The following is a 64,110-nucleotide window of genomic DNA, read 5'->3' as shown; positions in this document are numbered from 1 at the left end:
AACAGCTGGAAACAGGTTACCACCTTGTCACAGACACCTGTGTTTATTCTGGCCTTGCGTTCGTCATGGATTCAGAACTAAAACTAAAATTCGAAAGTAGCTTAGTTATCTTCAGGTAGTCGTCATCTCAGATAATGTACTGAGTAAGTGAGTTAATATTTAACGTCACATCGGCAATATTGCAGCCATATCGTGACGAGAATGATTAACTGTAAAAATACAAATACATTAATAGCACATAAATTGTAAACACCTGTCAAAGAAGGACAGTAAAACTCACCAGAATATCGAAGAGTAAAACCAGTGATTAGACCTAAAACAATGTAGCTATAGACGACAGTACAATATAAAACTGAGCTATAGGTTACCAACAACTGAAGGTAGATCACCATACTGGGGACCATGGGGACTTACAGTACATTTGCTTCCTGCATGGACCCTAACTGGATTTACATCATCCCCTCAGCAGTTAGCAATTTAGACACATATAGCCACACATAAAAAGAACACTTATTCTACGATTACAACCTGGAAAACTTCAAATGTTTTGGGACTTACGTACCCTTTCAGGAGCAAAATTATTTTACAGTACATCAACCCCCTTTGAGGGTACAGCCACTAACGATTTGAGTTACTAATTTAATCTTCCAATTATAAAATATTTATCTATTTACAATTCACGTAACAAATCTAATTCCTTTAAATATGAAATAATCAAACGTGGACTAATAGTGCTAAAAAGATCCTTCAAAGTTCGTGAATTAAAATACTGATCCCTTGTGATGGAATATTCAACACAGTCAAGCAGGATATGCTTGACTGTGATTCTTTCATCACAAGGGATACAAAACGGAGGATCCTCACCTTTGAGCCAATATTTATGTGTATATTTGTGGCCAATGCGACATCTTCTTAAAATAACCTCTTCAAATCTGGACTGACAGCCCAAGTAGGTGTAACCAACGTACGGTTTATTTCATGTAATTTATTTATACCTACTAGGGTGTCCCACTTCGTCTGCATCATATCATGGATGTAAGTTCTAGCAGCAAGATCGGGCATTGTGTTCCCAGAAATGCCTATGTGGCTGGGTAACCAAAAGAGGACGATGTCGTGTTGGCCAGTAGCAAGATCATTATACAATTCAATAATTTGAATTAAAAGTGGATGTTTGCAAGAAATATTTTTAATAGCCTGGAGGCAAGAAAGAGAGTCTGAAAAGATTACATACTGTTTACTTTTAGGGTGTGTCTTTGAATATATTTAAGAGCCTTTAATGTGGCGTTAGCTTCAGCTGTAAAAAATAGAGCTGTTATCCGGTAATCTAGACGAGATTGTTCTGGATCCAATGACAGTGGGACAAGCCACTGCGCCACCTTCCTTGGATCCATCTTTATAAAGATTTATAATTGCTATATCTGTGTTTCAATTGATTATATTCTTGTCCATATTGTAATTCATTCGTTTCTGATTTTTTAAATGCCAAGGAAGAGAGGAAAGAAAACGGGAAGGAGCTATACTTTCCAGCTGAATGCCGGAAGCGGCATTAAATGGCTTAATTCTCAGCCCAAGAGTCGGAACAAGAGAAGATTTTTTGTTGTATAAGTCCTCATAAAGGGGATAGAAGACACAGTTATATGCAGGGTTAGATCCATTAGAGTATAATTTAGTTATGTATTGTACACACAATTTCATACGACGTTGTGTAAGAGATGGTTCATCGGCTTCAACGTAGAGACTGTCAATATGTGAAGTTCGGAAAGATCCAAGACAAAGTCTCAAACATTGGTGCTGGACAGAATCAAGAAGTTTAAGGTTGCTTTTACATGCTCCACCATATACCATGGAGCCATAATCGAGCTTTGAACGGACCAATGATCTGTAGAGGTGAAGGAGGGTAGCTTGGTCCCCTCCCCATTTTGAGTTGGAGACAACTTTAATAAATACAGCGCCTTCAAGCATTTATTTTTATATATGTAATATGCGGAAGAAAAGTTAAACGGGAGTCGAAAATTATACCCAAGAACGCGGCCTCCTTGACCACTTTGATGGAAGTGCCATTTAGAAACAGTTCCGGGTCCTTATGTGGCTTATATTTTCTACAGAAATATAGACATTTAGTTTTTGATTGAGAAAATGTAAATCCATTCTCGAGACACCATTTATTTATTTTGTTTAGACATAACTGTAGTTGTCGTTCAGTAGTGTGCATATTTATACCACGACAAGAAATATTAAAACCATTCACGAAAAGTGATCTATTGAATAATTTAAAACCTGGGATAAACTGTTGATCTTAATACTAAACAGTGTGACAGACAACATACTGCCTTGTTGAACACCCTGATCCTGATTATAATGGTCACACAAGGTTGAACCCACTCGGACTTGAAATTGTTTACCGTTTGAAAAGTTTGATATAAATGGAGGCAAACGGCCCCTTAATCCAAAATCATGTAAGTCTCTTAAAATGCCATATTTCCACGTAGTATCGTATGCTTTTTGCAGATCGAAAAAGACCGACACTTCGTGTTGTTTATTAATGACGTCATTTTTAACAAAAGATTCTATACGTACTAAATGATCAATGGTACTTCTGTTTTTCCGGAAACTATATTGTATATCAGTGATTAGATTATTGGTTTCCAAGTACCAGACTAATTAGTTATTGATCACGCTTTCCATGTTTTTGCAAACTCGGCTAGTAAGTGAAATTGGTCGATAATTGGATGGATCCGTATGGCCACGTCCGCGTTTAGGAACTGGAACAATTTATAGCATCACGCCATGAAGAAGGAAATTCACCAGATGTCCAAATACTATCAAAAATATTTAAAAGGGTCTCTTAACACGATTCCGGTAAGTGCTTCAGAAGTTGATATTGTATGTTATCAGCTCCTGTAGCAGTATCATGAGCCTGGTCAAGTGCGGTATGAAGCTCATATATCGAAAAAGTTTCGTTGTAATCGTCCCCATTTTCTGAACTGAAATTAATAACCTTCTTTTCTTGCTGGTTTTGGTATGTTTGAAATTGGGGTACATAATTTAACGAGGAAGAATGTTTTGCCAATGTCTCACCAAGTATATGTGCAATATCTGATTTATTAGTCAATAAATGGTTCCCATTTTGGAGATGGTGAATGCTAGATTTAGAACCCTTACCTTTGATTTTCTGGATCATATTACACACCTTTGATATCGGTGTGCGTGAATTTATTTTTGATACATAGGTTCTCCTAGAGTGGCGTTTACATTTCTTGAGAGTACGCCTAGCTTTAGCATTTAAAATTTAGAATTTGTCAAAATTGTGGACCATAGGATGGCGACGGAAATAATGCACCGCTCTCTTCCATGCTTTCCTAGCCTGTTTGCATTCATCATTAAACCATGGTTTTTGCACATGTGGAACTGCAGATCCCTTTGGGATACACTCGTCAACAATATTATTTAGCTCATCTGAAAAACATTTTATGGCATCGGGAATATCATTAATAAGTTCAGGTTTTAGTTTGTCTGCACAGAGTGTTTCATATAAAGGCCAATTAGCTTTCTTAAAATTCCATCTTAATGATGGTGTAACATCAGATGGCATCACAGGGTTTAATATTGTTGGGAAGTGGTCACTTCCACAGAGATCGTCGTGGACTGACCATTCAAATTCACTTAATAGGTTTAATTATTAATAGGTTGGAATCAGTAATAGACAAATCAAGAGCTGAATATGTACCTGTACAAGGATGGAAATACGTATTTGAACCGTCATTATAAATGCATAAATCATTACTTGAAATAAATTCCTCTAGTAATTTACCTTTGGTGTTTGTATTAGTGTTACCCCAAAACGGACTGTGGCCATTTAAATCGCCCATGATTATACAGGGTTTAGGTAGTTGATCATAAAGATCTTGCAGATCAGTTAGTCGGACAGCATATACAAAGAGCATAAAGTAAATGCAAATTGTAATGTAAGTCGAACTGCAACAACTTGAAGATTTGTTTTAAGTGGAACTGAGCTTTTGGGATAATATTGTTCTTCACGAGGATTGGTGATCCACCAGAAGCTCTATCACCCGGAGGAGTAAATGAGTTGTATGCATTGAAGTGACGGAGCATAAAATTATCTGTCTGTTTCAGATAAGTTTCTTGGATGCAGAACACTGACGGTTTAAAATCTTGGTTTAATAACTATAGATCATTTAAATTATTCCGGGGTCCTCTACAATTCCACTGAATTATAGCAGACGACATTATTTCCTTGGTGGATGTACAGGAGATCTGGAAGTTTCTTTTGAAGCCTTAGCCTGAATTTCAGCAGACAGCAATGTTAGAGCTGATGTTCTAGCCCATGTGTAATCCGTTTGACGACGGACTGAACTGCATCTGTTTTGCTTCAAAGAGCGAAACGTTTTGCTCATGCTTCACTCGCGAAATCTTTGATTGTAACTTCCAGGAAGGACATTCCTTGCATGAGGAAGGATGGCAACCAGAGCAGTTTACACATACAGGTGTTTTATCACAAAGGGTACTGTCTTTGCACGCTCCAGGGCATCGCTGGCAAGCAGCTAGATTGTGGCAAGACTTGGACCCGTACCCATACCTTTGATAATTATAACACATTAAGGTGTTGGGGATAAAAGTATCAACCCTTAAGTTGCAGTATCCTGCTTTCAGAGATTTTGGAGGCATCGAGAGACAAAATGTGAACAGGTAAGTATATGTCTTGAAGACATCATTATTCTTTTTTACTGTAAAGCGTTTAACATGAGTAACACCATGTGATTGTAGTTCAGTAACTATGTCAAGTTCACTCATGTCTGAAAGGCAACGTCCAGTATCACGGACGATGCCTTTGCTGGTATTTAATGTCTTGTGAGGGGACACCTCCACAGGCTCATTTGCTAAGGACTTTGTTTTCAGCAGAATTTTGGACTGCATCTCTTTCTTGCATTCAATTAGCAGAGAACCAGATCTCATCTTTTGAATATCTTTCACCTCCCCAACCAAACCCTCAATGCCTTTTGACACAGCAAAGGGATTTAACTTGAGAGGGCCGCCTTCAGGGGCACACATCACAATGAAACGAGGCCAATTATCAGGGTTATTGGCAGTTGAATGCGACTCATCATCTGAAGATAACGAATAATTAGATTCGTGTGGTCGTTTTGTAAGTGCGGGTGCCATGGTAGAAAGATATATGATTCACTCTCCCAGCTCCCTACCCACCATGGAGTGTCAACAAGGACGATGCCTCATGCCTGTGGATCTCCTGCAGACGGCACCAAGGATACTAGGAGGGTATACTCAAGCAGAAAATACCTTGAAACGATATATCCATCCAGATTGGCCCATGCGCCACTGCCTTCTGGGCATAAGACTCTAGGCAAAGTTCACAACATCAGATTTCAAAATCGATAAACGTTTAGATAAGCAATATGCAAAGACCGACAGTAAAAATGTTCCAATCAAATTTCTGCAATGACACACATATAAAGTCCATGCACAGGGCTTGGCATGACCAGTGGTGGAACCGGGCCCATTCAATCACCCGCCTAGGTGAAGTCAGGGCCAAAGTGGTGTATTAGGCAACAGGAACACAACTGCAAGCTCCTGTTGCCCTCAATCACCAGGATTCCTTCCTCCACCGACACAGGACCGCAACCCACGGCAAACGGGTTGGTGGACCAAATATCCTCCCGGGTCCACAACGGGGGTGAACGGGTCTTGGCGTTACCCAGCACCCATCACGAGGAGTTAGCCGTTCACGGGTGCCACTGAATAAGTGAGTGAGTGGGGATGGTCTTACGTCACTCATAGCAATACCCCGGCAATAACACGGCGGGAGACACCAGAAATGGGATTCTCACATTGTACCCATTTGGAGAATCGAACCCGGGTCTTCGGCGTGACGATTAGATATAGGATATTTATATAGCGCACTTATCCACGCACTAGTGCACGCTCAAGGCGCTTGTATTTTTCTCTCGATTACTGGATGTCAATCTCAATAGCACATCGTATTTCAACCTCAACTCCCTGGGGAGCATACACCTCTTGCTGCCACTAGGGTTTATTGTGCACCGAGTTAATGTGGCTCTCTCATCCTAACGAGGTACCCAATTGACAGCTGGGTGGACTGGGACACAGCACTTTGTCCAAGTTGACTGCACGTTGCTGTACCCGCAACTAGGTGTATGCACGTGTTCATTTGGCCACCATCTGATCATATACCAACGGATTCGTGGGTTCTTTTAAGTGTCCAGGGTTGTGTACTGTACGCTAGGAACACTGAAAGAGTCTGCACACAAAGCTGACTCCAGAGTTTTTACACCCGGTCACAGGTGCGCTCGATCCCGAAACCTCAACCTCGCTGGATCACTAGCCTGGCGCCCTAGTCAACTCTGATTAAGTTGCCCAACAGGCCTCATACACAATCAAGTAAGGTGGCACACAAACAACTATAGATTCAAACATGAAATAAAAATGAGTTTGCTTTGGACAAAATAACATGTTTAACATATTTATTATTTGAGAGTGAATCTTACCTTTCTATTATTGTCAGAATGTTTGGTGAGTTGTCGGTAGTTGCACAACAACGGCTGGGGAGTGACGTCACAGGCGCTGTTGACTGCTGCATAGAAGAAGCAGCGTTCAATCCTTTCCTTCAGGGCAGACTGGACGGCACATCCAAGTAATGACGTCTTGTGAGATACCCCCTTTCCCGCCTTGACCCTCCTTGTGTGATTTCTCGTGTAGTGGAACGTGACAAGTTGAGAATTCACACAGAGCGTTGTAGCCAAAAGTACGAAGGCCGCAGAGAAATATGCCATGACTTGTTGTACGAGACTGCTTCCTCTGTTCTGTAAGATTGTTTAAGGAATACGCCTTATCTAAGTCTCTTGGGGTTAATTGATCTTCCTTTCATCAGATATTCAAGCACGTTATTTATGGGTCACAAATCTGTGAACTAATATTTCCCAGTGATATTTTGGAACTTGATGTACAGCTGCATTGTGACATCTGCTGATTGGGACAACCAGATACTGAGTGAATAGATATTCAGCAGAATAACGACATGTGCCAGCGTTTGTCTAGAAACAATGGCTGATGGCCAGCTGCAAAGCCTCACTATATCTATATATAGCTGTAATGACTTGCTACTTTGACATATATCTGACGCATATTTACACGGTGTGATTCTATATTCCTAAAATAGAACTTTCTGGGTTTTGTGAAATGGGCTGGTAGAGATTTCAGGAATAGTCTAAAACACTTTGTGAAGACTATGAAGTTCCACTATTCCCCCCAGAATGGTCCTTCCAAGAATATCTTCCAAGAATATCCTCCAAGAATGTTCCTCACAAAATATTCCCTTATATAATATCTTCTACAGTGCCACTGAATCATTTATGTCGTACGCTTGCAAAATGCAGAATTCAAAATCATGTATAGTAATGCGTCACTGACACGTAATGATTCTAATCGTCGCAAGAAAGAATCATAATAATAATAACAAACATGAATCGTAACAGATGAAGTCCTGTAAAACTAAACCAAACACAAGAAAAACAAAGAGAAAAAAGAACAAAAACAAACTATAAAAGGGAAGAAAAACACGAAGAAAGAAACAAAAAACACAGAGAAAACAAAAGCAAAAAAGAAACCAAGAGGTTGTTCATTATTTATGATTAGATTTCACTCTTTGTGGTTTTGCCACTTTGATTTCCTTGTTGTGTCTGGTTTACTGGTTGTTATCCTGAATAATGGATGCTAACTGACATAAATAAGAGCAATTAGCAGACAAATACGATATACGGTCAAATAGAAGTGACAGATGTATATGTCCTATCTAAATAATGCATATACTGATTTCTGCTCAACAGCTTGTCACATAAAATGTATTTGTGAGTGTTTCGGAGAATTTTAATGCGATTTCATAGTAATCAGACTACTATCAGACGAAATTTATAGCCAAATATAAGTGAGTACAATTATTGAGAAAAAGATAGGATTTACTGGTTTACGGATGGCAACGGAGTACTGAATGAACTCTTTGCCAAAGTTAGGTAAAATCTCCACATTGTTTCAGTAGCAGTAAATCTGAAGGTCTTCAGACAAAAATCCGAATATTCCATGAATATTGGCTTTTGCCTTAGAGGTAATACCAAAACCGTAAAGGGCCTTTTCAATAATATCAATTATCATTTAATCATTGACTGTTTAATCATATGCATAAACACGAGCATTTGTGGACGTCAACGTCTTTATTTTAGGTGAAAAACGTATCGACATATATTGTTACTACTTCAAAAGGTGACACCCAAAATGTACAAGTTGACATCCATAAATTGTCGCCTTGATTGTCACTACAACTTCCAGAAGTAGGGAGATATTTGGTGGAAGGATAATCCCACAAACTGTCAGAAATTTGCTACCCTGCCGCCGGACATCGCCCCGGAGACCCCATAACGGACCAGATTTGCCGACGGCAGGGCCCGTGTGTACCGCAGACAAGGTGAACGTCACGCTGAAGTCTGCGTCTGTGAAGTTGACCGATTTTGTGTCGGAAGCGTCATGGTTTGGGGATCTTCTTTGCGCACTGGGACGTTCTCCACTTCTTGTTGTTCCAGGGAACGTAACTGCTGTCCAGTACAGGGATTAGATTTGTCCACCTGTTCTGCTTCCGTTCATGCAGACACGCCCATGGAATGACGTTCCAGCAAGACAACGCTAGGCCCCATACAGCAGTTCTTACGCAGACATTTCTAAGAAATGTCCGGTGTTCAAGTCTTTGGTTGGGTTGGCCATTGCGTAGCCCCGACCTCAATCCGATAGAACACATCTGGGACAAACTGGTTCGACGTGTTCGTCAACGAGTCAATCCACTACAGACGTTGCAAGATCGTCAACGTGTCCTAGTTGAGCAATGGCGACGTCTTCCTCGGGACTGACACAACGGAACTGGGATACACGATATTTTGTTTCTAAATTTTGGTCATACTTTTATTGTTATGCCATTTTCTGTGAGCGTATGTTTGTTGTTTACATTTCCCGATTTATCTCTTAATTGGCTGGACTGAAACAACAATGAGATTGAGATATCTGAAAACCCTTGACATACTCTGTTCCATGTTGTTCAGAACGAAGTCATTGTACTCAACTGACCACACAAACTTCGTTTTCATAATGCCAAAAATAGATAATATCTTAATGAAAAATAAATAATAACTCCCAGCGCATACTGAAAAAAGAAATATTTGAAGAGTAAATAAAAAATAACAACCCTCTAACATTATCTGCCTAATAGTAAAGAAGAATGTTTGCACTATGAGCAGAAAGGAAGTTAAATACTTTCATTATATCAAAAGTGAGATAAAAACAAAATACTGCAAATCATGCAAACCCATTGCCATTGCCATGGCGACAAAGCGAACATGTATCTCTTGGACATAAAAACTTGAAAAAAAGTTGCTTAGATCTTGAAATGTTAGGCCATTTATAAAAACAACAACAACAAAACAACTACTAAAAACCTACAAAAAGAACAATGTTCCTTCGACAATGCTTTTCATCGAAATAAATAATGGAATTCATATTGAAAATACGTAGTTTCCTAGTCCAAAAAATATTCTGATAACAACAGTCAATCAAGATCTCTATAGTCTGGTCATGCCGTTTCATTATAAGAGTAGGGGTGCATTTTTTCATGCTAATTAGACAGCTTTGTTTTTGTTGGTGATTGGAAACGTAGGCGAATAGAGATATAGGAGATTAGAGACTAAAGCGTGCGAACAAATTTATTGATTTTTTTCTGTTCTGCAGTCTCTTTCTCGCACACCTGGGTGTCCATTTCTTTTAAAAGTATTTCATTCTCCGTAGTCGCAGTTTATGCCCTTCTAATGCATGGCTATAATGCGTACAAAAAACGCAAACTCCTGAAGGTGCAATGTAAATCCAGATAGCGCCGATGGAGGTAGCAAAGAACTGCATTTCCCTATGATCCTACTGTGGTGATCTACTTTCAGTTCCTGATGATCAATTCCCGTATTGCATAGTGTATTGATGTCTAGAGCTGTTTGTGATAAGATGGTATGAAATGTGTGGCTAGTAGCTTTATTGTTCATTATCAACATTGTCTGATGTTCTAAGTTTATACTTCCACGTAGTACACGCACTGCAAGTCCGCATGGTTTCTAGTATAGTGATCTACCTTAATTTGTTGGCAATCTCTAGTTTTTGTTTCATATCTTATTGTCTGCTTTCTTTAAAATGGTTTAGTTTTCCAAGCTTTTATACTGTGCTGTATTGTCGACAGGTTTTACCCTTCAAAATGTTTTCATTTTTTATTGCATGCATTGTTTTCATCACGATATGGCTGAGAAATTGCCGAAATATTAACTCACCCACTCTAAGCTTATTCTTGTCCTTTGTGATTCTCGTGCGTTGTGATACGGCTAAACTATTGTCGACGATATTAAATATTGACATATAGAGAATGTCACCCAAGTGTGTACTGACAACAAATATATCAACACAAGTTGATAAAGCAACAAATATCCGAAGATTGCTCGGGATATTTTTACTTTTATCAACCGTTGTTGATGTAATTGATGTCAGTAGACACGAGGGTGAGTTTCACATTATCATCCAAAATCATTCTTCATTAGTTTTGAATGAAACATGTCCGAACACAGCACTGCCATTAGATTTGCAGTGCAGCGATGTCATAGCATTGTGACGTCATGAAGTTCAGGACGCCATAGCATTGTCAGGACATTGTACAATATCTACTGTGAAAGCCATATCTCCTAGTAGATATCGTCTGATCTCACACAAGTGATATGTGATGCTGTTATGTGTGTTGAAAAAAAGCTATTTCAGACTTTGTACTTAACATGTTTATTAATGCAGGCTAGATTTCGTCATCATGTGGCAGAAATCATGCCGATGTGACGTTAAATCCAAGACTGCCTGGCATGTCATGTGTCATGTACTTGAAGCACCTGTGAATTGAGCTAAGCGTCTTTGTTTGTGTGTACCTTCAATCATGATGTAAGCGACAATACAATGAAGGACTTCCGGCGGAAACATGCTTGTTGTTCAGAGTAAGAACATGACATCAAAGACAATATTATGGAGTGAGTGAATGAGTTAATATTTAACGTCACATCTGCAATATTTCAGCCATATCGTGACGAGAACATTTAACACTGAAATAGAATGTATGTATATTATTAAAAAACCTGTCGACTCGGGCGGTAAAATAACCAGAATATCACAAATAGCATTAAAACTAGCGTGGAAACTAGTATCACAATAGGCACAATAAAGTATAAAAACAGGCTATAGATCGCCAACAACTGAACGCATATCACCATCAATATCATATATGAAGCGGATGATCTGAGCAACACACGTGTCATCTGCACGTGTCGGAATGTGCCTCACAGAGTAAACAAGACAAATACGGCGATGCATAAACGGTTTATTGCATATATGAAAGACGAAAACGGATCACAGAAAAACTTGATGCTGGATATACAGTCGAAGTGGACGGAAACAGTTCCGGACGGGAATTGAGCATGGATGTGAACGTATGTTGATGAAATACTAGTTTTATGTTTGTGTCTATTTTGTTCTATTTTATTCAGTTCATGTGCCAATATGTCATGAAAACAGCAACAACATAAAACATAAGCTTACAATAAAAACGAAATGTGTTCCAGTACACTTCCTTTTGTATAAATACATGCATATACACAGAACTGCTAACCTTTATATTAAAATGCTTCAAAATTACAATGTGCATTACGACTAAAATACAGATGTATCCAAAAAGACTTAGATGCACGATATACTGGTTATGTACATGCAGATATGTTGAGATTAGCACTGAACACATAATTAACAATGTCACACATGAGTATCAGTGTGCATATTTTACACCTGGGAATGTTTTCGAGTGGCATTAAGTGTGTGTCAGAATTGGAAATATGGTATTTTATAACGGTATTCGAAGTTGCATGTACACCTGTATTTTTATGATGAGCGTCTTGAACTGTGTACAAATTAACAAAACATTGATTTTGTTGGAGAATAATTCATATTCCATGGTATATACGGACTGAAGTTTTGGGTCAGCAAGAAAATATGTAGTGAAGTGTATCTGTGGTATACTGAAATATGACATAATATCTATGTTTTGGGTGAGTACATATCACAGATTCGGTATTGCTCCACAATAAACTAAACAGCTACAAGGCACATGGACAGAGAATATTGCTTCATGAAGTTTCAATATCAAACAGTAGGCTGCTATTGTATGTTGTTGTACTCTAAGTTAATGACGTCATGTAATATTTACCTACATAGAAATATGATATACACTGGACGTTAAGTGTGTACATTAGTGTGGCTGTTACTCAATGTATTGAAAGTGAAGGTCCGCAGGTCTGCTAACCAGGATGCGCTGATAATGTCGACGTACAGTCATCACAAAATACATCAGCAAGATATAAATAAGTATAACTTAGTTTCAATGATGTCCAAATGGTCATACTCCAGCCACACAGGAATAAGCCGCTCTGTCTCTGGTTCTTCCCGGTGCGTCCATACTGCCTTATGACGTCACGGAGATGACCAATCAGTGGCTTTCTATCCGTTGTTCCCGGTATTCCCTCTGGCGAGTGCGGATCTGGTCTGACAGGTCCCCTCTCCCGCTCTTGCTGAGCGCGCTGGACAATATGGCTACCTGTTGATGGAAACAAGTATATGAGTTCGTGGGGGAAGAGATAATGTTTACTTACTTTTTTTCATATTTACAGGAATCTTGATCGACCTCTTTTCTTGCTTCCATTTGTACCCAGCAACAACGGTGTTGTTGTATCATGACAAGTAACTAAGGACCTCTGAAGATCCGTGGTAGAATAGGCCATTTCTACCATAAAAGGTGACTATGCATGTCGTACGAGGCGACTAGCGGGGTGAGGCGGTCAAGGCTCGCTGACTATGTTGACACATGTTATCGATTTCCAATTGCGCAGATCGATGCGCCTGCTGTACATCACTGGATTGTGTGGTCCAGACTTGATTATTTACAGACCGCCGCCATATAGCTGGAATACGTATAATTGCACACATCAAATTTGGACGTACTAAGAACATGGTCACATTACTGTTCAGATCGGTTATAAACTTAATACGTCTCAATCACCCGCTGAAGCTCACCTTATCACACGACTTGGGCGCCCTCTTCAGCCACGTCATCAACATGTCAAACTTGGCATCCTCATCCGATCTCTCCCCCAGCTGCATGTTGCGCAGTATCGCCTGCAGCCGCACTCGCTGCACATTGAGATAGTGCGCCACCTTCCTCCACTCCTCGCCCAGCTCCGCCGCCAGCCCGTGCATGTAGTCCTCGTTGACCAGGTCTCGTGTGTTGTGGATTGCAATGGGAGCTTTGACAGGCACGGAGTTCGGCTCGATATGGTACTGAAATGAAGGTTTCATTTTCATGAAATTCATGAACTCGACAATTTCTTATCCTGTCTCGTGTGGACACTTCTACCCAAACCATCAGTAGTGTGCAGTAACCATCTAAATTTATTTTGCATCAGTATATATGGTGCGTAACGTCACAAGGGAGTGAGATGAAATGTAACCTGTCGGTATTACATCAACAATTTACAGTTTTTACTGTCTGCACTGAATGGACAATACCACTGGATGATGTTGCACGCTTGCTGTCTGACATGCTTGAAGAACCCGTGAATAAACCGGTTACAATCGGTCTTCATAAACCCGAGATTGTCATGAAAGAACGACAAACAGATAGGGTGGCCAGGCTCGATAACTTGGTTGACACGTCATCGGTTCCCAAACGCACAAGTCGATGCTCATGCTGTTGATCACCGGATTCGATGGTCCAGACCCGAGTATTTATATGTAGTATCAAGTATATCTAGACTTTCAGAAATATGATGTTTAGCAACGCACTCAGAAAAAAAAAGTTTTATGACTTCTGTCTGTAAATACTCGAGTTCGGATGAATTAAAGTTAAGACTAGAGTGAGAATAGTTGACGCATTAACCCAATACGACAACTGTTGCAGTACGGATGTTTTTTTAACAGTCAATCGTAGTGACCCAACGTTTTTTCATTGAAAAGGTGGAATATGACCCTTCGAAAAAGTATTTTTTGTCGTTGTCTTGTTTGAACAGTCACAGAATATTCACCTTCGGTATGCTTATCAATAGTTCACACAAGAGATCCCTCTTCACTTCCGGACCCTGGTTGGCTTCATCCTCGGAGACCTTCCGCGTGATGGACCAAACTCCCGACGGAACCACTGTGTACTTCCGGTACACCTGCACTACGCCCCTGTACACGGGGAAGTTCTTCTGGAGATACTTGTCCACTTCCGTCAGGGAAAACATGACGTTAGACGATACGTTAGAGTTGAACTGGACCTCGACAGGTTGATCATTGGTGGAGGTGATGTTGCCGCGGAATGTCACCTCGATGGTTTCGCCTTCGGAGATGTTGAGGACGTTACTGGCGCTTGGACCGTCCCCGTATCCGTCATCAGCCAGCTTGTTCAACAACTTCTCTACCTTGTTGACGGGGGTCACGTGCAGCGTTGCGTCGAATGGGTCATCCGTTCTACAAGAGAAAAACATGTTGGAATCACTCATAAAGTAACAGCTTAGGTCTGATTAAGTCACCCCCACTCTTTGTGCTGCCTCATGGGGATGTTGAGAGGAGGTGAGTGAGTATAGTTTTAAGCCGCCTTTTAGCAATATTTTAGCAATATCACTACAGGGACTGCAAGGATGGGCTTCATACATTTGGGGAATCGAACACGGGTGCTTGGTGCGACGAGCGAACAATTTGACGCTCAGACTATCCATGGGAGGATGTACAGCACTGAACTAGATATGCGCACTGTTCCTTCTTTAAAAATACGTTTTGTACAGCATATAGCAATGCCGCCATCACTCTTGAAGGATTTTTTTCTCATAAAAGAGTCAGTAACATGGTATTGTATTCTATTTTGTGAGTTTTGTATAATCTTTGGCATGGTTTCACCATTGTTCTTTATACCTGCTGGAATTTTTAATATGAAATTTCTTGCCGTGATTTGTTTGAAAATGCTTGTGGGAAAAAAAACATTTAAAAATAGTTATTATAATATTTAATGACGTATATTTGTCATTTATATATGAAGCTTGTCTAATGACCCGTGAAGGTCCCGGGATAGAATAGGCCTACAGCAACCCATGCCTGCCATAAACGACCACTATGCTTGTTGTAAGAGGCGACTAACGGGATCGGGTGGTCAGGCTCGCTGATTTGGTTGACACATGTCATCGGTTCCCAAATGCGCAGATCGATGCTCATGTTGTTGATCACTGGGTTGTCTAGTCCAGACACAAGTATTTACAGACCGCCGCCATATAGCTGGAATATTGCTGAGTGCAGCGTAAAACTAAACTCACTCACTCACTCACTCCTGGCCAAACACGTTTTACAGAGATCGCTCCATTCATCCTCGAGTCTCAAAGACGTCTACTAATAAAGATAACAACAGCAATGTATCTGTTGCTACGACTACAGAAAGTTTGTCAGGTTTAGTCCTACAAAACCGTGGGAGTGAGGTCTTCAGTCTAATTTTGGATCGGTGGTGAGGTTACACGTACATTGTGTATTATTTGGGAAACTATGTACTGTTACTATTGCTTTTACTTCAAAGCCAACAGTTTAATAGTTATTAAAGTGGGAGATGGCAATGTTAGGCAATACCTCTGCTTCATCACTATCTGCACGTGTCTTCTGGAGAGGTAGTCGTTCAGTCCTGTTGCTATGGAAACTGCCGCCTCTTCCAAAACATTTGTCCTTGTCCGGATCACCATGAACCTTTGAAGAAAGAGGAACCGAGATATATCCAGCTCACATTCTAGTAACCATATCTGCTCGTGTCGGTTTCACCAGGAAAGAGACGGTATAAAATGTGTCAGCAATTCATCATCGTCACGATTCCTAAATGTGAGATCACACCCTTATGATGTCTCTAATTTGATGTGTCGAAGTTAAAGGGTGGTGACTGTAATTTCCTCATGTAGTTATTATGCTGATTTATGTTTGTCTATATTCTCCCACTTTCACGACGCTTAACAACAAACTAACTTAGTCAAAGCTCCCTGTTTCATGCTTCTTTCTAAGCTAAGTTAAGTTCTATGGCTGTATGGAGTTCTGGTCCGGTTTGGTCCAGTTGGCAACACAACTTGTTAACAGGGAATTGAGATAACTGATCTGTCCAGTGATAAGGGAAATCACTTCATCTCAACTGAAGTAAGTGGTCTCCCAGGACGAAGATAATTGGTTCACTGAATGGTGAGAATTGTTTACCTGTCGTACGGCTTGGTAATTTCAAAGGTCAACAGGTCAAGTTTAGCCTGGGTGATAACGATGTCTGGCTGGACTGACCATCGGCCATAAGCGTAAGACAGGAAGAACAGCAGGTCATTCTCATCGTCTGAATAACAGTCAAACCAGAAATCTTAAAATTCACTTACAACCTTTCGTCACATAAATTATTTTCTGAAAAGAAATTTATCGGTATTCCTCACACCTGTGTATTTTTTCGACATTTGGAACATGTTTGCTCCTTATCTCAATTACAGTTGCGAATTTTGAATTAATTTCTCTATGTTAAGCTTTCCTTATTATCAAGTTCATTTAAAATACTCCAAATCATCTTGTTTCTCGTTGCTTCGAATAGTTCAACTTCAGTTCCGTTACTGCCACATTATTTCAACCTAACCTTGAAAGCTGCTTTTCAAACTCCGAGTCTTTAAAATCTTATCAGAATTCGTGTGAATACATATCGTTTGGACATATCTTTGGCAAGCAAGGCATTGGTACAAGGACTGGTACCAGAAACAAGGTAGATCGTACCATCAGAAGCTCCGTACTCGCCCATGTACCACTTGTTGTGTCCATGTTTCTTCTCCTCCCCCTCAAGCATCTGCTGTCTCTTCCTCTCTTTCTCTTTTTCTTCCTCCTCGATAGTAACGGGAACATTCCGAATTGGGTTCTTCATCTTCTCCTCCTTCAGCTTCCGGATCTGAGCCAGCTTCTTGGCCTTGGCGGGGTTGGGTGGACACGGAAGACTGACCTGAAAAATGGTGGTGTAGTGATGGGTGGACAGGTAAGACTTACCTGAAAAATGGTGGTGTAGTGATGGGTGGACAGGTAAGACTGACCTGAAACATGGTGGTGTAGTGATGGGTGGACAGGTAAGACTGACCTGAAACATGGTGGTGTAGTGATGGGTGGACAGGTAAGACTGACCTGAAACATGGTGGTGTAGTGATGGGTGGACAGATAAGACTGACCTGAAACATGATGGTGTAGTGATGGGTGGATCTCCTTTTGATACTATGGGTAAGATTCAACAGTATGGCATTGTCGATGTGATACCATGGAGTTATTCCAGGTTGTAAACACGTTTCTGTATTTTGACGGACATGTGAATAAAGGAGGACTTACTGAGATGGGCTTCTGCAACTCGGTCGTCTCCCATTCCATGTACACCACCGGACTCGACGTCAACAACCCCTTCGCTCGGACATCCCGCAACCGATAGTCGTGAACTGAGCCAGAATCTACTGGCTGTACCTAAAACGACAGATTCGCTCGCTAAGATTAGCTCTAAAATTCTGACAATTTCTTAACACATTCTAGAGCAACATCCAGTAAAATGTACACCTCTGCTTAGGAAGCAATTAAATCTTCATCTGAAGGACTATTTTATTCTTCTGCCACCAACCTGCATTAAGAAATGTTCCTTGCCCAAGAAAGTATCACGTGGGATAACCATGGTTACTCGATGGTCGTATGATGACGTTACTTTCGATGATCGCTTTGTCAACGTCACAAAGTCTCGTTTGAAACGTGACATTACGAGAAGCGTCGTGAGACACTTTACTTCTGCTTGTGCAAATTTCAGATCCTGTAAGAGATGCAAGGGTGTCACTAAATGTACATGTACTGGGCATGCGCAGATACGTAGGTGGTTATGCAGCTTATCATGAATAATGGTCTTATAATGTCGTGAATTTGACATTGCACACACGTGCCATTTACATCCGCACACCTGTGCGTATGTAAATGTAAATATCACGTACAATGAGTACACTTACATCGTGGAAAAGTAAACAAAGCACTGGGCCCCTTCTGTATACATATATCAATAACTCAATAGATCAATAAATCTGATTGATAAGGTAGTCAGGAATGACAACTTGAAATGCACTGTTGTTTGAACGGTGAGTCGCACATAACACATATTCCGCCCATTCTGTTTTCAGCCAATCAGGGAACACTACTTCGGCAGTGGGTGTGGTCTCTTTTTCTCGATTTATGGGCGCGAAAGAAATCCCAACCGTTGGTATTGCTACTTAATATAATAGCATTGGGATTGAGGCAGTTCTTATTCCCCATTTACAAAATAAACGAAGTCAAAAGAATTATGTCTGAATATTTAATATGCCCAAACTGAAAGAAAACAGTAAAACCAATAAAATATCCCTACACTTCACATTCACAGATAATGTGACCACAGACCATAGATTTGTAATGCATGAATAGCTATCGATAATAATCCGCTTGCATGGTGTCAGTTTTTGTCGTTTGGATTCATCTGATTCTAGGATGGCAGATGGAATATGTATACTTTGTGGTGCCAACTTACCTTATGGTTGTCAAAGGTTACCTCCCTTGTCGGAAGTTCCGACCACTGGCCGCCAATCTCGGCCTTGATTACAGCCTCCCGTGATGCAGCTGATGCCCGGGTCATCACGTGCGGCAGAGCAACATACAACGCCTCCTGGTGGACAAGGAAAATCATTATGCGAAGCCTCCTGATGAAACATATGACTTTAGAAAGGGAATTGTTCTAAAACTTTACGATTCGTACGAAAAGGAGAGATTTGTGTGAAACGGTGGTTTTAACTCTGTGAACCAAAGCATCGGGTACATTATAACATACTTAGTACGTCTGTATGACCTAAACTGAATCGTCCATCACAATAATGACAAAGAAGATTACCAAAATAAGTCTCACTTGGTAAGCTCTCTCAAAGAAGCTAAAATAATCGTCATCAACGAAGCAACCTTACAACGATACTAAAAGACAAATTTCAAAAGACGGCACTCCCGCAAAGACCAATGAAGCCCTGCCTTGCAATAACCACTTGAAACAAATACCTTTTCATTATTTTTCTTTCTTCTTTAAAATGTGTTTTTAAAATACAATTCGTTGGTAAGGTAGGTAAACTACAATAAAATTATACGTTTTTCTTACACCAGATACCGTAATATAGTGCCTTTAAAGGTTTTAGACTGACAGATGAGTGCATATTTACATGTTGAGTTGCATCTATCACATGCCCCTGTTGTCACCTTTCATGGCATTTTACAGTACGATGACCAACCATTCGGACACAGTGTGAAGGGAATGTCTCATACCATAAGAAAAACAAAAAAACAACAACCGCCATTTCAACACGGCTTTCACTGCACAAGTAAAGATAAAGATACTTAAGAAACACAAAGAATAATCCAACAAAATTGCATGCATTCCGCAGTTGTCTTGACCTCGTGATCGCGTAAATATAACCTGGCGTTGCCAGTGACGACCAGTATCATTGCCGCTGTTGTAACGACTGAGAGACGACGAAAATTGTGCTGGCAAGTTGAGTGGTGATCGAAATAGTTCCAGTGTGTGTTAAGTGGTTTTGATGAGAGCACTGGCTCATACTCCACTGCTATAGCCGTGGACCGTGTTCCTCCAAGAGTGAAGTGCATACAAAAGCCACTCCACGATAAACTCAAATAGGCCCAGAGTGAGCTGTTGTTACGCGCTGACGTTAGATATGGTGGTAGAAGTTGTGTGTGCATTTTCTACATACCAGGGAACTTCATAGATAAGAATATGCATTGCCGTAAATGTAAACACGTTATAAATGCCTGGCTTATGGTGGATTTGTTTCCGTTAACTATTAAAACAGTAGGTGTGTTTCTTTCCGTTAACTGTTAAAATAGCAGGTGCGTTTGTTTTCGTTAAGTGTTAAAACAGCAGGTGTGTTTGTTTCAATAAATGGAAACAACGGGTTTAGGGTTCGGCTATTTCGCGGTCGCATTGACGTCGTATACTACACTGTAATAGATATATTCTGGTGATAATGATCACTAGATAAATACACGAACCACCAAGCCAGGCAATCACAGTCGTGTTCTACCTAGAACGTTCTACGGTGTCCTTGCTTGTATGAATTACTCCTGACAGGGTTTTATGGTACCCACGTGTTAAAGGGATCATAGGTACAACCAATCGTAAGATGAGACGTAAACAAATCGGCGAAGCTGATACAAACACAGTTTCCACCAAACAGATCAGTTTGCAATTTAAGTATGGTCTCCAAACGTTCTAAACTAGCCACGAAAACCACACTAATAGTGAAACCTTAAAAAGAATATCTGCCAGGAAAGGAACACCGTATATACATTTGTAGTATTTGACACCGTGGTTTCAACGAGATACGAAGTCATTTATACACAGTTAACAGAACCAAAACGAGAGGCCGAAACGAGACACCAATTGAGGAGAATATTAGGCCCAGACGCAACAGAAATCCCCGCTGTATAGTAGGATGCTAATGAGTCTCTTGAAATGGCCTTGCTGGACTTTAAGGCCAAATACAAAGAATTATTTTCTTGTTCTGATAGAGGGTGTTCGTTTGAGCACTTGAACACTCAGAAACCATATGGACTTGCAATCAGTGCCAAGTTTGGCACGAGACCTTTTTCGGGAACGTTTTGAAACGAAGGAGAAGCGAATTCATCGTGAGCACAGATTGTGAAGGTGACCTCCGTTGTGGGCAGAGACGTGCTGGAGAATTGACCCCTATCCACAGGGTGATGAGGAATCATTCGGATGTGCAATGATGGATCAGTCTAATTCACCTTACTGTCCAGTGGCATCGTCCGTTGCCTGCCTTCATAAGCTGCATCCCGATTGCGATCAATAGTGGCAGTATCTGAGAGATAATTTCCACGACAATATTTCTACCTGGTGCAGCATGTCTGCGGGAACAATGGTCACAGATGTAAGGGTATGTAAGGGTTTGCACACTCTGACGTCACAACGTCTTACCTCTAAGTTTGTTTCGTCTCCTTTGGATGACGTCAGCTTGACAACGTGACTTATCAGTTCCTCGTGCGGCTTGTATGTGATGTCCAGGGTGTCCAGATCTACTAGGTCAAGTGTGACGTCATTTCGGTCAAAGTTGGCGGGATGGCCCCGGATGATGCATCCCACGCTGATGTCGCTTGAAGAGTTGCCGACGTCGTACCTGACAGCACCAACAACATGTGACTAAACTGTTTCCACTGAAGGAATGATTTCCTACGTAGTTCAGATTCACATTATTGTAGCGTAAAATTCCCATTATATTCTAGCGTGAAATTCCCATTATTCTCAGGTGAGATTCTCATCATTTTAGCGTGAAATTCACATTATTCTAAGGTGAAATTCACATTATTCTTAGGTGAAATTCACATTATTCTAGCGTGAAATTGGCATTATTCTAAGGGGAAATTCGCATTATTCTAAGGGGAAATTCGCATTATTCTAAGTCGCGTTGAACCGCCTCAGTGGGGAAGTCGTTTGTCGTTCAGACGTATTCTTTCGTTGTTTGATTTCCCTAAATACTTGTAGTAGTAGCGTTTCGTTGGTTTCTTGGGGGCACTGATTTATCCATGGAATACTGTCTCTGTCGGTATTACATTAAATACTCATTATTTCGCTGTCTTTAAACTCATCAATAGATATCATCATAACGACAGCATGATTCCGAAGTTGCATGTTGCATTCACACTTCTGTCTAGTCCTGTCGGGTACCCATTACTTCCTGGGGGATCAAATGCACATTATAAACAGTCGCAAGATAGCCTCGCACGGGAAGTAATAACTCTTTATGATTTGTTGTTTTTTGTTTGTTTTGGTTTTGTCGTTTTTGGACAGGTGTAGTTATGGTTGACACTTTACCTACAAATGTCACCTCTTTAAATATTGCGCTTGTATCTGGGGAAATGCAGGCAGATTATATTCTAAGTAGGACAATACCCTCTTGGTGTTGAGCAACACATGGTAACCAGAAGGCACCAGTGTCCTAAATGTAAATACTACCGTACGCTTTGTACGGTGCTTATGCACGTATAATATGCATGCCCCGTCGACCTCGACATACGGCGGCATGTGTTATAAATCCAGAAATAAAAAATATATTGAGCAGTTGAAATATTCTTCATCCCCTTTCTCAGGCACGTGCCCTTCCCGTGAGTACTGTTATAGTAACGGCAGGTGCTGCGTTGTTCAGGGGTCAGTGTACTCGGGGGAGGGCCTACGCTACGTGATGTACGTCACGGATCTACATATTGTGTCGACACGTGTACAACGACGGTACCGTTCTCTCAGGCGGATTAACATGCAGGAAACATTAAATGTGAAATTGATAGATTGCAAGTGAAGTCTGATTGTGCCTGTGGGCATGAATAAGCATGTGCGGCTGTGATAATTACAGTTTCACTTTCTTACAGGGAGATCGTGTGACATAGGTGGCTTTATGTGGAGTTGTGTCCCTTACACAGGAACGTGTAGTCATGGATTCCAATATCGGATTTATCATATACAAGTGTCCAGATTTTTTGACACCATGCTGGTTTAACAAATGTTAATTATATACGACCTCATAACTTCTGCCATCGCCCATTCATCTATATTTACCTGCGGTATATCCCCGCCTACAGAAATTTTAAGAGTCGGCGACTGATTTAACAGTGATTAGTGCAGAAATCCTTATCATCACAAGAAGTCAGTTTGGTGAGTGAGTGAGTGCATCTGTCAGCAATTGGCATATATGTCATGCATGAACCAAATCAACCCACCTCAGGACCGGATACCATTACTCGCTCCTTACGACAAACGCGGGTTGATGTAGACCAGTTCTACTAACTCGATACGTGGAGACATTTTTTATGTAAACTGGTGAACACCTGAATATATATTGTGATGGATATAATGAGTATCGGAGACGCGGCGATAGGTCTCTCACCAATACACATTCGCTGTTGTGTAAGTGTTCTTTACCACAATTCTAACTCGGATCTTCACGGGTGGTTTCTTTTCAAACAAAATGGACAAAACAAACAACACAAGACAGTATAACACCACTTCAGGTTAGTACACTATAAGGCCTACCTATGATATAGGGCAATGGTTGTTTTGGGTAGGTTATGACTTCTACAGTATTTGCTAGTATACACACGGCTTTGCGAACCATCAAAGAAACGAGGCGATAAATGACGCCGTGTCTCTACACTGACATATATAACGGTATTCTATTGTTATTTACGAGCACGGGCAATGTTTGTCAACCTATGGCCCTGTTCGACAAATGGGACATTACATGTTATCAATATTCCCTATGTGCTTCAGTACATTCACACAGCAGTCAATTGTGTGATGGTGAGAAACGTTGTGCTTATGACGTTAAACTCCCCGCGCTTGCGAAGTGACAGGTCTTGTGTTGAATGGACGTGACAAATCACTATGTGTGCAATACACACTAATCTTTAACAGAATGACCTTGGCCTTACCCAAAGAACCGTTTATATTTATACACGCTGTACATTGAATGAAATGTATTGAGAACGTGTTGATAGAATCACGAACAACAATTGTACTTCCGGAAGCGAGCTCGGTTTTGTGTGTACCTACATACCGACCCGCAGAACACATGCGTGACCACATATACTGACAGACTAAAAGTATAGTATAGTATCTATACAACCATGTTTTGTTAGGGCATGAAACAAACACGGAATGGTTATTCCAGTGGTATGAAGTTCTTATCTAGTTATGTATTGGAACTGGGGATTGGATGTTCCAGTTTTCAGCTTAGTAACGTCAGACACTAACTAGTGAGCTAAATGCTACAGGACTAGAAATACTGTGCTACAGGGTTAGAAATACAGCACTACCCACTAGTCAGTTATCTCGTGTCAGTTACACAGATGAAGCGCTACAGAACCGTGATGAAGCTATAAACTACTGAGGGACCACGTTTCAGCTATACAGCTACAGAGCTGCAAATCCAGCGCTACCTACAATTGAGGGACCACGTTTCAGCTATACAGCTACAGAGCTGCAAATCCAGCGCTATCTACTATTGACGGACCACGTTTCAGCTATACAGCTACAGAGCTGCAAATCCAGCGCTACCTACAATTGAGGGACCACGTTTCAGCTATACAGCTACAGAGCTGCAAATCCAGCGCTACCTACTATTGAGGGACCGCGTTTCAACTATACAGCTACAGTGCTAGCCACTAGTAAAGAAATGAGCTACAGTGCTACACAGCGCTACCCACTCTTGATGCACAGTGTTTGAGCTACACAGCTACCGGGCCACAGAGCTACTACTTGACAAATCTTAGAGGAGCCACGACTTGACAAATGACCCCAATTTGCATATATGGGCACCTCAACTACAAGGTTCCACAGCTACAATTCCAAACTAAAATTATCTGGTTACAGTGCTACAGATGCAGTGTTCTACACATGGCGACCACTCACTCATTCACTGGCCACTTCTCCCAGGGGTTCTTCTCCAGGTTACTGGCTTCTCTCCTCCTCCATTCTGCTTCCTTCGCCCTCTTCTCCTCCTCAGCGCGTCTCTCCTCTTCCTCGCGCCTCCTCTCTTCCTCCTCCTTCCTCCGTTCCTCCTCCGCCTTCCTCTCGGCTTCCATCTTTGCACGCAACTCTATTTCTTCTTGTAGCCTGGAGGAGACAAGTTTGGATTCACTTCGTGAATGTCAGTATCTACACAGTATTGAGTGGAGGCTCATCTAGCAGGGTCGGCTCTCTCTCTCTCTCTCTCTCTCTCTCTCTCTCTCTCTCTCTCTCTCTCTCTCTCTCTCTCTCTCTCTCTCTCTCTCTCTCTCTCTCTCTCTCTCTCTCTCTCTCTCTCTCTCTCTCGGGCCTTTCGGGCGAATACAGGTTGTATTTAAGGTGTTCATTCGTCATGAAAAAAACCCAGTTCGATTCGTTTCAATGTATGTGACCCTCTACGTTATATTGATTGAGAATTGACATACATGGAGCAAATGCACCGCTCTCTCACTACGGCCGGCGACCACACACTCATTAACGTTAACACGTTCCCCACCAAGCCAAACCCTCTAGCCGTATCAGCCGATCTTTCAGGCACAAATTCATTCAATCATTGAAATGATGTCACCAACTCTTCGAATCCTCCTTGACCTATTTAGGAGATATGTTATTTGCTATCTCTCTCCTCACTCACTCCGTCACTCACTCACTAACAATAAAACAGATATATTATCTATCGCGGACACATATTCCATCACTTGCTCACTACATCACTCACTCCATCACTCATTCACTAACACACCTTTTGGCCTCCTCCCTGGCCCTATCAGCAGCTATGCCTGCCTTCACTGCGGTACTCTCAGTGTCGGCGGAAAGACGCACGGCTTCCGCTACCTCCGCGTTGGCCTTGGCAACGGCAGCGTTAAGAGACGCTAGTTTGTGGGTCAAGTCCTTCTCTTCGACTGTCTGCAGTTCTTCATCTACACATGATAGACAGTAAACATTTAGTAGACATAATATTATCAAGTATTCAGTAAAACGTCTACTAGACAAAATCTACCAACACAGGACACTAAGTTTACTTGAAAGATCAAACATTAAATATTTACCTTTGAAAGTGCTATAAAGAAATCCGTGAAGAGAAAACAGTTCAGGTTTAGCCGACACAATGATACCAAGTACTTAGTATCTATCATACAGACAACGCCATATCAAGCACTCTATAGAAGGTAAACATCTAGCGGCCACGCTGATATCAGGAATTTAGTAGATAGCAGAAATGTCTAGTGGGGACACAACATCAAACCAAGGGAGTTCCACGGTCAACAGTAATACCTAATAAAGACAATGGTATCAAGCATCCAGTACAGATCAGACAGAAGACACAAAGTTATCAAGCATCCAGTGCAGATCAGACAGTAGACACGATGTTATAAAGCATCCAGTACAGATCAGACAGTAGACGCAATGTTATCAAGCATCCAGTACAGATCAGACAATAGCCACAAAGCTGTCAAGCATCCAGTACAGATCAGACAGTAGACACAAATTTATCAAGCATCCAGTACAGATCAGACAGTAAACACGATGTTATCTGCATCCACAACAGATCAGACAGTAGACACAATGTTATCAAGTATTCAGTACAGAGTAGACAGTAGACTGTGGATGACAGACAGTACACGTTTTGTCAATCAACACATTCGATATTCCGTGAAGAGACAGACACTGCATCCCACAGGTAAATGTGAACACAATTTACAATCAAAACCATCAGACAGACAGATAAAGGGCAAACAAGTTTGCATTTCAAACCCAAACAAACAGAACATTGTGTCTCAAGACATCGCTCAGAGGTAACTCAGTGACGTCACTGCCATTGACTCCCATCGTTGTCATCCAACTAGTACATATTGATAAAGTCACATAGATACGTGATACAGACCAGCCTCCCCATCGTCAGGGACGGACGTAGGTACATAGATGTTGTTTACTTGTGTTATTTGGACACCAGACTTAACAAGTCATCAGTTGCCAACACGAACCGATGTCCGACGTTGCCTGCCAAGCACAACATGGTTTAATGCAGGCTAATCCCCCTGCATATTTAACTGAAGAACCACCCGGTCACGTAATATCGGGGAAAGTCATTATTAAACCCACAACGCTCATTATCTATAATTAAATCGTTCTAGCCGCGGGAATAGTTTCTATCACGTTAACTTACGGGAAGTGTTGACAATGGTAACTGTTGGCAAGCTGAACTGCTGCTGCCACTCATTTAACATGTGTATACATTTATGTCAACTTCACTACGAACTTCACGTAAGCTAGAACTCATTAATGTCGCTGAGAATAAACTTAAATCAATGTTACCGATGCTTTAAACGTAATATTTTCTAATTCAGACCTTACTAACCTAAAGTACGTCATTACGATAGCCTTTTCTGGATTGTTTAAAATACATTGGAAGCTGTCTAAACTGGCACCCACTGAAGGAACGATCTGGTTTAGACAATGTGTCGGATTGTAGAGCTGTTGATGAATGCACGAGTCATGGGTGGGATTGAGATTTTATGCCGCTGTTGACAACCTGCCGGATTGGACAGATGCCACTTTTGGCAGCTTCCACTGTATAGAAAAGCGAAATAGAAATACGAAGACATAATCTCTGGATGATAGATGGAACAGACGCCTCAGATAGCAGTCACACACGTGATCAAGTTTCGCTGTAGTTCGACTCCTGGCTGTTTCGCTATGTTAACAGGACGGTATATATCTCACGTCACCTCCTAGGTGCCATGTCTACCGGCATATCTCAGTACTCTTTGTTACACACTAACCGCATGCTTTTCCAGGATGCCAGAGGCCATATACATGGCAAACAAACTCGCAGGAACCTGTTCAGGCTACTGACCCGAAAAGTTGAATATTTAATTTAATTAAATCTGCCAAGAAACACATGTAGTTGATGATCGTGAGTAAAACGCTAAATGTTAAATTATTTTCCACAATCACATACTATTTGTTTAATCCTTATCGGCATGTGGATTAGCAAATTAGCAAAATGGTGTCTCTTCTTGGAACTGCAAATGCCAAACGGTGGGGGCTGTACAAGTGTGGGTCATCCACTTATTATTCATAATATTGTTTGCATTGATTTGTGACCCAGGCCAAACACATGCCTGTTGTTAAAATGTTTTAATAGACGCTGGTTCTACTAGATAGAACTCTCTCTTTTTATGCAAAACACTAAAATAATGTGATTTGTTACAGGCGGTTTCACTAGAAAATTACTCTCTGCGGATAGACATAATATACTGAGGGAAAAAATAAGGGATCACATGGTAGGACAAGAGTTCCTTTGTATTTTTCCGAGGTTTCGAATCCTGCAAAAAATAGGGGAACACCTGTGCATTTATGTGTGTTTGGGGATCTTTAACTGACGTATGTGGGACACCTCAATGTGTGCAAGTGTGTGGACAGGTGTGGGATTGAGAGTGTGTATCTATATCTGAGTAAACGGACTGGATGGGAATGTGTGAGTGGGTAAGTGTGTGCGTACAGGAGTGGTCTGTGTAAGTGTGCGTGCACGCAGGAGTGTGTGACTGCTTGCGTGTTTGTGCGTACAGGAACGGGATGGTGAGTGTGGCCCTGGGTGGCCCATCAGGGAGAGGGTGACTACCTCCCTTAGCTACGCTGTACACCTGCTGTTGGATTACTGCAGCAACTGCACCGATGGGCAGTAGATCGATACCTGTTATTGATTTATGCAGATTAAAACCATACAGGGTATGAATGACTAATGCCAATTTAATCATGATTGATGACGATTTTATTTTTATCTGATCATAACCGACCAAATGGTAATTTTGTGAATTATTAATAATATTATTAATAAAGTAAATGCAGGGAGGTTTAGGATCATGAAAATAAACACATTGGCATGAACTACTAATGCAGACAGTGTGGTGTATATGATCAAAGCTCTGTCCTGGCGTCATTGTGTGAGTGTGGTTTCAGAGGGAAGTAACAAAACCCTCATACTATCCATAAGAAATCTCTGCTAAAACCAGAAACGATTGTTCAGTTGTGACTACATAATGACTATGTATATATTTTATCAGCATCACAGCTCTACGATGTTATTTGAGTCTGGGTCAGACGATCCACTGATTATCACCATGCGATGACAAAGGGTGAATAAAATAACGACAATACTAGGCTACGTTTTCGAAGTTATATTCCATCTTTGGGCCTGACTGAAGATGTACCTGTATTTACGAGGGGCGGTGGGGTAGTCTAGTGGTTAAAACGCTCGCAAGTCATTTCGAATGCCCGCGTTCGATCCCCCACATGGGTACAATGTGTGCAGCCCATTTCTGATGTCCCTAATATTGCCAGAATGGTGCTAAATGCGACGTACACCGAAACTCACTCAATCACTCACTCACTGACTGTATCAACACACCTGATATAGAGATTTGTCAAGGCGGTACCCTGTTTTCGGGTTGAAAAGGAAAATAGGATTGCTACTGATATCGTTTGTGACGATTAATCACAATCTCTGTTACACTGTTGCTTTGTAAGTATCCATTACATAAATCCACTTCACTTTCAAGTGAAAAAACGACATCTTGTGTACATGATAAACAGTAGTCAAAGTTGAGCATTCCATGAAGACAGGCACTTACAAAGGCAGCGTTGAAGATTTGGCTTTCAGCTCTGACTTTAACCAACTACCCACCTTAAACTCTGAACATCCTTGTCACAGGTATATCCATTGGCTACTGTACTGTATTGGTCAGCTCTGGACCACCGGGCGCCTGTTTAGACCGATCGATTTCCGCTGGACAACGCTACACTCGATAGATACAAACAGTTCACTTCAAAGTGTTTCTCTCATGTCATTTACACCTACAGCAGTTATCTCCCCTCGTCATACATCCGCTCGTTGTCATACCGGTACAGTAACGATGCATGTTCTCGGTAGAATATTGACATTGCAATTTAAATTGTTTGCAAATGTCAACCTTGATTTCGCATTAGAAATCTAGGCCATATGATAAATGATTAAACGTTTGTAATAAAAACGAGTTCAAGGAAAGCATTAAGGGTTTGAGATAAAGACATATCATTGAGACAAGACATGCACATACAGAACGCCTATAGAGAAAAAAAACCAGGCTCTAAGATGTTCGTTTTCTTTTTAAGATTACCGATTTTTAACTACTGCACAAGTTATGTACTGAGGCCACAGTGAGGGTCGATGGTTCAAGGGTGCTCCGTTCAACATTTATAATTAATGATTAACGACTTATAGATGAAATTGTCTCTGGAATTTACATCCAACACAAACTGCGATCCCACAAAATGGAGGTAGAAAGTGAACATTTGGAAGGCAATACTTAATTACAACTTCAAGTAGGTGGGTATATGTACATTATAGTTTTTGAATATTTGAAGTAGGTAATTATTGCAACTGACTGGCACTAAAAGTGTGTGTGTGTAGATCAACTTTTGTAATTACTTTGGGAGAGAAGAAAATGTCTTTGCACAAAATACATTTTTTAGTAGGCAAAGTTACTGTACAGAAAGTGGTCGAGATATACCTTCGCTCTCGCCTAAAATGTAATGTATGCAGATACACATACATTGTTATGTCTGAAGCGGGTAGTTATTACCACCTCCTAGGGTACACCTCATCTCCAAGAATACACCCCCACCCACCCCTACTTCACTCCACCTCTAACATCATGCCTCATCCCCTACCCCTCCCGGGTAGACCATGGAGTCACTGCTAGTACCTATATAAATAAACCCAGGGAAATATTAAAGCCGACCACAGACAAGGTACAATTCAGCGCCTGGGATCTGTTGCTCATAGGAGTCGGTTATAAATCTCATATCTACTCGCTAGATGTGATCACTGACATAAACATCTCATCCGACTCTCATTATACCATACAACACTCAAACACGCACCTGCGTCCTTAAACCTCCCCGACATCTTCTCTTGAGAGTGTGTGGTGTTTTATCTCAAAAACAATTATTTTACGTTACTTCTACAATTGATCACAACATAGTTGTGAACATGAGTACAATCGTACCCAGATTCTCTTACTTCGAGAATTCACGAATTCGCACTTGCGCACACGCACGCGTGCACATTCACGCATAAACTTCGTGTCCTCCGCGTCTCCAAACAACCGAAATTGTCGAGTAAGTATCGAATATGCAGATACCAAAACGTTTACTACGAGATAACCATACGTTCGGAAAAACGGTGTTCGGAAATCTGATGGTGTTCGTGACTTCAGTCAGTGAGGCTGGCCGTGTCCAGCTTGTGCCAACAATACTCAGTGGCAGAATGTGATGGTGATGTCAGACGTTATCCACTTTCGAAATGGGAAGCCATTACAACGGTTATGGTATAGGCGCACCAAGACATTCGAATTCGAACCAACGATCAAACTTTTGGCCATACTCGCGAAACAGGCGAGTCACCGACGCTTGTCTTCGACCTCGACCCCAGGGTAACTGACTTGAACCGGAGACAGAGGATTATGATCTGCACACCCTATTTATGTCTCTATTTTGTAAATCATCATTCACTAATATTTATACTACTGCATTAGAAGAAGGCAGTTGTCATTTTCATGACTGGTATATAATCTTTTTTATACTTAAGGATGTGTATTCCATGTTGCTGCCATTTTGACATCTGGGACCATAAGCCAGTAATGCATCAGGCCCATTACTGTTCGAACGGACACGCCTTCTATACTGACGGGTGTTGTAGCTCTGTGTTGTACATTGTATGTTAGTGTACTGGGCTTTGTGCCGGTTTTGTCACATTTACGTGCACAACAAACTGTAAATTTCCCTTCACAGGCTATTCAAACGGTTACCGTTGTGTAGAATACCGTTGTACTTAACAGTACATGTAGAACCAATACAAGGAAATGGACGCGTTGTCACAATAGCCGTTCTACCCAAGCCCTTTCTTAACCACACCGGGTGTTCAATAGCTTAGCTTCTTTAATGTGTCTCTAATTGGTCACTGTACAATGTGGTACAGGACCTTGTTTACGCGAGCCTTTCTAGAATGGTTGTGAAGTATATCTACCTTGAACATTTGCACGTACTTACGCGCTTATCGAGATATGTAAGGTACACAGTAATGAGGTAAATCACACGGAAGATTTGCTTGGGTCGCCGCAAAAATCACAGAATGGCAAGGCCCGAGGGTGTAATTTGATGGAAAATCCATTTATTGACATGTTTGAGTTTAGTATTAAATGCTAGAGGGGAACACTGTGACGTCAAAGGGAAATGTGGGTTGGTAGAGCTGCAGGTCTTTGTTCGCTTTACAATTTGAATGTCAATGCTACGAGGCGTATATAAAGTCAAAGAAACATATTGTCTTGCAAACTCTACCCATCGGTTATTTATAGGAATCATAAGGGCATTTTAAATCAGTGTCATGGCTGACTGGCAGACTGACTGAATGACTCTCTCTCGCCCTTTCGCTCTTTCGATCTCCCTCCCTCTCTTTCTTTATTACGTGGTAACCCAATTGTTAGCAGTCCATATTTAAACAGAGGATTTTATATAAGTGGCCATGGCATGCTATGTTTACGAGTGCCTCAATGTTGGTACTTCCCGAGCGATAGCGAAGGGCATGCCGACATTTAGGAACTAGTGTTGTACATATAATATGACATATAATATGCTTATTACCGAAGAAATGTGTATCATTCAAACACGAAGCGAAGAGTCTACTTATATATTGTTGCATCATCTGTAATAACGGCGGAGGAAAATATCAACGTGATTCATCGAAGACCCTAGAACCCTAGAACCGACAGTTACCGTTCGCACATATGAAACTAGTGCACATTTTAATCGACAGTTATTTGTCAGTCTTGGTTTAATCTACAACGGAGCAATATATGTCAGTCGTACGTCCAAGCACGAAGTTTGTTGGAAAAGCAACTTTAAAACGTAGAGTAAAGTCAACACAATACGGTTCAAAGCAAGACGCCCGTCACGCCACAAGTATGACGTCACTGGCGTCACAAGTTGACGTCAGAAGTGGAACATGTTGCTGCTTCACATGACACCTACCAGGCCTAAGTGACAATTTCGGGGAGAACTTGAAGGCGGTGTCCTTGACCCTGATTCACTCCCTACGTTTCTGTTCAAACATTACACACATCAGGCCCCCCTAAGTAATTGAAGGAATTACAGCAAATTTGAAGGAATTGCATCTCAAATGTAAACAAACGCAGCCCACTCGCGAAACAATTGCAGCGATATCGGTAGTTTAGCGGTAATAACAGAAACACATCGGCCCTATCGGAAGCAATGTCGGTAATACTGGAAACACGCTCGGCCGTCTTCGGAGATTTTTCGGTCGCGAGCGGAAACTCACGCAGCAAAACATGGCGTCGTTGGAAGAAACACCCGTCTCGGTGAGTTGTGTTTTTAGTTCCTACTATTACATTTTTATACTTATCCATCTTTGACCACCCGTGTTGAATGCGTTTAGGTATGAGTTGTTGTCGGGGCAATAACTTATGTTTTTAGGAAAAGATTGTCACTGCAAAACAGTGTCACAAGTCATGCCCCTGGAGATTGTTTACACCTGAACATCGAAGTCGTGCCGATGATTACGAACATCATGAACGTGCGCCATGAAGAAGTTTATGAGCCATAATTTTTCTTTCTATGAAGTGCATTTGACAAATTTAAACACATTTTACAAAACAATGATGTTATATCTAGCGCACGTTCGTAATCATCGCCACGACTTCGATGTTCAGATGTAAACAACCTCCAGGGGCATGACTTGTGACACTCTTCTAGAGTGACTATCTTTTCCTAAAAACATAAGCTATTGCCCCGACAACAACTCATACCTAAACTCATTCAACACGGGTGGTCAAAGATGGATAAGTATAAAAATGTAATAGTAGGAACTAAAAACACAACTCACCGAGACGGGTGTTTCTTCCAACGACGCCATGTTTTGCTGCGTGAGTTTCCGCTCGCGACCGAAAAATCTCCGAAGATGGCCGAGCGTGTTTCCAGTATTACCGACATTGCTTCCGATAGGGCCGATGTGTTTCTGTTATTACCGCTAAACTACCGATATCGCTGCAATTGTTTCGCGAGTGGGCTGCGTTTGTTTACATTTGAGATGCAATTCCTTCAAATTTGCTGTAATTCCTTCAATTACTTAGGGGGGCTTGACACATGAAACGTCCCAAGCGGTTGGATTACACTTTCTACTATTCCAGTTAACCTGCCATAGATCGCGACAAAATCATTGACTCTAAATGACTGCAGTAAAACAGATAGAGTAGTCGTATTGTTTGTTTGCCATGACGCCTGCAGGTTAATCAATCGATGTAACAAGTATGTAAGTAAACATGCATTGAATTTTAGTTGGTTATGTATTTTATTGAAACATATGCTCAATTGAACAACCTTGTTTTAATAACGACCATATTGCAAAGCGCGAGTTTATCTCCAAAATACCAATCTTTGAATGAACGTCGTAGTGCATATTCTACCATGATCGGATCGACTTCCGTAAATACTGGATTGTGATTGGTTAATCAAAGTCATTCAGAGGTATATAATCACGTTATATACCTCTGATTTTCCAACACAGTATGTTTATCTCCTAAGTAATAACCCGTGAATGAAAACAGCACCTCCTTTCGAAATCGAGGCTTGACAAGGAACACCTCCTCGTAAAGTGATATTTTGACCGTAGGTAATAACAGAACGTAGTAACAGGTAGTAACAGAACGTAGTAACAGGTAGTAACAGAACGTAGTAACAGGTAGTAACAGAACGTAGTAACAGGTAGTAACAGAACGTAGTAACAGGTAGTAACAGAACGTAGTAACAGGTAGTAACAGAACGTAGTAACAGGTAGTAACCCATACGGGCTAGGATGCACAGGTGATTATTTTTGTCATATTCGCACATGTTCTTTTCAGTGATTCTCAACGTTGATTGGTCAGCTAAGCAGAGAAGAAATATGATTGGTTGACGGAACTATATTTCAGTATCCAAGTGCATTGAAAATTTGCCATTTCATTCATAATTAGAACGTGTCATACCCACAAATTCCGAGATTTACAAAAAAAGAAAACACGAAGGTTAAATAATGTGAATACATCATTTCCTATTGAAATGTATAACAATGAAAAAAAAACACCAAAAAAAAGATAAAAGAAAAATAACACAAAATAAGACAAAACAATCGTTTGCATTGTTTGTAAACAAACATGACCGCCATTACGCTAACCCCGATCAAGGTCAATGACCTAGTTCAGCTTGCCATTAACCTAATAGGAAGTGTCATGAGAAGTTTACAGGCATTGAATTCCTACAATCGGGCAAATAGAAGCAACAAGATACCGACTAAAGGCATAACCTGAAAGTGTCACACGTGAGTGGGCGTCCATGCCATCGAACGTCAGTCTTTGTCGCATGCCGTAAACCTTCATTCAGTACATGTATACACTACTCTCAGGTCCAGTATAGCGTGGTGAATTCCACTTCAAATCTTGAATGATGACTCCTCAGTCAGCCTGCTCAAAAAGGGCACATTCTTCCCATTGCTTCAGATTCAGACTAGAGTTATCCTTCTTGGAACTTGGACCATTAACGTGACTGTAACACGCCTTCTACCGAACAAGAGACCCGTGAAGGTCCCGTGGTAGAATACGCGTGAAGGTCCCGGGGTGGAACAGGCCTTCAGCAACCCATGCTTGCCATAAACTACGACTATGTTTGTCGTGAGAGGCGACTGACGTGATCGGGTGGTCAGGCTCGCTAACTTGTCTTACACGTCATAGGTTCCCAATAGCGCAGATCGATGTTTATGTTGTTAATGACGGGATTGTTTGGTCCAGACTTGATTATTTACAGACCGCTGTCATATAACTGGAGTATTGCTGAGTGCGGCGTAAAACTAAACTCACTCACTCACTCACTCACTCACTCACTCACTCAGAAAACCTTTTCGAGATGTGTTCGTGGGATTGTTGTCTTTCAGATTTCTTAACGTTTACCGTTCACTTCCCCCAAAACTAACACGTTTTTCCCGATGTGTGTTTCAACACTACACAAGACACAGTCAGTCATGAATGAAAGATATTATGGCGATCTGACTTAATCAAACAGTGTTTGAACTGTTATTAGGCCCACTTATATCGAATGATATTTTTTATCATATTAAGAATGTTTTTGTTGTATCACATAAAATATTTTTGTTGTATTGTAAAGATGTTTTACGAGGTACTATTTTCTATAGAGTAGTTATGTTGTTACCGCTGGAGAAGTTAGGTTAAATACGCGCATGAATACGAATCAGCTGCTCTAACTGAAATGATGTTCAGTGCCCTGCCAAGACTCGGCACTGTGAGCAATATTTCAGTTCGGGCATATTTCCCGTAATCACTCGGACCTCGTTAGTTATTCTCTAATTAATACCTACGAGGTACATGTGAACCATAGTCTGTTTGCCCTCGTAGGTTCCTAGTACGTATATTACCTACTTTGGCGAAAATATCGGAGTTCACATTGTTCATAAGATCCCATAGGGCACAATATAACTTGTCATGGTGACGTGACGTTATGAACAATGATTTGAAGTCACGTTTCTTCTACGACGTGACGTTGCGCTGTATAGATAGTATATTTTGCAGGTCCCGTGAACTGTGCATTGCATGTTTCAATTTGACCACCTGCACACCTGGGTGACCCTTCACTAATGAGTCCGAATATATCTTGCAGATCCCAAATTTGACGACTTCGGTATTAAAGAGAATATAATATTCACGCCCGTATCATGCTATATTTACGACACTCGTGCCTAAATATCGGTACATGCCTCGGAAATACAAACATTGAGGCACTCGTAAACATGGTATGACATAAGCACTCATACAATATCCTCTATATAAAATGCTCAACGTCATTATTGAGGATCATTCAGATAACATGAGAGGCAGCATATTTCACTTCCAAGAGTCTATATTTCAGTTTATAAGTACTGTTACTCATGTATTGAAATTGTGTGGACTTCAAGCGCTAGTTCAGTTCACCTATGTGTAGTCGGTAGCTCCTCATATCCTCATAAACTTATTGATGCAGTTTTCAGTTTTTAAGCACTGAAATGAGGAAAAAAGACATACTATTCAACCGGTTGCCAATCGTCAAACTATTTAGACCAAATGACGTTAGGTGGAATGCGTTCATGTGTAACCACCTGCACACCTTGGTGACCCTTTAACAATAAACTATTGACGCTAACTGGGACATGTTCTTGTGTGACCACCTGCACACCTTGGTGACCCTTTAACAATAAACTATTGACGCTAACTGGGACATGTTCTTGTGTGACCACCTGCACACCTTGGTGACCCTTTAACAATGAACTATTGACGTTAACTGGGACATGTTCTTGTGTGACCACCTGCACACCTTGGTGACCCTTTAACAATGAACTATTGACGCTAACTGGGACATGTTCTTGTGTGACCACCTGCACACCTTGGTGACCCTTTAACAATGAACTATTGACGCTAACTGGGACAGGTCCCGTGACTTGTGCATCGCATGTTCCAATTTGACCACCTGCACACCTTCACTAATGAGTCCGAATGTATCTTGCCAGCACACCTGCACACCTCAGTAACCCTTCACTAATGATTCTGAGTATATTTTTCAGGCCCAATGACATGTGTATCATCACTTTATCAGGACTGTCAGTTCAGTCAGTGTAGGTCTTATCTTAATGAAGCAGTTTGTGACTTCACAGGTACAAGATGTTGATCTAACCGACACACACATCATCTGTAGGGCATTGCAAAGCATCCTTCTCACCTGGCTGCTGCCAACATCACAGAGCCACACCTGACGCAGAGAACATCGATTGTCTGGGGCTGATAGGTGATTAATTCATTATAGAAGCAATTGCCCCGTGAAAAGTGTCTAGCACCTTATCTCGGGGGTCAGCTTGGAGGTAATAGGGGAGTGGCACGCACTGTTTCTGTATCTGCTAACCATGGTAACGCACGGAGAGTGCGCACACACTCACTCATATGATTTGAGTGAGTAAGGATTTACGCCACTTTTAGCAATATTCCAGCAAGAGAGCATCAATTATTGTCTTCACACATTGTATTATTTCCAGTCTGAAAGGCTTGACGAGCGAACGCTTTAACCACAGGACTACCCCACCGAGACTTGAAGAGTTGTCGGTGGCTACAGAAAAGAGCAGTGGGGTGACAGGTTGAGAGGGGCATTGGAGACACCCGAAGTGTGCCGTAGACACTTTCGAAAAATAACATTAAGTGAATGAGTTGTGTTTTACGCCGCACGGTGTACTATTCCAGCAATATTAATACATTGAACACCAGACACTTGCTTCACTGAAACTGTACCTATGGAATCGAAGCAGGGCCATCGCTGTGAGGAGAGAAAGCGTTAACTTGACTGCCTCTCCCGCCCTTTAAGAGAATGGGATGGATAAAAGGGGTATGGATTGGTGGGACGGTTTGAGAGTCTTGGGGAAGCGCTTTGTATCTCAGAGAACGGCCATTAACATAAGGTACTTATGAGGCTACTTTGAACTATATATGTCCTTCAAAAATGTAAGAGATAATGAACTTTCAGTCTGGATAGGAAGTGTAAACGTTAACAAATGTTTCAAGGATAGACATCTTATGAACGCACCGCCATAGCTCTCTATTACTACCCCTAAACACAATGCATGACATGCACGTGCACAACGCAGTAGCCCCATACACGTGCATGGAGTATTCTTGATGTTGACGATTTTTCAGGAAGACCGAGAAATGACTTAGAAAATTAATTTTTACACTTATCTTCCATAAGACATTTGTTAGTGTGTGTTTCTAGACGTTGTGTTAAAATGAAAATCGTACACATGCAAACTGCATGCCGTACACCAATCATCTTTCGAAAACGACTACATTCCAAATAACTATGGCTGTAAGGAAGTGCAAATGGTGATGCACTCACAAAACATTAAAAAATATATCAACATTGATTGACTCCATAAATCTCCTAAATATTTTTAATCGTAAGTAAGATAAAAATGAATATCCCTTACTTGTTCTGCAGAGTATACTATGAGGGGCACGCCATTTAGCAGCACATATCACCAGGCAGTGAAGAATTAAAATGGACGAACGAATCTACAACAATATCTTTAGGCGTAATACTAACGAGTAGAGATGGGAAGGTAGTTGGTGAGAGGGGTATAGGCGGAGGAGGAGAATAGGAAGGTGTAGCTTCGGCTGCCGAGGAAAACTTGGATGGGGATGAATATTTTGATGGTGCATAGTAACCTCATGTGAAGGAAAAGTGACACATATTAATGTCCCCAAGACTGGCTGGACCGTGAAGTATCTCATTCCTTGGAGGAAATCAATACGCTGAAGGCAAAGGGGACTGACTGGGTAAATAAAGCGGAGTTGGCAGAAGTGAGAGAGTTTAGTTTTACGCTGCATTCAGCAATATTACAACTTTATGGCGGCGGTCTGTAAATAATCGTGTCTGGACCAGACAATCCAGTGATCACAACATGATCACCAACATCGATCTGCGTGACTGGGAACCGATGACATATGTCAACCAAGTCAGTGAGCCTGATCACCTGATCCCGTTAGTCGCCTCTTACGACAAACAAGATGGCAAGCATGGGTTGCTGAAGGCCTGTTCTACCACGGACCTTCACGGGTCGGTATTGGCAGGAATTCACGTACAAAAATTAATTACTGTAAGTCTGTAGTATGGCTTTATGATTTCGCCTCGTCATTTTATGTGTCCAATTCCATTTTATTAACAGTTTAGCCCAACTAGCAACAACGCTACTCTTAAAGGCACAGTAGCTTCACCTGGTGGTTCGCTTCATATAACGTTCGAGAGTGGATTTAATGCATAGAAACATTAACACTCATTCGAAGTTATTAGTTCAACATTGTAATTTATTTATTTAATTGTTAATTTGTTTGTTTGTTTGTTTCCTTGTTTGTTTGAAGCAGAAGCAGTGTTGCCATAAACGTAAGAACTACGTTTTTCACTCAAAACAAATATAACAAACACGCAAAAACTAGTTTGGCTGCGTGTTTTGGACGCCTAGATTCTGATCTACTCAATTTTAGCAAAATGATTCAGAATTGTAATGGAAATTTTACTCGCAAAGATTGGGACTACACATTCACAATTTTATGTCTGCATGCAATTTTAGAAAACCTACCGAGGAAACTGTGAAGGATAAATCGTATGGTAGTTTACCTAACGGCTGTTAGTCTTATTGGGAGAAATCTGTCTATACAAAATTAGGATATAATGCTCCTAACACACCCAGTTGGTAGATAATGTTCAGATAAACATCTGGACACCGAACATCAGATGGTGTACTACCGCAGACAATGCGGATTGTTGGACGCAGGGGAATCCGGAAGTTCTTCATTCTGATCTTAATCGAATATGCCCTACTTCCGGCATAGCAAGACGGCCCGACCTTTCATATCAGAGAGTACTGACGGCGACAATGTCACGGGTCGATACCACCTTCACAAATCTCAGCCGTATAAACATCTCGCTGAACTGAACTGTTATTTCTTCACTATTAAAATCAGGGTATTCACCCAACAAGGCGTCTTCCGGATGGAGTTGGGTGTGCAGGCACTCAGTATCGATCGATCGATCTGATGTACTGATTGAAGTGAAGGTAAAATATCAAGAAGTCAGAGAGCAAAGGACGGGGATCAAGAGTATGTTCGCACGTGGAACAAGACGAGCGCCAGTTTACCATTGGTTACGTCTCAAAAGCCAAACATTTGGCTCTGTTTGGTTGTTTTATGCCGCACTAAACAATATAGCTGTATGGCGGCGGTCTGTAAGTAATCGAGTCTCGACCAGACAATCCAGACAATTCACTGGCACTCAGTATGCCATATTTGGTAGTGATTCATGGCCACGTGCTCACAATATCACTGGAATCTTTCATTTAGCGCTGATGTGCATCTCGCACATGGGTATTGCTATCTATGTTACAAGCAAAGGTCCCCTTAAGCGTCTTATCATTGTCTAATTGTTCCAGGCATTGTTCCACGTCTTAATGACTATTGAAAGAGGTAGAATGACGCACCTCCTTGTTTGATCAAGACACTGCAAGGAATTACACGTGTTAAACTGACAGATTATCTGCATGTAATTAGGGAGATCATTAACCCGTCCACTGATCTCAACAGTTCTCGGGCAGACGGGAACTGAAAGCCCATAGTGATCTGTTAGTCAAGCATCTAATCCTTATCATAGCAACACACAGGCTGACACAGAATATATGTCGTCCCAGATGTCGCCATGGGTTTCGGATGACCATCATATCTGCCCGTGAGGGAGGCACTTGACATGGCCAAGTTGCACAAATATCTCTTAAGCTTAAGCCCTCGTTGCTTGTATCGTGTCATTCTTGCATACAACGCAGTAACATCGATCAGTAACTTACGAGAGCCTTGGGAACCATTTGCCTAGATTTTCGAAGCGTTCTTAGCTCTAAGCCCTAAGATAGTCGTAAGTTAATGTTAATGTATTGCACTTACTGCTATCTTAGCGCTAAGAGAGGTTCGATAATCTTAGCGCTAAGACAGTAGTAAGCGCCATAAAATAGAAGTAACTTACGACTATCTTAGCGCTAAGAGAGGTTCGATAATGGAGGCCAAGGGCCCATAATGGTAGAATTGTATTATCAATTTATGTCTTATTCATTGTGAAATTCTTTATTATGACATGGTAATTTTTTCGGCCGAGTGTCAGTGCAACAAGCAGTCGTTGGGTTACTACAATCGGACGTCAGTATGTTGACTATTACACGTCAAAGTGTCACGACTATCACAAGTTGGTGTTTTACGGTTGTTTTACAATTTCAGTGTGTTACGACTACCACAAGTCGGTATATACAGGCTGTTACAAGTCATTGCGTTACGACTACCACAAATCAGTTTGTTACGACTATGTCAGTGTGTTACGGTTGTCAGAAGCCATTGTATTACGACTGCCGCAAGTCGGTGAAATTACAGGTCTATGTGCTACGACTACCACAACTGGGCATTTTACAACTACCGTCAGCGATTTACGACTGTCGCAAAAACTCGTGGTACGACTGTCATTGTCACCCACATGACACGCATGAGGGAGTGAAGTGGACTGTTAGCGACAGATATTACATGCACAGTGATCATGTTAAACCAACCTGGTCATGATGGAAGTTAATCTCTGCTTGTGATGATTACTGGAACTGTCTGGGCCATGTTTTTGCCGTACCCCGAATTAACAGGTTTTTCGAAGCACTCATTTTGTTTGTGGTACTATGCATGCCATATGGTATTTTTTTTCTGAGTTGCCTTAGTCAGGCAAGAATCTGCTGATCAGAAAGGCTCTGATTTCAGTCCTTTTGTTTTGTCACAAGCATTCGTTGTCCCCGTTTTATCTCAAGAACGAAGCATCTAAGAAGTGCATCATTTTTGGCAGTAATAGTGTAGAAGATAATCCAGTTATCTTTCAAACTATCGAATGGCATGTGGGCGCTGCGATTCTTCAAATACAGAACTGACAATATGGGGGAGCGCTGTAGAAAGCAAATTCCAGCAATATGCCAGCAATATCGCGGTGAGTAACAGATGAAATGCTTCACATTCTGTACCCAGTTGCGGAATCAAACCAGGTTCTTCGGCGTGACTCTGGACTACCTTGTGTTCACACACTATGAACCGTGGAAGCATGACGGAACTGGTTTTGGGATTAGTGTTAAAAGTGCATCTACATGCATCTACCCACTAGACATCGATATTTATCCCTCGTTACTGGGAACTAATTTACTCCGAGGTCGGAGAGACATGGAGCCTAGCAGGCGCTGGGAAACTGTCGTCACTGGGCTCCGCGCACTGTCACTAGTCAGTTCTAAAGGAGCGCAGCGCACGCTTCTTAGATAACCTGTTTGACGTGTCGTAATTCAAACCCGCTAATGAGAAATGAAATCACAAATTACTCTTATCTCTGTTTGTTCGGGGCACGCGGGGCTATCGGGATAATGAAATTGTCGAACGCGATGTAAGGAGCTTACCCTGTCGATCGATGGAATGAATGCCTTTCAATGGCGTTTAAAACAGTCGTTTGTTTAGAGTTTAGTACGGCGTCGGAAAGGGAGCTGGTGTGATCTATGGCTGTAGGTGTTGACCGTGCTGTTGCCTGTATTCTCGGTTACTATCTTTTTTTCTCCCTGGGGGAGAGAGGTAGATAGAGGTACTGTCAAGTGTCAACATATGTCATCGGTATCTTACTTATTACCTCGCTACAATGCGCGGTATGTCAGGAGGAGGTAGAGGGAGGGGCAGATGGTAACATTTAAAGGAAACTGTATTGAGAATATCTATATCATCTTGCACTTGATAAATAACAAGACAGGGCGTCAGTCACTAGGTGGACACTTCTATAATTACATTACAAGGGACACTCTCTTGCCTTTTCAGTCAAGTGGAATGTGTTTTGAATGTTCGTTCTGTGGCGTTAACGTTTTGTAGAATACACCAGGAGAATTGTGACATGCAGACAGAAAGACAGACTAACAGAGACACCGACGGATAGACTGAGAGACTGACCGACGGACCAACGGACAGAAGCATCGACAGAAAAGCATGCACACCGACAAACACAAAGACAGAGACTCCAACAGACAGAGACACCAGATAGAATGAGATACTGACAGACAGAGACGCCGATATACAATCACACAGGCAGAGACACCGATAGACAATCACATAGGCAGAGACACAGACAGACAGAGACAGCCAGGCAGAGACACTGACAGACAGACAGACAGATGGACAGATGGACGGACGGGCGGACGGACGCACAGAGACAATAACACACAACATACTGAGGCAGCGACAGACAGACACACATACATGCATACACATATTGCATACAGATCCAATACACGTTTAATGCTGCAGCGTCATGTCATTTCGTCGTTGTCGTTGTAGTGTCATGTCACGCTGCTCCGCTAGAGTGTCAACCATTTCATTGTGATTCATAAACACTCGTATGACCTGGACCAGCACAATGGACGCGGGTTTCTCTGATTATAACGTGTTTTGTCACTATTATTTACCTACATATCATAAGACGATCGTTGTGCTTGTCCTTATTGAATGCTCGCCCCACCCTGAACACAGTCAACCGCAGACACACAGGTGCAGCGCGGATTGTTCCAGGTTATACACAGTGACATGCTCCAGTATACATATTATTAACTTTGCTTGCACACTACCCATTAGTACGTCTTGTATTATTTAAATGAAGCATTGCATGATTTATATTAATTCAATTGTTATTGCTCTGCAACCAAGCAAAGTACAGAGCATGGTCCTGAGAAAGAGAGAGAGAGAGGTGGGGGGGATTCGGGGGAGAGAGAGAGACGGATACAGACACAGACAGAGAGAGAGACAGAGAGAAAGAGAGAGAGAGAGAAACTTTATTACACCGTATATGGGGTCAGTACCAACTGTTTTGCACGTATTGGCAATGAAGACAACCTCTACTGAGAACAGTCGGCCGCATGACACATTGATGACGTCATGAACAATGGCTGACGTCATACCGTTCCTTTCTGGACAATTCCCGAATGAAATGGAAATCTGCCGTACCAGAGTCTCAGAGATAGAAAGAACATGACACTGACATACCAGACTCCCAGAGATAGGCAGAACATAGGTATGAGATTAACTTAACCAAATCGACGCCTGGAATCTCCCGGAAGATGAGACTGACCATAAAGTCTGAGAGTTAAGCAGATGATACCATTCATATGAAGTACTGAAGCGGCCATACTGGAAATTAGACGTAGACAGAACATTATTATGACCTAACAAGACAGAGTTCTACAGTTAAGCAGAATAGTACCCTGGAGCACCCACACAGATTACTACAGTTCGGCCGACCAGACCGAGAACGACAGTAAGGCAGAGTATGGAGCTTAACATTGCAGAGTTGAAGAGTGAGAAGGACTAACCTGATTTGATCTCGAAGGCCTGCCTGGTGACGCTCATATGGATGTTTTCCTTAACCGTCCTCATCTTGTCTCTCAAGTCTTCCAGCTGTCGCTGTGAGTCAGACGTGTACGACTTGAACTCCTCGATACTGGCCGACACCATGGAGACGACGGAGATCAGGTCGTCCACGGGGTAGTCAGCATCCACTTCCTGGTACCTGGGCTCGGAAAACATCTCCACAAAGTCCCCGATGCTGCTGTTGAAAGACTTGATGTCAAAGTTTTCGTTATATCTGTGATGATACGGGGTCATGCGCCCAGTTTCCTCCTCCACAGTCCGGCTCATACCGGAAGTCGGCCTGTCGTCTGTGCTCCTCGTCGACATGACCTCATCATCCATATCATTCTCATCGTTGCGGGCAAGAAGGATTCGTTCTTCTCCGTTCTGAAACACCTGTTCCTCTTGACGCGAATCGACGTCGTTGTCAACGCTGACGTTGTCGTTATCAGGACGAACTTCTTTCTGAGGGGACTTTGGTTTCAGGTTCTGTTGTGTCTCGGGTTTACTTGTTTTGGTAGACTTTGTTCTAGAATCACTGGGTTTCCGACGATGTCCGTGAGAAGTAGCTTGGACTCGTCCTCCCTTTACAGGCTTCTTCCCGTGGTGGTCGTGCTTGTCGCCAGCCATGATGTGATGTGTCACTGCCAGAGACTTACCTCATCTCTCTGAAACACACAGAGACACGGACTTCAAAAGTGTCATACAAAATATTTTCAAACAACAAACATTTCATTTGGGGGGAGTGGAAGTAGACACATGTCTAAAAGATATCAGTGTCAATCAGTTTGGTTGGTTGGGAATTGTACGTGACTTCAGTTGCTTCTAGTCATGCAGAAGCTTTAGATTTGATTCCTCAGTTTCCCTTGAACAACATGTCACGCACATGTCTGCTGTGCTGTGCCGTGACGTTCACTACACTGCCATTATTGTCTCAACTATTATATAATTACTCTGTAGTTCCCTGAAAACCTAGGATATTGCATAATACGATTGCTTTTTTGAAATTTCTTTGACATCTCATATGTGCTTTCTGGTTTAACTCATCAATTCAATTTGGAAGTCGACACATAACGCGAAGATTTGAATTTTGACTTTTGGATGCTTGATGACGTATTATTTTTGTCCATGATTCTGACACAACTGTGTCGATAGCCAAAATCTATATCAGACATATATTTGCATTTTATATTAGACATTAACCAATAAAACAATTATCCATAAAAAAACAACAAAAACCCAAACAAACAAACACAAGACGCCTTTGCTCTGCATGATCTGTTTTCCAACATTGTTACTAGCCAAGGAGTCTCTTTCTGTCTTGAAGATTTAATGTTCACTGTCTTCGTGACCTTGATGAATTAATGCTATAGCGGTGTAACACTATACTCACTCACTCAGTATTCCAGTAACCGAAGCGGCATGTCTCCGAGCGGCCTATCTTCCCCAATAACATAAGCCCGTTTGTTGACTTATCGACCGTATTGTCTATTAGCGCAGTTTATCTGTCTGTGAAACCTTTCGCCCAGCTTATTACCTTTTTTCTCGATTAGTGTCGCCCTTTGCTGCGCGGAGCGATATAGAGATAGGGTGACGTGCAATATTGGATCCCGGGTAACGCTAAACAAACACCAGTCATTAGATCATTACACCCACCAATTTCACACCATGAAGCTCGTCGACCAACAGGTATGTTGTACGCAGTCCCTGTTGCGTGTTGAATCAATACTCCAAAAGCTATTGAAGCAGTTAATTGTAGCGAATATAATATCATGTTTTATGCTGTGTGCACAGAAAAACGACAATGGACATTTGTTAGTCAGACTTAACCTTGGGAATTACATAACAAACACTTTGCCCCTTTGCTAACTGATCGCTTCAGTGGACGGCCAATGCTTGATGTTTGTTGACATGGTCTTGTTAGGAGGTGGCGAGTTGCTTAAGGCAGCTCAATAACTGTAAAGCAAGTTCTAGCGATCAGTACATAAGAAGTGGATTTGGGACTTTCAGCTTGTGAATATGTGTTTATGGTTGCTGTTTGTCATAGAAGTCAAATTGTAAAGACGTGTCGTGTTACCCAATACATGGAACACCTTTGTTACATAGCATTCACCTGCACTAATCAATAAGGGTTCGAATGACAACAAATACAAGGAACGCACATGCACAACAAGCATACGGATGCATGCACACATTAATAGTTACACATGTACCCAGAAGAAACACGCATATGCGAGTAGATCGCATACAGACAACATACACATAAAAACAAAAAGACAGACCATATACTGTTCCCATACATACACGCCAACCTACACCATCATACACACAGACAGATCTGCACACGGACACACACATATACACCAATCTATACCATCATACACACAGACAGATCCGTACACGAACACACATATATACGCCAATCTATACCATCATACACACAGACAGATCTGTACACGGACACAGACACATACATATACACCAATCTATACCAGCATTACACACAGACAGATCTGTACACGGACAAACACATACACGCCACTCTATACCATCATACACACAGACAGATCTGTACACGGACACACACATATACACCAATCTATATCATCATACACACAGACAGATCTGTACACGGACACAGACACATAATTATACACCAATCTATATCATCATACACACAGACAGATCTGTACACGGACACACACATATACACCAATCTATATCATCATACACACAGACAGATCTGTACACGGACACACACATATATGCCAATCTATACAATCATACACACAGACAGATCCGTACACAGACACACAGACAGCCACGAACCAATAAACTGATCACGTGCATGCATACAAACACTCGTGAAAAGACCACACAATGTTCACACTCTCTCTATCTTCCCCCTTCTCTCTCTCACACATACAAAGAAACAGACACATGCACTGATATCACATACACACTTACAAACATACAAAAACTTTAGACCCATTCACTAAATCACAAAAAACGCACCTATTAATCCACACAGTCTGCATAATGAGCAAGTGCTGATCTCTTCTCCTCAATAATCCCTGCGAAAAAATCAGTCAAGCTGTACAATAATTGGGTTAATAAATCAGGCAATGTACACAATGGCCGAGTGAATCAGCCATTGTACACACTGCCTGGTTGTAGACATTGAGGTAACACATGGCAAATGGCATATTGCAGTCCGCTATCCTACTATCCGCTATCCTCAGCTGTAGTTTCATACAAGCCTGCAATTCAACGTATCAGTACAGAAGTCTGATGAACCAAATATTCAACAGAACCTTCAGGAACACAACACAAGTCAGGTGCACAACATAACCCACAATCTCACAGGCTGGTGCTCACATGGAAACACCCAGATCAAATATTGACATCGAGGTGCGGGCGCCTGCCAACGCCGTCCTACAATAAACACATCAACGTTATTGCATACCATACCTCGTTCATTTTTGTCGCCGCTTAATGTAAAAATTATTAGTTCAGTAGCGTGTTTGTAAAGGCAACACTGTACTACCGTCTAGCGTGTTGTACCTACAGGTAATAACGCAATAGGTCTTACATAAGATTTTGTTGGGAACAGCGCGAACAAAGATTCGTTGTATGACAACAATGTTGATTTAAGCATCAAAATCATTTCTGGCGTCAAGCTAAAAACATTCTCAGGATACGGTCAGAAGCGGGTCTGCTTTACCAGAAACTTTTCGTGCTAATTTCTTAGTCATGGAAAATATCTGTCAAAGCAAGAGTCGTTCAACAACTATGACGATATATTTGACAGATATTTGCATACAATGCGGAGTGACGTCAAACTAAAACATTCTCGTTGAACAGTCAGAATTATATGGTCGACTCTGTTTTAACCAAAAGTTTATCATGTGATGTGGAAAGGGCATTGTCGCTTCACATCAACACTGGTTTATAAAACGACTTTATGTTGTCGAAACAATTATGTTACCAATTGTCATGGACGTGAGCGTATCCTGCAGCGCCACTGACGTCATACAGACGTCCCTGAAATAATTGTAGTGATCATGGTTTCACTATTATCAGTAGTGGAGATGGAGATTATCTCTGCCAATATTTATACCACCGATTACACAAAAATACTCGGTCACTGCACTTTTTCCCTCATGGTGTCTCATTTCAAACAGCAAACGTAGCGTCGCCTGAATCAAACGCTTGGAGCCAAATACCTTTACACAGGGTACATTGCTCTACCGCCAGCAAACCTTCACATGGCTATCTATTGTGGCGGAAGAAACAGAGGGGAGTGCCAGATAACATGATCAGTGCGTAATGTAAGTTCATTCAAACAGTTTATGGCTTTGGAGATCCATTGCTGTCACCTGATCGACAGATCGATATCCGATCAGCGGATACCACTTAGCGGTAGATACCATCAGACACTCGGCTGCATACCACTGACGTGGCCGCCTGGGAGTGAAATCTGGGATACCTTGGTGCGTCGCTGTCAAACTGAGTTATTGGTATATCATTCAGCGTCTGGGTTAAACTGAGCTCTTGGTACAACATTGAATGTCACCGTTGTGCAGTGCCCAAAGACCATCGTTGAGTTCAAAAGTTTCGAATTTCACCACAAACGTGCTCTGTGCATATCATGAAAAACGCCTCCAGTCTATTGGGATGCTTGAAAAGGTTGTGAATTAAGCAATCATTTTCTAAATTCGTATTTAATCATACGTTTGTTTGCAAATATCATCACCCCAAAGTGAATACCCCCTACCCCACCCCACCCCAATTTAAAACTGTTTAACTTACGAAAGCTTTCGTATATTATATCAAATGACACAATTTGAATGATTTATTTCAATCTGTGGATTTCATGCAACCAGTGGATATTGCCACTGGGGCTGCACGGTGGAATGTGTATCGGGAAGGGGTAGTGTCATTATACCAGAGGTGTGAGGAATCATTATGATGTGTGTATGAGCATGAAAGTACCTGATCACAAACCACACTCATCACTGAAAAATGCTCAGCAAATTACTTACATTTCATAGATATGCATACATAACTAAAAGATCACTCAAATGTCTTTTTCACAAACAACACACACACCACTAATGCGTGACTCTCACATCTCACACACGTAATGTATATTTCTGGCTCTACATATATCTCAAACATCACATTTCAGTAACACGTCACAGAATTATAACTTAATCTTCACTCAAAGATAAGATATATTTCATACTATACACACTTCACTCAAAGATCTATCACACATTTCTTAAGAATCACACACACGCACCGTACAAAGACAAGTCACTTGTCACTGGACTCTTCGTGACATGAGTTACCATTACTGACTCCGTTACTTCGAGCTATCAGCTGTCAATTATTTATACGCATTCGTTCAAGCATTTACTGTTTCCTAAAGTCTGTGTATCTGTCTAATGGAGAGGTACTATTTTTTTTCCTTTCCTGCAGTACGTATGCTCGAAGACACGGCTTGTTCACCCTTCAACTGGCATCTCGATGTATCGTCTGTCCTCAATTTCACATATCACCTAATGCTGACAGCTGCAGTGGGAATACGTGTTTCTAAACCGATTAAATAAATCCAATTTATCTTATTTGTCTGACTCCGTATTTCAATGAGATCGACCTGAGAGAAATGTCTATGGGATTCTCTTTACAACAGCCCTTTATGAAGAAATGTCCTCGTCTTGTATCTCAAATACAGAGACACGCCAGTTTCAATATGGCATTAAGTTGATCCCCTGGTTATGAAGTCAGTGTCGTGTACCATTGTGACTCTATGACCTGAGCATGTCACGTGTTGCCACTTCTATGCAACACGGCTGCTTGTAAATCCATTTGAGTAATTTCTCCTTTCACCGCGCGGACCTCAGAGAAGACAGGTCCCTTTCACACAGCCATGTCTTGACGGAAAACACTCCGATCTTGTCAATAGTTCCTTTATGAAGTCTCTGGACTGGATTTGTGTTTGTAAACAAGGATGTGTCGTGTCGTGGCAGTAAACACAGGATTAAACTAGTGTGACCTTTGATCCACATAATATCGTAATAACACTGTTCACACCGTCATGGCGTAGAGCAATATTCAATATGTTATGAATGTCAAACAATGGATACATTCTATTTTCTTACACCGCGGGACATAATGAATAATTTTACAATATTTCGAGAACATGCCAAAAGTTTTATGGCTGAATAAGCTGACGATATAAAATACATTGCATTGTTCAATGTCTCTGTTCCATGTCGATACGGATATTGATCTTTTAATGTGCTTATATTTTATTTATAATTAATAAACTAATGGAAACAGGAAGTGTTTTCCAAACACGCTATGGATACATAACTGCTTGATTTGATTTCAATTACAAAATTGCTTTGTACGCCCTGTGGAATCAGATAACCAAGGTAGTCAGTGGGTGTTCAACGTCGCAAGATGTAAAATCAATATTATTGTCAAAGACAACTATTACGGCAGGAGAGGTGAAGGTGAACGTCCATGTTGGCGTTCATGTCCATGAAAGTTGAGTCGTTTTTACCCCTGATACCACCGAGTCGCAGTTAAAACCCTGAACACTGAACACTGAACACAGAACCCTGAACCCTGAACACTGAACCCTGAACCCTGAATCCTGAACAGTGAACACTCCAGGCATCATTGGTTCTGTGGCATATAGTAAACCTTACGTCGATAATCAAGACATTCATGACATTGTCCAGTTGTTGTTTACATATATCCTATTTCTTATTAAACAATAGGCTTGAGTCGTGTCAGAGGTCAATACTGGATGTCAGAATGAATGACGATTTAATTCCTGGCACCGAACCAACTGCGAGAACAATAGTATAACGTCATCATTATTGTGTAATATAGCACCGACCCTTACGTCAACGAACTAATAGGTTGTGGGGTGTTGTGTTTCAGCCCTATGGAATAATATCACTTGCAATATATGATTCATGGAGTTAAGCTTCCTTCATGAATACCTCGTCACCGAAACAGTCTTCTAGAGTCACAGCACCATGTTACTTGGAAACCACCATAATGCCATTACTTTAATTATACATATGATTGAGTTTGAAAAAGTACAAAGTCATTCATACGCCTGTTTATATTACCTACTGAGTCTTGATATGACATCGCCATTCTGTATGACGGGTATCTGAAGGTCTACATGACCTCGGTTTCACCTCTGCCCCCTCGTACCCACCCAGATGTGTGATATCGCTAATGGAATCAACACGGTGTATTTACCCTGCTCTTATACATATAACTGGAGGTCTCTATCTCACTATCATCGGGGTAGATTAAAAATTACACATCCTTGGGTCTGAAGTGCATAAGTCCCAAATCAAGTGGAGTAAAGACACGATGGTCGGGGAACCGCGTTCTGACGGCTGGAGTTTCTGTCCAGCTTGACACTGAAGCAATATGTGTCCTTCATTTGGTGTCTACCTATGTAGGTGCATTTTGCAAAACGTAGCTTCAAATGGGTACCAGGTAGGTTAAGATGGTCGTTCACAACCCTTGTAAAACGAAACGATTATTCTGTTGTACGATTTAAATTGACTTTCAAGGAAAGTTAGATCCTATCAACCTTGCATTATTTTATGAGACTATATCACAGGTGAGACAGCATTAACTCGGACCATTGCCATGTGAGCCACTTCCTCATCCATAGGATAATAGTAAGGACTGTAAGGTAGCCTAGATGGGAAAATAATCACCTATCACATGAAAGGGTCGGGTTCGCAACAAATGAGAGCGCAGTCATCAAATGTGTCGGAAATGAGCCATACCTGTTACCCAGGAGACAGATACACCAATCCCGTCTTGTACCCAATGCATCAAACAATTGTTCTAAAACGAAGCTATTCACTTAACACAGAGTTCCTTGTGAAATTAAAGGATCTTCATTCCATGAGCCCGGTATGAACTCTTTGTCCCTGGAAACCCTTTAACGTTACTCAGAAATATTGAACAGTGAGTGAGTTTGGTTTTACGCCAGTGTTAGCAGTCGTCCTGTGTCAAGGCGGGGAAAAATAGAACTGGGTTTCACACATTGTACCTATGCTTTGAATCGAACCGGGGCCTGACGAGCGGACTCCATGACCACTAAACTACCCACACACCAAACACACAGCTCCAGTAACGGTGGTGAAGGCATTTCACTGACTAAACACTGCTTCCCCCTTCAGTTCAAGTCTGCTGACAATATTACTGTGTTCGCATCTCAGTTACAACTCCACGAGGGCAATACTATTAAATTCACAACACACTAAGCACGGAAATCCTTGAGGACTAGAGGCTTTCAGATTGTAATCAGTAACGGATTATATATCCAGCGTGAGTTACTTTAATAAATTCTGCGACGACACGATTATCGATGTAAGTGTGAGAGTAGAGAGTTCAATGGCGTGTTGTATTTTGCCTGAAACAGACTTTGTATTGCACCCGTGAAGATCCCGGTTAGAACTGGTCTTCAGTAGCACGTGCTTGTCGTAAGAGGCGAAGAATGGGATCGGGTGGACAGACTTGCTGACGCGTTTGACACATGTCATATTCCACTTGCATACAAGCATGCTCATGTAAATCATTGCAGTGTCTTGTCCAGATTCAGTTATTTACAGATCAATGCCAGGGCAACTGAATGGTGACCGTCCAATGAAATATCGTGTGACATAATTTACATAACATCACCAACTGAATATCTGATTAAGTATTCGCGGCAGTCGACTTCCATAACATAACGTTGCTTAGGCTCTATTTGAAAAAGAAAACAAACAAAACAAAACAAACTAAAAGAAAGAAAAAGCAAAAACAAAAACAAAAACACAAACAAAAAAGATAAAAAAAAATGCGAAGAGAAAAAAAAAAAAAAGGTGAGCAACATCTGTAATGTCTCATCGCTGTTCACCTATTAAATTTAAAGCATGGCATATGATCTGAAGCGATACCGATGTGTACTCTGATATATATGTTAATGAAGTGTATTGAGTTCAGTCCCTGCTTTGTCACGCGGGCAAACATATACGACACCAAAACGTCCGGATAAACGAGGTTCGTCTGTATGTAAATGTAGGAGTGCTTCCTAGCTGAACTGGAAAGGTTGATGACCTCACTGAGTAGCCACTTCACATGATAGGGGGATTTTCAAACAGCACCGTGTGAGGCTAAATCCTATATAAAGTTGAAGCTCGACCGCCAGTACAAGTGCCATGGTGATGCCGATGGCGGCCACTATGGTTGATAAATTCACACAACGGGACAACCGCCAGCGTTCTGTACATGATGGACGATCTGTCACCTCAGCAATATCCAGCAATCAACGTCCTGTTCCTACAGTCATACCTGAGTGCATGATTCAAAGACACATACAGAATCTGTTGTCGTTCTGCAGGTCAGGGCCTCAACTGAGGCCGGCTGAGAATGATTCTGTTGATATATAGAAGGTGGTGACGCTTATATGAGGTGGAAATGGCTGGTAAGCTATATCAATTTTCCGAGCAAAACAAGACTCACGTTTGAAATTTGGATTTGTGCAATCGTTTACAAACACTGCAAGGCCCAGAGCATGCAGCAAGCATATCTCGTTTTTGTTTTTAATGTATGACCCCCAGCAAACCCTTCATCAGATTGAGCGTATTTTTAGCGAGAGGTGAAATGACATGAGATAAGATGTTTTTGACGAGATGAGATTGAACAGTTTTACTGACACTTGCTATTTTTAACATTTTCGAGTGTTCATTGTTGTATCTTCTAGGACCACCGCCGTATAGCTGGGATATTGCTGCGTGCGGCGTAAACCTCAACTCATTCACTCACTAACTCTAGAGGTAGGGGCTCTTTGGGGTTGTACTGCTTTCTCGCTATGATGTCGGGTAGCAGTGTAATTTTAACGTACCCAGACTAAGAATACTCACTCCGAGCCAAGCAATCTTCATTTTATTCCTCGTGATCTAAAGCATTAGACAGAATAAACAATCCCAATATTTGTCAGGTTCATCATCTGACGCTGTCATGTTGGAATACGTATTTCGACCGTCATTAGTTGACGATTTGCTACATAATTAAGTCCCGACATCCATCTCAGCTCCCCCACCCCCTCCTCCTACACACACACATTCTCACACACACACACGCACACACATTCATTCATTCACACACATTCATTCACACACACATATTCATTCACACACATTCATTCATTCACACACATATTCATTCACACACACATTCATTCACACACAAACACACACATTCATTCACACGCAAACACACACACATTCACACACAAACACACACACACATTCATTCACACATAAACACACACACACAAGCACACGAAGGTCCAGGTTCGATGGGCAAGATCACGCGAACTATTTGTGAAGACAATTCCTGGTATTACAACCGGAATACGTCTGAAATATTGCGAAAACCAGCATGTAACAATACTCACTCACTCAGAATCAGGGAGTGTACAAGACTTGGTCGCAGGTGCACTGAACAGTGGTCCATAACTCATATCTAAGAATACACCTGTCGCAAGAACACAGTTTAGAAATGATCAGTTAGTTTCCGGCATGAGGTCATAGGGAAGATTATATCGCTACCGTCCCGACCTCAAGTCATTGTTTACCACATAGACTCACTATATGATCTAATTTTTGTTCCGACAATATATGACAATTATTCGGTACATGGTCTGTCACAACAAAACCTCATTTTATGATCTAATTCAACGACCGTCAATACAGTGTATATCAGGGTACATGGTCTATCACAAGGACTCATTTAATGATCTAATCTAACGACCGTCACCACATTGTGTATCACAATGGATCGGTATATGATCTAAATCACGGACAGTCACTACATTGTATAGCAGGAATAGGCGATATGTGATCTATCACAAAGACTCACAATAATATCTAACTTATGGAATGTCAGAGCATGACACATCACAGCTAATAGGTATATGATATAAGAAGAAGACTCACTTTATGATCTATACATTGTATATCACAGTTGATCGATATATGATCTAGCAACAAGACTCACTGTATGATCTAATTTATGGAATGTCAGGGCATAATACATCCCTATAAATCGATGTATAATATATATCACAAAAACTCACTTTATGATCTAAATAATCACAATTAATCGGTATATCATATGATTTATGGACAATCACTACACTGTATTTCAGAAATAATCTGTTTGTGATCTATCACAAAGACTCACTGTGTGATCTAGTTTATTGACCGTCAGTGCAGAGTATGTGACTAATTGCCAATTTATGGTCTATCTCAAATGATTCATTGGATGTCGTAAATCAAGCACAGCCACTCTTTGACCTACCACACGAGACCAACACAAGTTATATCACAGTTACCAAGTGGGACACTGAAAGTACAGCCCGATGATCACTTTAGCAATCGATTAGTGTTCGATTCGACCTGATCATGCAGGATAGGTCAATGCAAATGTGTACACAGCTGTCACCGTTTGCTTTGGTTATTTCAAGATGCACTGTCGGGAGTTACGTGTGTGTAATCATCCGGACACCTGTTTGATGAGACCAATCCTAGAGAGTGTGTTAATACTAAAGAGTCTTACAACACATGTCCCTGTTTGTACTATCTGATTCTTGTATCACTAAGTGACGTATCGGAGGTAAATTACAAACACTAGCAAGGAATTCTGTGGAGTTGATCACGATAATTCCCCCTCACACACCAATTGTTTGATTGTGTTTATTGCTTACAAAACAATCCATGGCAACATGACGTCATAACAATGACGCCGCAAATACCCCGCTATGACGTAATACAGTACATGACGACATACATTGTTTGATGACACGTCGCCCCTGCCATAACCTGGTTGAGCTGATGCTTATATTTGTAATTGTTATATTCTAGTTTCAATGTATCATAAATCAGACTATAACCTATGAACAATAACTGTCCTAAGGCATGAGCTACTGAATATCGTTCTCTGTAAAACAATACATGAGGTTCCTGGCCATTTGTGAAGTACTTCACTAGAACCAATGTTCAATCACTGGTACCTAGAAGGTGGTAGTTCAGAACAAGGTTCTGTGATCTCACTGATCTAATCGGGTGCGACGCCCTGACCTACAACAACCCAGCTCTTTGGAATAGCCTTGAACTATATAACTGTATTGTGTGGAGGTTTTGTCTCTCTCAATCAGTATACCACACGCCACCGCGGTGTTGTTCTCTCATACCAGGGGTCACACATAACAGTTGCAGTGTTGGGCTCCACACTAATGACAAGCTTACCCCTGCTGTGTGAGAGGCGATCGCGCTCTCGTAATAAGAATAACCAAAATGGACTACCACGTCGACGACAATGATCATGGCGTGTTCCAATGCATTTCAAGTGTGAGTGTGTGAGTGAGTTAACATTTAACGTCATATCGGCAGTATTGCAGCCATATCGTAACGAGAACGATTAACTATAAAAATACAAATGAATTAATAGCACATGCATTGTAAAACCCTGTCAACGAAGGACAATGCATTTCAAAGTGTAGCAGAAGTAACAAAACAGCAACGACAACGTCGACGACGACGACGACGATGATGATGATGATGATGATGATGACGACGACGATAATGATATAAAGGGAGTCTGGACTAGACAATCCAGTGATCAACAGCATGAGCATCGGTCTACGCATTCTGATTACAGTGATTGTGTTGACATGTTAACAATGTTAGCAAGATTGATCACCCGATCTGAACGGATGATGGCTGTATCCCAGCCAGGATCACCCGAACAATCTTTGATGCGTTCATTTGTATTTACCGGTAAATAGTGAAAAAAAAAACGCAAAACAAACAGGTAGCAGCAAAACGACTTCATATCGTAGTCCGACTCCAAGACAGCCATGCGTTTGAGGATCAAACTTGAACTATAAGTCGTAATAAGACACCATTTTAGCATTATGGTTTGTTATATGTATGTTACGATACAAAAATACGATATGGCAATTATTAAATCAGACTGTCTTCAACAATGTTCAGTCCTAAGGCATCACAACAACTCCTGTACACATTGTGGGTAAGATGTACCGCCATGCCGAGGTGAGTGTTTTAGACCGTTTGAGAGATATTCCAGCAGAGATGGGTTTCTAGCGTTACAGACACTGGGAATAAAACCTGGATCTTGAGAAGCAAATTTGACGAGCAAATGTTTTAACATGTAAGTTACCCCACTGTCCCACTGGAGACATGAACACTTTCGGGTTTTGTGTTCCGTCTTTAAAACATTTAGCAAAGATTAGCCTTAAGATAGGGATGGAGCTAGACTTTTTTGGAATCAAATGCGTGGTCACCATAGCACGCACATGTATCGATCACCTGTAAATGTATAAATTTATATCCATATATATTAAAAAGCTACTTCTCCGTCATCGTATATTATTAATAATTTGCCACGTGTTTTACCTTACATATTTTTTGTTGTGTAAATGCATATACCGCGATATTGTTTTTTTGGCTGACACTTTTTCACATGTTGGCGGATGGCCACGTAAACAGAACTCCTGTCTCACTCCTGACCCTTAGCAGTACAGGCCTCTGTTCTAAAACGTTCTTTGCCAAGTACATAATAAGTTTGCATTAATTATTATTTACCCTCTGTAATATTACATGGACCAAACATACACAAAGGCAACTTCTCGTAGATGAAACTGCTTTCATTTCTATTTGTGATTTTTAGGCTAAATAGCCATCCTTTACTTTGGTCAATTAACGATGAATACCGCCTCTTCGTAGCTTTAGTTTGTGGGACTTATTTATGCTATGTCTTCACATGGAATCATAAAAGAAAACTACATGGAGGGTTATATGAGGGAAGACAGGTGTGTATCGAGCCGCCTTACCTGTGTTGTGTTAGCCCAGCCTTCCGGAACCCGCTCTGAGACCAGTATCCAGAGAACAGCCGCCGCGTATATCCCATGTATGTGTCACTTCAATGTATATCCCTATACTACAACTCCTCACACCGTGCGTACAGAGCGAGTCCTCCAGGCACCTGCCGCGTGTCGCCGCAATCAACGTGACAGGACCTGTAGTGACTTTCTCCGTCAGTGGGCGGGTTTGTGTCGGCAACACATTGTGACTTGTGTAACTTCTCATGCACGCGTTCTAGCATAGAAGTATGACATAATATCACCTTCAAAGACAATCAGCTGAGGTACTGAAATAGTCATGTACCTCGTGTACATCCAGTTAGAGTAAGAAATCAAGTTGTACACGCTTGTTAAATGAAGGTGCTGTTTAATTAATTGATCGACAACTGAATAAGCTTTATAACTCATCTGTCTGGGTCCAAACTTTGCAGACATGACTACAGACAGTGGACCACAGACATGAGGATCAACTTTTTCCAGGTGGCATGTTCTGTCGAACCCTAAATGTTCAGGTCGTGTTGGTCAGTGTGAGTGAACCTGTGAGGTTAATGTGAGCTTCATTCACCCGCCTTTAAACTTCGAGTACAGGATGTTTTTTTAAATCTCGTGTATTTTGTGTGCCTCGGGGGAGTCAAACTCTCGATCTTTTCGGGCATATGTTTTAGGTGGTTACAACAACTGATTTATGATGCAGAATTCCGATCACGACTCGCGAGGCAAGGTAACAACAACTACACATATTTTGGTATCGGACATCAAGAGACAGAACAAACAACCCACGTTCTCCTCCAGATACTGTGATTGTTGACTAGAGTCACTTATTGTAATGAGCAGCAGACTGGGATATTAAACCACAATAACAACAAAACGTCTCTGGGTATGAAGCGAGGTGGAATCGAACCACTAGATTTCAGTCAGGGCTGGGGCTCTATCCACTGTACTAACCCCTATATCATTTGCAGGGGATCGTACTGCTTTTTGACGGCACATCAATGGTTATCTTTTCCTCAAGCAAGGTCAAGTGGAAGTTCAGCAACCAAAGTATTTTACATTTGCGCGGGTAGTTTCTACACCACTAAATATGTCGGACTCACGCATCATAACACGTCTTGGACGCTTAACACAAACGACCTGAAACTTTAAACAAAACACATCGTTCTGACAAGAATGGAACAATTGCAACATCTACCCACCGCCAGAGACATCATTTATGACAGTTTGTAAGTAAAGAACACCGACTTTTCAAATCCCTACCATTAAATCACACCCGGTAATTATACGGCTAGTGATAACCATATGTTTGGTGATAACAGACCTAACTATAATAACATATCTGTATCTTGACAGTTGAGCAAAACCAAATGTGTTCCAATGGATGTCCATACTGACACAGCACTGTCTTAAACAATGACCAGGTCCCTAACGGCCACGTGTGTATATACAATGTGGCCTTATATATAGAATAATATACAAATACTAGCCCTGTTAACCAATTCCAAATCATGAAGTTGAACACACCGACCCCAGTTCTGCACCAACTGTCACTTTCATGAACATATTCTGCACACATTCAGCATAAGTCGTTGTGTTTGAAATAACATCTGTAAATAATTTTAATTACTGGATGGTTATACATTTGAAAAACACAACAATAATGTACAAAATCACCCAATTACCGCTCTCAGACTATTCCGCCCGCACCAAGATTATCACTGACTCGCTTTCTTTGTTGGCAGCGAATCACGGCTCAGAATCACACCGTACCCGCACTGAGGCACAAACGTTGGTGCTGGGTCACTGTAGGGAGGTCTCGCCTACGTACATTGAAAGCATGTCATCTGATAAGACGCGACCATATTGGAAATTTAATGCCTTACAAAGAACCGTTGAGCTAAGTCAGAAATGATTAATTTGTTTGTAGAAAGGACTCTTTTATCGATTTCAAATCTGCCATGAATGTTGTGTTCATATGTTGAATGAAATGTGTATTTATACTTCTTGTCAAACATAGTTTCCCTTCATTCAAATGTCATGTATGTAGGATATGATTAATGTAGTGCACAAAACGTGATAGTGTGTATTTCTTCATAAACACTTACATTAATTATATTCATCAATTAGACAGGAGATATGGATATTGCAGTTGGAGTATTCGAATGACATTTTCTAATCTCTTTTTATTTGTCAGCATACCAAAAATATCCTGCAAAATTATACCACAAAGTGACGTGCTATAGACGGACAAATACACCTTTTACCGATTCCACGTCATCTGTAGTAGATCTGAAATAGCTCTGTATCTGGCACAATGGAGTATATCGGTTACTGAGAAGGAAGTCACTGTTTTTCTACAACTTGCTATAAAACTTAGACTGCGTGTATTTGATCTTCACGATTAGATTATGTTTTCGTACTACGTGGGTCACATGTTTAAAGCCGTAAATCAAAAACATGTACGTTGGAACTATGTGCCAAAAGAGCAATGAGGCACTTAGTACTCTAATGCGATTATACTTCATGTGGTTTCAAGAGTGTTAAATAAGTCACCAAGGGAGACAACCGAGGTAAAAACAGTGTGTAGGTGTAACCAGGCAATGAGTGAGTGAGTGAGACAACAAACATCTGCAATATTTCAGTCGGCCTACCTTTAGAATACAGCACCACGAAATTTAAATGCTCGTCATAATACTATTTTACTTAAATGCATTTGATTGTGTTCAAAATCACGTTCTTGAAACAATGCCCCATGACGCCGGCATAGCAACAACGTCGTCAAGCTTAGCGAGTGCATATAAGCTCCGCGCACTGATGTTTCATCTCTACTAGCCATGTCATTGCAGAAAGTCAACGATGTTGCAAGTTTCCAGTACTACACTGACCCAAAAAAGAAACGCATAGCTGAAATCTCATCTTTAAAGTAGATTTTTTCGGAAAATATGGAATGGAATGACAATTAATGTAAATATTAAGTGTTTTTATAGTCAATACAACCAAAACAGACAAACAAACACAACCTCTGGTGATTATTCGCCACACCACAGCACCTTGAAAACGCTTTGTATAATCTGCACGTGGGAAAATCTGAAAGCATTATGCACGTGCAAATGCAGGATCTCAATCTTGATTATGATGGCTATAAAAGGGGACAGGTCCTGTTGCGATTCATTCTTCGAATTTCTTTCTATGCGACGCGAAAAATGCCAAGGTTAAATGAAGAAAACAGAAATAGAGCCATTGGACGTCTGGAAGCTTGGGAAAGTCAGTCATCAGTTGCCAGACGTCTGAATGTGAGGCAGAGCACGATTTCCCGTCTCTGGCAACGATACACGCAACACAACTCGACCAGAGACCGTCCAAGGAGTGGGAGACCAAGGGTGACAACTCCAGCACAAGACTGCTACATCCGGGTGCTTCATCTGCGTAATCGGGCCGTCACTGCTACGTATACCGCTGATCACGTTCCTGGGCTGCGTAGAGTCTCTCCACAAACCATCAGGAATCGCCTAAGAGAGCATGGAATTCGACCTATGCGACCTCATGCAGGACCTGTTCTGCATCCCCATCACCGTCGTGCACGTCTTCAGTGGTGCAGGAACGTTCGGGCATGGAACCTCTTGAATTGGAGGAGGATCTGGTTCAGCGATGAGTCACGTTTTCTGCTGTACAGACATGATGGAAGGATGCGTGTTTACAGACGTCGAAATGAGAGATATGCTCGACAGTGCGTTCGTGAGGTCAACAGACACGGTGGTGGAGGTGTAATGATGTGGGGAGGCATATCTATGAACGGCAGGACACAGTTGGTGCATGTGCAAGGGAATCTCAATGCTGTACGCTACCGGGATGAAATTCTGAACCGTCATGTTGTTCCTACAATTGACGCTAGAAGGGAAATTTTCCAGCACGACAATGCAAGACCGCACACAGCACGCATTACCACGGATTTCCTTGCCAACAACAACATTACAGTTCTTCCATGGCCCTCAAAATCGCCGGATTTGAACCCAATTGAACATTTATGGGACCAATTGGGTAAACGGTTACGACGTCGACAGCCGCAGCCACAGACACGTCTACAGTTGGTGAATGCGTTGCGAGATGAGTGGAGAAGAATCCCACAAAGGCGGATACGACGTCTTATACAGTCAATGCCCAGGCGATGCAGAGCAGTGATTGATGCCCGTGGTGGTCACACCAGATACTGACTTTCTCACTATGCCATGGAAAAAAGAGACGCTTAATACCACTGTGAATGATAATATATGTCTTGACACACATTTGTTAATACCCGTGTGAATTATCATTGCTCAAGTTCCATTACTTTTTGTGCAATTTAAGTTAATAAATCATCTCTCATAACATTGGATTTTCACCTATGCGTTTCTTTTTTGGGCCAGTGTAGTTCACTGGTGCTTTCCGCAAGCACCAGTTTTAAATATTTTTTTTCTCTTTTTGGACAAATATGCTGATATCTTTTGTGTATTAAGAGGTGCTGATGTGTTACATTTAGTGTATTTATATGTTTTGTGTTGTTTTGATTTAGTTAGAATAACTTACACTCGTCACATTTTGCCATATTGTAATATTCGCAGTTTTGGTCAATTTAAATAATCTGAATATATTTTATATTTCGGTTTCAATCGTAACTACTGGGATTAAATGAATTATAAATGTAAGTTAATATGCATATATATCTTCGTCATTCATCTGCACCATTACACTGAAATGGATTTTATCCGTATTTCATTTTCGAAGCTGTAAGAATGCGTTACACCGGACACGTCGGCCATTTTTTTTTGTGCCGGTTCGGTCAACGTATTCTATTTATTAGAATTATGCAAAGGGTTTAGAGTTAAAGTTAAAGTTAGGGTTAGGGTTAGGGTTTGGGACCTAATCCAATATGGTAGGTAGATGCATGAGCACCATTTGTTTTCCTTTTGTTTTTTTAATGCTTTGTTCACACAAAAACTGGAGACCAAAAACGTCAAAAGTTAAATAAACGATGGAATGTTTTAATGTAGAAATGTTGGGCTGATGGAAATCGGCCTCGAACTTGCACTCCAACCATTTTCACCTCCAGATCTACATACTTTTTTAACAATGATTCGAAGTCTAACTCATCCTCATGCCGTCACTCGACATGCCATATCTCACTCATTCCTCAGCGCGATCCTTACGGTGTTCCCTACAACGCTTCTCTGTCACGTAAGCACCCAATGATTTTT

The 64,110-nt window shown here is 41.4% G+C and overlaps 1 protein-coding gene across 1 annotated transcript; it reads right to left on the bottom strand.

Annotated features, from left to right (window-relative positions):
- Positions 1-11,466: 11,466 nt before the first annotated feature.
- LOC137260209 (death domain-containing protein 1-like) lies at positions 11,467-58,999 on the bottom strand. The gene is made up of 14 exons (XM_067797903.1): positions 58,856-58,999; positions 44,865-45,569; positions 25,536-25,713; positions 24,698-24,901; positions 21,215-21,413; positions 18,752-18,886; positions 17,828-18,010; positions 17,548-17,676; positions 16,954-17,173; positions 16,405-16,531; positions 15,799-15,912; positions 14,232-14,658; positions 13,225-13,488; positions 11,467-12,748 (listed from the first exon to the last, which is right to left on the bottom strand). Exons 2-14 carry the CDS (start codon positions 45,529-45,531, stop codon positions 12,641-12,643), a joined length of 2,955 nt encoding a protein of 984 aa, XP_067654004.1. The 5' UTR covers positions 45,532-45,569; positions 58,856-58,999; the 3' UTR covers positions 11,467-12,640.
- Positions 59,000-64,110: the final 5,111 nt, after the last annotated feature.

The sequence above is a fragment of the Haliotis asinina genome, chromosome 13 (assembly GCF_037392515.1).
Source record: "Haliotis asinina isolate JCU_RB_2024 chromosome 13, JCU_Hal_asi_v2, whole genome shotgun sequence".
Lineage (NCBI taxonomy): Eukaryota > Metazoa > Mollusca > Gastropoda > Lepetellida > Haliotidae > Haliotis > Haliotis asinina.
The sequence above is the reverse complement of the archived record's forward strand: the minus strand, read 5'-3'. Positions and strand labels throughout refer to the sequence as shown.

Excerpts from the sequence above, each read along its gene's own strand:
- LOC137260209 (XM_067797903.1), bottom strand. The coding sequence starts at position 45,531 with ATGGCTGGCGACAAGCACGACCACCACGGGAAGAAGCCTGTAAAGGGA. Across the intron at positions 17,174-17,547 it reads AGTTGCAGAAGCCCATCTCA|GTCAGTCTTCCGTGTCCACC; the intron begins GTAAGTCCTCCT and ends ACCATTTTTCAG. Across the intron at positions 16,532-16,953 it reads CGAGTACGGAGCTTCTGATG|ACGATGAGAATGACCTGCTG; the intron begins GTACGATCTACC and ends ACTGTTATTCAG.